This window comes from Urtica dioica, chromosome 11 (assembly GCF_054948205.1).
Source record: "Urtica dioica subsp. dioica isolate 48M chromosome 11, U.dioica_male_clone48M_v1_H2, whole genome shotgun sequence".
Taxonomy (NCBI): Eukaryota; Viridiplantae; Streptophyta; class Magnoliopsida; order Rosales; family Urticaceae; genus Urtica; species Urtica dioica.
The window spans coordinates 18,651,231-18,721,453 of record NC_142766.1 but is presented as its reverse complement, the minus strand read 5'-3'; the positions used below and the strand labels follow the sequence as shown (position 1 = coordinate 18,721,453).

Here is a 70,223-nt window from a genome sequence, read left to right as displayed (position 1 = left end):
ATCCTACATTGTAACGAAACTCAACCTTCTGTCAAATATTTAACAGAAGTATTTGACAGAAATTGTGATGGACAATGAATTTACTTTACTACCCTTAATTATTTTCTTTTTTAATTTATGATTCATTGGTTCCACAATTGCAGACAATTGATTTCTGACGCTTCAAATACTGAAGAATAGACTCTCTGACCTACAACACAAAAAGAGATTTTATAGAAGAAAAAAATAAATCCATACTTTCTCGAAAGAGTGTGTTAATTAATCACATAAATCATTAGTATCGTGCTGGTTTTTCGGGTACGCTTGTCTTTACTGCTCGATCTGCTGCAAAAATCCCCGTCAACATCTGTCCGAAATTTGCGTTCCCATTCGATCTTCTTGCCTCGTTCACCACTGCAAAACTCTCTAGCGACGCCACTGGCTGCAGAGTTTAAAATAAGAAAACTCGGTTTAAAACATGTTAACTTAAACTTAGGGTGACGAAGAAAAAAAGAGCACTTGCTTCGGCTCTGCTCATGGGAGTGTTTCCATGTCCAGGCTCTTTTACCCAAAAAAAATGAAAACAGAAACAGAGACAAATAGAGTGATTGGAAAGATGAACCTCAATTGAGCTCCTTAGTAAGTTATAGTATCAAACTCAAAGATAAGCAATGATCAGACAAACCTTACTTAAATCTCAACAACATACCAATCATCGCCAAAATAAAAAAAACAATCAAAATCCTCATAGATACTCAGAAAAGAGAAAAATAGTGATTGAAAAGACGAACCTCATTTGGCGGAGGAAGAGGAAAAGGGTTTGTTGGACTTGTAAGCCTGGGCTAAAAAGACGGAACGAATTCAATGAGGTAGCGGCGATCGGTTAGGTCGAGGTTGAGGGAATTGACGGAGCCTCGGTGAGCGGAGACGATGTCTTTCCGATTGGATAGTCGGAGGGATTGAACTCTGCTCCGCTCAATGCGATTCGAGAACGAATTTGGGCGAATTTTGCCCGCTTCTCTGTCTCCGATTTCCCTCCACATTTCCTTAGCATCTTTCGATTTTCCTCTCTGTCGCTCGCTCGATGTCTCTCTAAGAGTCCGTGTGAATGATTCTCTCTCTTTCTCTAAGAGTGTCTGCGATTGTTTCTCAGTCTCTCTCTCTCTCTCTCTAGATTTTTCAGACATCTTATCGGAGAAGAAGGAGTCACGGGTTGATGGGAAGCTTTTTGGGGATTTAGGGGTTTCTAGTGGAGAAAAGAGTAACGAGGCACAAAATAAATAAAGTAATAGTTTTTTAATTGTAAAATTACCGATTTACCCTTTAAACACTTAACAGTCGTTAATAAAACTTGACAGAAGGATGTGTTCGTTACAATGTAGGATTTCAGGGTCTGTCATGTACGATTTCATATTTCAAGGGGTGAATCGTTATTAGTGTCATAGTTGAGGGAGGAATAATGTAATTTATCCTTAAATTAATGTACCTGAAATAAAATTTTTATTATTAACAGTAATATATGTATATCTATTTATAATTAAAAAAAAGATACTATAATTAGATGTGAAAGAAAATATTTGTACATCGGATTTATTATTTTCAAGTTTTTAATTTATTTTTATTTTTATTTTATTCCATCAAAAGAACTGTAACTGGGCTTGGGGCCAATCCCTCTATTGGGCCCAGCGACAATTTGATGTACCTGTGCACATGGCAGCTTCCATTATGGTTGATTGAAAGCATCTTATTATTGATATACACTCATAATCTCATATCACGCCTACTCTATTTCGGTAACAGTAACACCATAATCTATTTTGTATGCTTCATAAAAAAAAAAAAAAAAAAACTATTTTGTACGGATATATATATATATATATTTTATTTCCTTAAAAAAAAACAAGAATAATAATATCGCGATGCCTGAATCGGAAAACAATATTGGATTTGGATAATATTTTAAGAAGCAAAAAGATGGGGTTTATAAATGCAATTATTTCAAAAATGGGAATCATTCTTCTTATCTTCCAATGTTTGTGAATCTCTATTTCTGACTGCGATATCCAACAAACCCTCGGCTTGTTGTTCGACTTCGTGATTATCATTTATTTGTTTCTCTATTCATTTTTCCTTTTTGTTGTTCCGCAATTTATAAAGAAAATATAAACTAGGGATTAAGCTTATGGATTAGGTTACAGGTAACGTAATAGATTGCTCAGCTGTGTAAATCTACTTTTGTTGAACTTTTTCCAGCCTAACATTCCTGATTTATGTCAAGGTTGACATGCACTCATGCCTATATTATATTTTGGTATATTTCATTTTTCACTACAATATGGAAGCAACGGCTTAGTCTCTCTCTAAATACATAACACTGCACAACCAAACTGTATGCTTTCCAGTTTCATAAGAGACTCTTTCATAACATCATCATCTATAAGCAATAATATATAAAAAAAAAGACTCAAATGGTGTTCTTAAATATCATGGCAGCTGAGTTTTAAAGTTTAAAGACCACAACATTTTCCAAGTTGACCAATCTCACTAGACTCTCGCTCTTCTGTACAAAAGAGAATATACCAAAGATTACATTCATCACATCTATTATGGTCTGTTGGCCAAAAAAATAATAAAATGAAAATAAAAATAAATTCACATACAGAAGAACCAAGAAGAAGCAGCAGTGTTGTATGTCGTCAAAACAAATCTGAATAGTGAAAAAAAAAAAAAAAATCCAGAAACAATCACTGAAATCACCTTCCCTCTGATTTCACGAGCTGCGAGAAGACCCGGCTCATAGAGACCCCCGAGAGATCGTCGAGGTTGGCCATCTCGACCCCGGAGTCCCTCGGCGGCGGCGGCGGCGCCGCCACATCATCACCTCCTCCGGCGAAGTTGTTGACCTGCGGAGAAAGCTCTCCGATCATGTTGGTGCTGTTCTCGTCGGCTTCCCCGACCACAACGGCTTCTTGGAGCTGAAGCGCGTACTCGAGGTTCCACAGCACGTCTCCCATGGAGGGTCGGTCAACCCCGTAGTCCGCGAGGCACTTCTCGGCGGTCTCTCCGAACTTCCTGAGCGAGTCGGGTCTGACTTTCCCGACGAGGTTTCGGTCGATGATCTGGTCCAGCTGGCCTTTGGTCTGCCACTTCATCGCCCACTCGGCCAAGTTGACCATCTCTCGCTGCAGGGTCGGGTCAATGACCGGCCTCGCACAGACCGCCTCGAAGAGCACGACCCCGAACGAGTACACGTCGGACTTCTCGGTGAGCTGTTGGCGGCGGAAGTACTCGGGGTCGAGGTACCCGAAGCTTCCTTTGACGGCGGTGCTGACGTGGGTCTGGTCGAGCTCCGGGCCGGTCTTGGAGAGCCCGAAATCGGCGACCTTGGCCATGAGATTCTCGTCGAGCAAAATGTTGGCGGATTTCACGTCTCGGTGGATCACGGCCTTGGCGTAGCCCGTGTGGAGGTAGTGGAGCCCGCGGGCCGCTCCGATGCAGGCCTCGAGCCTCTGCTTCCACGTCAGGCTCGGGAGCCCCGAGCCGTAGAGGTGGCTCTTCAGCGTCCCGTTCTCCATGTACTCGTACACGAGGATCATCTCGCTCTTGTCGTCGCAGTACCCGATGAGCGACACCAAGTGGCGGTGCCGGAACTGGGAGAGCATTTCGATCTCCGTTTGGAACTCGTTGAGGCCTTGCTGGGACCGGGGGTTCCCGCGTTTCACGGCGACTTTGGTCCCGTCGCTGAGCTCGCCTTTGTAGACTTTTCCGAACCCGCCGATCCCGATCACCCAGCTCTCGTCGAAGTTGTTGGTGGCTTCCTGGACCGCCGGGAACGGGATTCGGTACTGGTGGTTCGAGGCGATGCTGGTCGTGGTTCGGCTCGAGTACTTGCTTCCCATCGTGTGGGAGTTCATCGGGAGCGGGATCCACGTCTTCGAGTGGCCCTGCGCCGCCTGGGCTCGCCTGTGCCGGCAGATCACGAACGCCGCCGCGCCGAGGAGGAACGCGATCACCGCTCCGATGCTGGCCCCGACGATCGCCCCGAGCTTGACCTTCTTCGACGACGAGGCCGCCGCGGAAGGGATCGCGGAGGAGACGCTGAGCGAGCCCGCGGAGTTGTTGAGCTTCATGATCTCGAGGCCGTTGAGGATCGCGTTCGGGTCGGCGTTGGTGAGCGTGGAGGGACCCACGCTGACGCGGATCTTGCTGGCCGTGTTCTTCACGGTGACGTAGTCGAAGAAGAACGGGACCGCGAGGGCGTTGGCCGCCAGCTGGCTGAGGTCGAGGTCGGAAGCGACGTTCCAGGAGTCGATGTAGACGTTGAAGTAGAGCGAGTTCAGCGCGAGGCTGACTATGTCGCAGAAGTGAAGCCGAACGAGGTATTGGAAGCCCGGGTCCAACGGGAACTCCCACGTGATGTTGTAGTTGTTTCCCGGGTTGTCTCCGGCGTCCATCGCGGTGGCGGTGCCGTACACGGTGGCCGGAGCTATGTCCGGCGTGGCTCCTCCGCTCGGGTACTTCACCGCCCCGACTTTCGACACGTTTCTCACGCCGTTCTTGGTGAGAAGAAACGGCTGGTCCGGGACCCAGCTCCGCCACAGAGTGTCGTTCTCGTAGAGCACCGCGGGCCCGCCCATGTTGACCCGGGCCATCGTTTGGAGCGCTTGGCTCGGCAGCCCCGCGAAGTTCTGCGAGGCTTCGACGCGCTTGGCGTCGTCCGTGATCAGCGAGTCGGGGACCGAGACGACCTCGATGGCGTTCACGAACGCGAACGAGTTCCCCGACGGAGAGAACGAAACCGCGAGCTCGTTGGACGCGACGTTGACCGAGAACTCCCGGACCGAGGGTTGACCTCCGGGGGTGAAGTCGCTGAGGAGGACGAAGCCTCCGGCGGAGACGGCGAACTTGGCGGACCTCATGTCGTAGGCCGGGAAATCGAAGGGGTAGAAGTAGAGGCGGATCCAGTGCCGGCCTTGCTCGGCGATCGGAAAAGAGTATTTGGAGACTTCGGTGAAGACTCTGGCGGTTTTGTAGAGCTGGGAGTCGTCGGAGCCGGTGATGGATTGGAGGTTCGTGGTGGCGAGGATGTCCTGAGGGGTCGAGAGGAGCTTCGAGACAGATTTGTCGGAGACGAACACACGGTCGGCGACGGTGGAGTTCGTCGGAGATCCGCAATCTATGAGGAAATTGTCCGGTGGGTTGAATCCGAGACAGAGGCGAGTTAAGCAGAGCAGAGACAAAACCCAGGCGAAAGATTCAATCTTTCGACGACCCATCTCTCTGGAAACTCCAAAGAACAACAACAACAATAAAAACTTTGGGGGTTTTTAGCTAATGATAATTTTTTTTCCCCTGGATGCGAAATACACTCGATCAGGAAGAAAGAACAACGAAGATCAAGAAAGGAAAGAGAAAGTTACCTGAGATTCAGAACCCAGACGCGTGGCTTTAGGGCTTGGAAATTGAGGACAGCTTTGTGATGTTGTGTTGTGGTGGTAATGGAAATGGTGAGAAGGTCAAACAATCATTGACAATAACACTCGCACGATGTGTAAGCTGTTATGAACTTGGTGCCAACTATCTTCTTACCTTTTTTTTTTTGTTTTATAAGGAAAATTAAAATAAATCAGAATAAAAAAATAAATACTTGGAAAGTTAGATGACAACCTTGGACACTAGATAGATGTGTGACATATTCAAAACACAGAGAATCGATTGCTCATACAGCTTGATTGGAATTTGGAAAAGAACATGTGTGTGAAGTGTGAACATGTGTTAATAAAATTGAAGAAATTAGTCGGCTAGGCTTTTTTTTTTATTCTTATGTTTCAGATGGCCGAGTCTCTTGTGTGTTTTGGTAAGAAAGAAGAAAGAGAGATGAATATTAGAGAAAAGTGAAGTTAATGGAAATTAAAGGAAAACAAAGAAATATACTTTAGAATTTATGGAGAATGGTGATAGATGGGTTTGCTTTTATTTATGTTCTAAAGGCGGTGGTGGGTAAAATAACGACAGGGAATCACTACTATTATGTGAAACAGTCAATAAATTTATTATTATATATTTTTTTACAAGTGTCAAAATCATTTTGAGTATTGGATAAAAGATAAAGAAAACAGTTTCTTGTATTTACTATATACTGTAGTGTGTTAGGTACTTCGGTTTGTTATTTTATTTTTAAAGTTGAATTGCTTATATATTTCTTGTATCTTACGACTAAAAAGAAGAAATGAGTGCACGAGAAAGCGTTACACCACTAGCCTAATATTACGGACATTAAGCACATGGAGAGCGTACACATGGGACTGATTGCATATATGTTTAGAACTTCAAAATAAATATTTTACTAGATTTTATAAATAAAGAGCTTATTAGACTTTTTATATTAATTTTTTTAGTAATAATTATTAGTCTAATTTAATTAATTTGATTAACTATGATAGGTTATTTAACTTACTATCATAGGTGGTCTATTAAAAGAATTCAGTTACGAACAAGAAGGTCATAAAAATTCGACCAAATTTAATTTGAATGAATCATAATTAATATAACTTATTATATTAGTTAATTTACATGAAAATCACTAGAAAATGAAGAATTGGACTATATCTTTTAAAATCTATATAATTATTTATAATTTTATATAAAAGTAGACATTAGGATATATGAAAATTTTCCTACATATACTGTTTCAATTTTTTTCCCCTATGTATGCGTCATTTTGAAAATTCAAGTTGTAAAATTTAAAAGTATTATGATCGTCTTTCTATGCGAGGATACGAGTTCAAGATCCCACAATAGCAATTTAGAATTTGTTTATAATCTGAATTTAAAATATTCCATGTAATTAAATATGCAATGTATGAATGAAAAAAATAGTGTAAATATCATATACGAAAGAAATGATGACATGACAATCCCAAAAGCATGACTTGGTCTTAGTTCTCCACATCGACAATCCGAAGGTCTTCATCCGGATCTCTCGTCTCTTCGAGTTCAAGTCTACCCGCAAAGAGCTCCTCGATGACCCCCAGTCCTACTATGTGTTCTTCATATCGACGACAATGATGAATCGACCTCAGTTATAATTAATTAAACCTAATTAACTGTTGAGTTCGTCGACTGTTTGGCCGAGTCCAGCCTTTTGTTATTCATATTCAGCTTTCAATCAAACAACTCAATTTCATCTCTTTTTTTTTTCAAAGTTGCTTATTGGGTTTTTTTTTTTTTTTTTTTTTTTTTTTTTTTTTTTTGTAGCCATCAATTCGGTTTAATTCAGTTTTTATACGACGAATTTTTGAGATCCATATACATATAAATAAATCGATATACTAAATATAGTACATAATTTTTGTGATTGTTGAGTGATCAAATCCGCCATCAACGCAGATTATTTTTTCATTTATTTATTTTTTATTTTATCGTGGCGATGATTTTGTTAACGGTAGATGATGATCATTGGTGTAGCCATAATTTGATTAGTGAGAGAATTTTTTTTTTTTTTTGTTTTTTTTGTTTTTTTTTTTCACTTTTTGGACACTTTAAGATTGAAAAAATGAAGCAGATTATTCAATTACAAAGGGACCAATCCATTCAGATAAATAAATAAGATAAAACAAGAAACCCACTCAAATAAACTAAGAGAAGACTTTATCACAAGATCTGTATGGAAACAATAGAATCAATCAAGCTTTTCTTTCTAAAAACTAAAACGAACTTTTAACTTAATATAACGTCTAAGGCACAAGAATCGCCCTCAAAGGCTTGTGGAGTGATTCAGTTCCCAAGTCCCAACATCTATTGCCAAAGACAGTTTAGCTTTTTTGATGAGAGCCTTTATTCGAATGGAAAAGAACAAAATTCTTCTTTAGTTAAAAAAAAAAAGAAAAAGAAAAAGAAAAAAAATGTTTGAGGGGCTTGATGGGCTTTGAATGCAGTTGGGCCAACGTTTTTGAGATGAGCTCTGGTGAGCCTTGGCCTTGGACCGTTTATAGAAAGAAAAAAAAAACTCTATAACCTACATAATATTTAATTTCCCATTTATTTATCTATGAAAACGTGATTTTATTTATTTATAAAATAATAAGAACATTAAAATAAAAATATAAAGAGAAATTTCATATCACATGGACTTCAAAGTTAACAAAATATTAAGATTAAATTTATTACTTTTTAAATATCTAAAAATAGATTTTTATCCTTATTTCGGACAAAAATACCCTTATGATCATCATGACATACAATGACGTACAATGTCATACGATGACATACAATATCATATGATGCTATATGGTCAGTTGGGAATTTTTGTTCGAAATAAGAAAAAAAAGTTTATTTTTAGATATTTTTTAAGTAAGAGATCTAATTTTGATATTTTGTTAACTTTGAGGTCCATAATAATATTATTGAAATTTCTCAACGTAAATGGGTCTATTATGGTAATGGGCTTAATGGGTTCCGGTCTATTTTGTTCAGAATTGAAACAACACAACGGAATAGCCCAAAAGTCAACGAGACGTTCGTTAAAGCGAATCACCACAGCGGAGATATATGAACCGTTAAATTCTAAGCTCCATGAATCGTTTTTGGCCGTTGATGATAAATACCAAAATTAAGCCAAAAAATATATATATGTGGCACTTTTAATAGCCAAACAGTTCTTTCTCTCGTGAGACCGTAAATTCAGTCACTGGATCCAAGTTCTTCTGCGACATCATTGTTTTGTTTCCATGGTAACGAATCCATTTTGCTCTGAGCTTTTTTCTTTCTATTTTTTACTATGGAATTTATTTTCGATTTTGCCCGAGCTCGTTCCAGTCTCTTCCTAGGGTTTATGGATTTGTCGAAAAAAAATTCAAATTTTTTTATTTTTGGGGAGGTTTTGATTAATCGAGCTTAGCATTGATGATAGCATTAGATTAGCATGTTGGTATTATATGATTTTATTGGTTTCGGTTAATTGTGAATATGATTGTCCCGTTAGCAAACTTAAGCGTTGCAATTTGGGTCTATTGAGCGAAATTTTTGATCTTTTTGGTCATTCAGAACATGAATTGTGAAGTCTCTGAGCGTTTTATACACCAGATAGGCGTGGCTTGTGTTCAAATTAATAAATCTGCGCTGAAAATATGGCCTAAAGAAGAATTTATATGTAGGTTGGATTAGAATTTGGAACATTTAAAATATAAGCTGAAACGCTATGTCTAATTTTATTTTTAATAATCTTTCGATAGGCACCCATTCGGGGCATTCTGTCTCTGCAAAGGGCGGGTTTGGCTCGTCATCACAATGAGAAGTGGATGAATTGTTTCCGATCGTTCTCTGCTCAGAGCACTCCACCGCCATCACCGCCACAAGCTCAGGCTTCTCCGCCACCACCGCCACAAGCTCAGGCTTCTCCGCCACCACCGCCACAAGCTCAGCCTGCTCCGCCACCGCCGCCGCCGGAGAAGACCCACTTTGGCGGACTTTCCGACGAAGACCGGATCTTCACTAATGTGTACGGATTGCACGACCCGTTTCTCAAAGGAGCCATGAAGCGAGGCGATTGGCACAGAACCAAGGACTTGGTCACCAAAGGCGCCGACTGGATCGTCAACGAGATGAAGAAATCCGGGCTCCGCGGCCGAGGCGGCGCCGGATTTCCCTCGGGACTCAAGTGGTCGTTCATGCCGAAAGTCTCCGACGGCCGTCCCTCGTATTTGGTCGTGAACGCCGACGAGAGCGAGCCTGGAACGTGCAAAGATCGGGAGATCATGAGGCACGACCCGCACAAGCTTCTCGAGGGATGTTTGATCGCCGGAGTCGGGATGAGAGCCACCGCGGCGTATATCTACATCAGGGGCGAATACGTCAACGAGCGACTCAACCTCGAGAAAGCGAGGAAAGAGTGTTACGCAAATGGGTTATTGGGGAAGAACGCTTGCGGGTCCGGATACGATTTCGACGTCCACATCCACTTCGGCGCCGGAGCGTATATTTGTGGCGAGGAGACCGCTTTGTTAGAGAGCCTCGAGGGAAAACAAGGGAAGCCGAGGCTGAAGCCTCCGTTCCCGGCGAACGCTGGGCTTTACGGGTGTCCGACGACAGTCACGAATGTCGAGACCGTCGCGGTCTCCCCAACAATCCTCCGCCGCGGACCCGAGTGGTTCGCGAGCTTCGGAAGAAAAAACAACTCGGGAACAAAGCTTTTCTGCATCTCCGGGCATGTAAACAATCCCTGCACCGTAGAGGAGGAAATGAGCATCCCGTTAAGAGAGCTTATCGAGCGTCACTGCGGAGGAGTCCGAGGCGGATGGGACAATCTCTTGGCCATAATACCTGGCGGGTCTTCCGTTCCGCTTCTCCCGAAGGAGATATGCAACGACGTTTTGATGGACTTCGACGCTTTGAAGGCCGTTCAGTCGGGGCTTGGGACCGCGGCGGTGATAGTGATGGACAAATCGACGGACGTTGTCGACGCGATCGCGAGGCTTTCATATTTTTACAAGCACGAGAGCTGCGGGCAGTGCACGCCGTGCAGGTAAAACTGGGCAGAATTGTTAACCATGTTTTTATAGAGTGGTTAACAACTTAACCATTAGCTTCAGCATTTTTATTTTCTTGGTGGTTGGTTGACCGTGAATGAAATAACCAGTTAAAATTAAAATTAACTGATAGGGAAGGGACGGGATGGCTGTGGATGATGATGGAGCGAATGAAAGTCGGGGACGCGAAGCTCGAGGAGATCGACATGCTTCACGAGCTGACTAAGCAGATCGAGGGACACACGATATGCGCTCTCGGGGACGCCGCAGCGTGGCCGGTTCAGGGGCTGATAAGGCACTTCAGACCCGAGATGGAGCGGAGGATCAGGGAGCGCGCCGAGAAAGAGCTGCTCGAGGCCGCTGCTGCTTAAAAAAGTAAGTTTTCGTTTCTTTTCTGTGGTTTAAGTAAAAGCTTTTTGATAACCGATGTTTTTAAAACCGTAACCGAAAAGCAACCCCCCAAAGGGCCCGGGGTTAGACTTCCGGTCGTTGCCTCGTGGACAGTTAAAAAAAAAAAAAAAAAAAACCCAAGAAGTTTTTTTTTTTTTTTTTTTTTTTGTGTGCCTCTATATCGTTTTCTCTTTCGGAAGGATACTGGTCATTTTATTAAAAAATTTAGGTTATAAAAAAGATAAAGTAAATGTGTACTCTATGCCTCTTATCTTTCATTTCTTTTAACCGGAAAAAACAACCCCTAGGTGCCCCTTTATTATACTTGGGCGTTTTAGTAATGGTGGTTAGGTCAGTTTGGGAGTTATTTATTTAGGCTGTTCTATGGAAGGGAAAGAATAAGGGATTATAGGAGGGTATCGAATGAATTAGTCAGTACTTTGTACTCGCTTGGAGGGCACCAGGTTCGCTGCTTAAAGTAAGTGTGTCTACTCTTTCGTTTCTTTCGTCGCAATTTAAGTAAAGGCCTTTTGACTGATGTTTTTAAAACTGACGGTTAAAATTAACTGAAAAACAACCCTTTTTTGAAACGTGAACTGTTTGAAAACCTGAGAAATAATTTACAGAACATTTTTTTTGTAAATAGCACGTGAAGTTCTAGGTTTATTTACAAATTGGCACCTTGAGTATAAAAACTTCTCACATCCGTTTATTATGTTTGTGAGTGATGGAGCTACGTGGGATACACTGAAAGGCCAAATGGCTATATGGCTTTTTGTTGGCTTGCTATACCATAAAAATAATCTTGTATGACTCAAAATTTTATAAATTACGGTGTTAAAATTTTAAATTATAAGGTGATACTGATAATGCATTGGCATGCTATATTGCTAAATAATATTTGGGTTAGACTCCCGGTTGTCACCTCGTGGACAGTTTAAAAAAAAAATCAGTCAAGATTTTTTATTATTTATTTTTTGTGTACCTCTTAATCATTTTGTCTTTTGAAAGGATACTGATCATTTAAAAAAAACTTTTAATTATACAAAGATAAAGTAAGTTTGTACTGTGTGCCTCTTATCTTTCATTTCTTTTAACCGAAAAAATAACCCCAACAAAGGATTGGTTTAGCGTTAAGCGCGTGAATGATAAGACCCTGGATACAGCCTTTTATTATCCTTCGGCTTTTTAGTACTTAATTTAGGTTTGTAATGGTGGTTAGGTCAGTTTGGGGGGTTATGTCGTTAGGTTGTGCTATAAAAGGGAAAAAAAGTAAGGGATTAGGAGGATATCAAATGAATTAGTCAGTACTTTGTACTCCCTTAGGTCACCATTTGTATCCCGTTTTATTAAAACAAACAGCCATTTTCCTTTTTATTTCTTCTCTGATAATTCTCTAGTGAGAACGAGTATCTATCAGCGCGATTCTTGGGGACATTGGAAGACCCCGGTTCAATTCCCCGTGGGCGCAAAATTCGATGGTCGGGTTTTAACCCGGACACCATGGTTATTTAAAATAACAAAAAACACATTTTTTTAATCCAATTAAAAAGAAAAGAATAAAAACGGTTAGGCAGGTTGACCGTTAGTTGGAGTTGACCCGAGAATCCATCTTTCCTTGGGGTTGATTTTAAATTGTAGTTAGTTTATCTACCGAAAATTAGCTGAGTAAGACTAAATCTGGTTAAATTTTGGATTGGAATTTTTTTTTGGGTGGGTCAAAAGATTTAACATAAATTGCACATTTAATAGTAGTTCACGGGGAATGATTACATAGATAAAACATATTCGATGGTCGAAGCAAATTTGGTAGAATAAAATCGTGTTTTTGAGCCATTTTGTCAGTCTGAATGAAAAACTAAACTTAGTATGTTGGTTTATTGAAATAACCTCTAACGTATTGTATTTCCATTTAGAGGAAGACAATTGTTTAAATTGTGGACATTAATTTAGGAAACATGACACCTTGGGAACTTTGGTTCTTTATGAGTAGTGTAGGAGGCACATAACATAAGAGTTTGCTGAGTTAAATGTTTCTAGTATTTGTTTTGAGATCATTGAAATCAGGCAATAGTAACTTGTTTTCATTAATTTCTCTCTCTTTTTCTTTTTTTCTTTTTTATTGTTCTTTCATATACTCAAGTGAGTATCTTTCACTTTGCAGGAAAATGCTTACAAAAAAAGGGAAAGTATTGTATAAGAACGCTTGAGAGCTTGCGAGATAAAGGCAGTGCATTCGTGGTAGTGCTGGGTATATTAATTTGTATTTTTCAGCTGCGTCAAGGTCACCTATTTACCTGATATGATTTAATCAGGGAGTTTTCTAGTTTTCATTTTACATTTGGATGAATTTGTGTTCATATCTTCATCACTTTTGAAGAACTTTATCTATCTTCTTCAATAAAAACCAAAACATTGTCCACTTCAAGCACATATGGTTTCGTGGTGTATGAAAATCGACATTTCAATGCTAGTTTTTTTAATCCTAATTGTTACACTGTTTGTCATCAAATATAATATGACCATTTAAATCTTCAATGATAAATTTAGTTGTTTTGACAGAATAAGATGTAATTAAGGGAAATTTGATAAAAGTATACTAATTACAGTAGCTTGGGATTAAAATATGACTAATAAATTTTATTTTTTATTTTTTATGTTTTATAAAGAATAAGATGTAAAAATTTAGAAAAATATGTATCTTGGGATTAGAACACCCTTAAAAGCCTTTTTTTTCAAGGATAAATTGCTCTAAAGTTACATTCTTTCGACTTCTAATTTTTTTTACACTTTTGGAATATAAATCCAAATATCAAATTTCTTTTTACTAATCAAGTACAAGTTTCAAATCCAATTAGGTGATGCATTTGATTAAATGGCATTCCAGGGCTTAATAACTCTTCAATGAACATATCATATACTTCACTTTTTTTTTTTTTTTTTTTTTTAAGGACATATCAAATGCTTTTTTTATATTAACTAATACATACTAAAACGTTTTGAAAAATCACACATCGGCCAAGAGATAGGTAATACCATGAATTTGAATCTCTCTCTTGCTCTCTCTCTCTCTCTCTCTCTCTGTTCATGCCTTCTTCTTCATCTTCTACATCTTTTGTCTTCGAAATCAGTGGTGAACAAGAATCCGTCAAGCTCGTCTGATCAGCGGCGATCTGGTTTCCATAACCGCCGTTTCTTGCCAACGATATTTCTTGTTAGCGCCATGCACTTAAGTGATCAGTCCTTCTCTAGTGATAGCATCATTTCTTGTTATAACCGATCACCTACTTGCCAACGACCTGCCTTTCGCCGCTAAACCCCTTGCCTAAAAGCATTTTACACAACTCCTCCTTTAAATTCTTGGTTGCTTAAATTTTGTGAATGATCTTTACAGGTCTAAACTTGATCCTATAAGCCAAACTTCTTCTACTCAAAATGAGTGTTTGTAGCTATAAATGTGATTGAACAATCATTTTTTTTTTGGCTGACGCGCTAACGGCCTGCTCATCTACGACCTGTGATGATGACCTTCCTTTCGCCTAAAACCCCTTGCCTCCAAGGCCATCCAAACTCCTTTATGCCTCAAGGCATTCAATAAATACCCTATCATTCAAGACTCGAGATAAGTTTAACTTGGAGAACATCTACCCCTCTCGTACCTTACTTTTTCTCACTAGAGATATTTTTTCTCTCTACACTCCAGACGAGACAAAGATCCACAGCTCGCGGCTCCTTCTCACAAGCAAAAGTAATCGAGATTCAGGCTCACAACTATCTATCTCCCTCCTTAAATGTACGTATATAATTATACAATCACACTAAAGACTAAAGATAGAGGTCTTTTCTCTAGAAAGGACCATCCACTTCACTTTGGCTAGTGTGTCAACGAGGAGTGAACGAGAGTCAAGCATAGCGCACGTTGCTTTTCATTGTTTGATACATGTGATAGAAAACCAGAGGACCACTCTTTTGTGACCAGGAAAACAAGATCATGTATGTTAGTTACTCTATGACATAGTTTTTAATTTGACTAAACTTTTTAAATTGTTCCAAGACTCTACGAAACTACTAGTTCAAGAAAACCGAGCCACATGGTCAACATGTTCTTTTCTTAACGAATCGAACAAAATATATTTTATTTTTAGTTCCGAGATACATTGGAGATATGATGAGATTTGGTTTCATGATCCACTAAATCACAGAAGATCATGTCATTAGCCTTAACATAACTCACAAAGGGTTTTCGTCATGTTAGTTGATCTTTTAGTCGCACACGGGCGACTTATCTCTCAACTCGCCTATCTTTGACAACGAGTTAGAGAATTATTTTCAATATTTGTACTTCATATGTTCCTTGTTTTTAGTAACGTCAGTATGCATTATTTTGTTGAGACGATCTTCTGGAGAGGTCGCGTGAAAAAGAGATAAGGGAAATTAAATTGCACTTCATCGGAGAATTGAAGGAAATGGAAATTTGAAAGGGAGTATGCATACATCAATCCTTGTACCTTTGATTATTATAGTGAATTACTTTTCGCCACCAGGCTCACCGTCGTCCAAATTAGGTGGTTTGTCACTTAAATGGATTACCAATTCTCCATGTACTTTTTTTTAACTTGTTGATTGCTTTATTTATGCTGCATAAATAATTAGTTGTTTTTACCTAATAGTTGAATAACCATCTCATTACGCGTAATTTGAATATCTAACGCGTTGTTGGTTGACGAAAATCGATCATTAAGAAAAGATTATTTTGTGTGTATTTTGCATTATCTTTGAAATCTCAATTTTATGACTTTTTTGGCATGTATTTCATTACGCGTAATTTGAATATCTAACGCGCTGTTGGTTGACGAAAATCGATCATTAAGAAAAGATTATTTTGTGTGTATTTTGCATTATCTTTGAAATCTCAATTTTATGACTTTTTTGGCATGTATTTCATGTTTTACAATAATTTATTTATGGGAAAATAACACATTTATACCCTGTGTTTTAGTGAAATGTCGAGTTTAACCCTCGGTTTTCAAAAATGTCGAGTTCATACCCTCTGTTTAACTAAAATGACGAAATTATACCCTCTGTTTAACTAAAATGACGAAATTATACCCCGAAATGAATAACAACATCACAAATCTCCCTTTCATTGATATTAACTCTTATATAAGAAAAATCGATTCAAATCTAAATCAGTACCCTAACTTCCAAATTCTCAATTTTGAAATAAAAATAGCCCCAAATTGAAATTAAATAATAAAACTCATACCTCCTAAGAAATAACTTTATTCCGTGTTCGAATTGTAACTTTACATCCTGGATTCTCTGTTCGAATATGCGATTTTGATGACTATCAACTATCGATGTTTACCCATTTGCCTCTTCCTGTGTTCTTCACGATTAAGAGACTGTTGTTTATTTTTTAGTTTTTAAATAAATTACATATATGGCGCGAATGAATAAAGATAATTGGTGTTTATATATAAATATTATAGCCAACGTCAATAAAAAATATTCGTGACACTGTTGTTTATTTCAGGGTATAATTTCGTCATTTTAGTTAAACAGATGGTATAATTTCGTCATTTTAGTTAAAAAGAGGGTATGAACTCGACATTTTTGAAAACCGAGGGTTAAACTCGATATTTCACTAAAACACAGGGTATAAATGTGTTATTAAAAAATAAAAAAAATACTGAAAAGACATAAAATAAAAATAATAATGTATTTATGGAGCTAGATAAAATAGAGAGAATGCCACTGAGTTCAACGACGATTGTGGACAAAATAAGAGAAAAAAATTGAAGAAGAGAATTCAAGAATCATTATTTTCAAAACGGAAAAAGAAAAAAAAAAAAAAAAAAAAGAGAGAGAGAAAAGAAAAAAGAAAGTATTTTTGTCCCAATGAGAAAGACGTATATTTCCTCTAGTTCGAAGAGATTGTACATATAAAAAAGAGGGAAAATAACAAAATAGACAATAGTGTTCGCAAAAGAAGATATACTAGCACACGCACATAGTACGCAGCACACCCAAGGAAATCAAATTCATTTTAAAATCAGGTGTCGCACATATGGCTTATCTTTCACTGATGCCAAATTTTCTTTTATTCACGACTTCTATTTCACCAAACAGAGTTTGATAGACAACTTGTCTTGTCTGAAACGTTGTATCATGAGTTATAATAGTAAAAAGAAAGCAAATTAAAGTCTAAACAAGTTGGGAGTTCTGTGAGTCGTTTATCTAAGCAAACAATGGAAATCTAGTAAAAAAAAAAAAAAAAAACTAGCATCTACAGTACACTTGAAATGCCTTATCATCCAACCCTGTTAAAATCATGGGTTGATAGATAATAAACAAAGCTTCCCACAGATTTTATTCCTCCTTCACTGTAGTCTTTACCAAACTCTCTTTGCAGTTACGATGCCGATTCAAGTTTGAGAGGAGGTCAACACCAGGGATTTCAGAGCTGGCATTTGGTCCTCCAGAAACTCTTTCTTGCTCAAAACTCTGTCCGATGAACAGCTTTCTTCCTGGTTGGATTGCAAAAGAACAAATGATTAAATGACTATCAGCACTGAGTATTAACGTAATTTACTCGGTGGACATCATCAGAATGGACATTTCAAACCAACGTCATCATCAGAATCAGTGCGATGAACAGGAGTAATTTACTCACATCGCCGGTCGAAGCAGATATTAACCCTAAAAGCGTCACAGTTGCGGATTGGTATTCTGTTAGGATCCTGTACGCCGAATCTTCTAATTTATCCTGTAAAATTTGGAAGAAAAGTCCTCGGTCATTAGCACAAATGTTTCAATCAGCCACACACTGACCAACAACATAGTCTATATGTTTCCTCTTCTGTTTTGAAAATGATAATAAATAAAAGAAGTAATAAACATGTCTGGAGGGTGTTTCTCGTATAGCTGGAGTGGGGAATTTACCTGTAAACGAGTAATAGCAACAGAAATAGCCCTTCCAGGAGCTTGAAGAGCTTTGTGGTGAAGCTATGCAAAAGAAACTCATGTTGAGAAATTGGCCAAGTATAATATTGTTATTAATAGTAATACAAAAATAATGATGATAATGATCAAAACCTGTATGTACAGCAAGGAAACAACTTTCGGCAGCAGGGAAATTGGATCTGTCTCCGCAGAAACTTGAGATGTCAAATCCTAATATGTATGAAAAGAAGTTTAGCATCAAAGAAAAGCTAAAAAACACATAGATATGGCTGTGCATTTCACTGTTGCCGCAAAATCAAATAATTATCAAGCAAAAAGATATTAAAAATCACTGATCCTTTGTAACCACGAGGAAGATTAAAATAAAATCCAATGCAAAAGTTAATGGATGTATACCTTACGATACGAATGCAGAAGTGTTCTTTCCAATTTTTTGTCTAGCCTTTTCAACATTAGTCCACTGAAAACATATATTTGTTAGTTCTAAATTGTAAAATAGAAAATATAATTATTCCATAGAGTCCAAATGAACAGGTAGAAGGTATAAAGCAAATCTTAACCTCTCTTCAGCAATATCTCTTAGTGCTGTCATAAATATTTCCACTTGCTGCCATACAGAACATTCAAAGCACGATATCAACAAAGATACTCATAGTGCAGTATGTGTGTGTGTGTGTGTGTGGGCGCAAAAGATGGCCAGTCTCATCTCAAATCACCACAGCAAAGCAATAACTTACCTTTCCTTCTAGGTAATCTGCTAAAGAAAGAGCCATACTTGACAGAGGTCCAGGAAAACTCTTAGCCTGCAATACCAAAGAGAAAGCGCAATTGATTATTGATTTTAGCAAAGTTTTGTGAACAAAGTTGTCAGACACATTGATTAACATTATATAACATGGACAATCCTTGTATACCATGGCTGTTCTCTCTATAGGGCTAAGTGAAATAGAGTCTGCATCCTGAGCTTCAACTTCTACTCCATTCTTCATCTTGTTGTAAACATCCTATATTAAAGAAATTTTATTTTTTATAATTTCATATTTCAAATGTGTACAAAGATTTAGTATGCACTACAAAATTCAAAAACCAACCGTACCAAGTTATAGATGAGAGTATCAGCAATAGCTGTAGCTGTCGTTCTTAACAAATGCCGGTGCAAAATGGCCTGTTGATTTAGATTGTCAGGCTTCTTCTGCACATTTTCCAATCAGAGAAGTAATTATTTTCTAACGCAAAATATTGGGGACAAACTTACAGAAGTTGATTGGTCGTCTTCAAACAAATCTAAAGCCTTTTCATATAGCTGCAAATTCAAGAAAGACTGCAATGATGGAAAGCACAGGTCTTTGTCAGGGAATTTAACAGTAAATGCAACCAAGAAGGTTCTCATTAACGCCTACATCGATTACACACTCAATAATGGAATCTTGGGTTGGAAAATCTTACACCAAGCTAAGAAAGAGCATTTATCCACTCACCTCATCAATCTTCTTTTGCAGATTGTCAAGCAAAATCTTCATCCTCTCAGCATTTTGTGTAAACAACATATTCCTTCTCTGTTTCCAAACCTCAACTAGCTTAGGTCTTACATAGTTCGCCATTGGTCTAATAATTTTCTCTGGATCATCGACACCTGCCATAGTCCACTAATTCTAATTAATTTCAAAATGATATTAAATCCATACTAATATTATCTGATAATCAGAATCAATGTGACAAGGATAGAATAAGCAAACCTTGTTCTTCAAAATCAGGAACCAGGACAGCAATCTTCTGCCGAACCCATTCTTCTGGGGGAATGTTGTCCTCTCTTGTTTTAACAGATTCTTTTTTACCAGTGGCTTTTGAGTCTGAACTATCCTTGCCTTTTCTCTGGTTTTTCTTAGATTTTACAGCAGAGCTTTCTTGCGTATTCATACTACTTTCATTTGCACTTGTTGTCTGGTTCCCAGAACTTTTACCTCTTTTTTTCTTTGAACCCTTGTCAGCTTGTTTGCCACTACCTATCTCACTGATAGTATCATCAGATTCAGTAAACTTTGTTGAACCATGTCCAATCTTTTTATCGGGCAAATCAACTGAGAAATTGAGACCAGATGACTCTGAGGAATTAAAGGTTTTCATTTCCTTCTCCAAGCGGTCATAGACCCCCTAGTTGCCCCAAAACATACTGGCTGTGAGAAACTGGAGGATTGAAAATAAAGCACCACGACCACATATTATAGAAGGAAATACCTTGATAAATCCATCACTAAATAGGTACGACTCCCCAAAGATAACTGCTTTATTAGACTGCAACGACATGTTACACAAAATTGTTAAGAGTAATCACAAAAAAAGTTAGCAAAAAGTGGACTGATACCTTCAGAGCTAGCTGAACAGAAGGGCAAAGAGACAAAACTTTCGATGCATCTTGAGATCCAAAGGATGCAGGTAATACTGAAAGAGCATCAATCCTGCATCGGTGCGCCAAATAGAATATAAAAAGAAAGAATAAAACACATTGTGATGAAAATTTGGTATAGAATTTTCCCCACCAGCTACAACGTTCAAGTGTATCTTCGGTAGCCGCGTCCAACATCTCAATGATTGAGGGGTGAACAAACAAAGAAGCCAAAGCTATACCTTCAGGATACCTGGACTAAATAGGTGTGCAAAACCACAATATCAATTAGATCAAAGAGAAAGACAAGTGCCATGAAGTTCAGTGCTTGTCTTTACACAGACCCGCAATCGTCCTCTAAATTGAGGCAGAAAATGGCTATATTTGCCAACCAAAAAATAGAAACTGAATACCTTGAGAAACTGAGCTGGCTGGGAAACACCAAGGTTTTGAAGGACATTGTAGCTGATGAAAGAATTCTGCACCATTTAAGGCAACAACGGTAAGAGAGATGTTGGAACCACTTCAGAGAGAATAAACTAAGCATCCCATAAGATATAGCTACTAATTGATTAAAGATGCAAGCAGGGTAGAGTGTGGATATCAATCTATCTAAATGCAACAAAGACCTGTGAGAAAAACGAGTCGATGTATTCCTTCTGAGCAACAGCAAAGACCTGCAGCACGATCGCACGTGACATCAAGAGTAAGAAAACCAATTTAACTTTACGATAATAATAATATACAGATGTAAAATTCCATAGTTTCACTGCAATATTGACTAGCTAATACAGCTAAATAACATCGATTAGCTACAGAAAACAAATGGCTACATACAGTTGGGGTCCAATGAACTCCAGCGCGAAGCGATCCGAGAATCTCTCCTTCCTTGACAAGCCCATTGAAGAGTGACTGGAAAAACGAACTATCTACGGCGACGCCGCTCGCCCCGTTCATCTCCAGAAGAAGTTGCTGCAGAGAGCTCCACAGAACCGATAAATTGGTCGGAACCGAGAGACCCCTCGCTGCACCTCGAACCATCGCATTGACCCGAGCGACATAAGCCGGAGTGTACAATTGTCCACCTTCAAGCCTGCCTCTAACCTATTCACACACACACACACAAAACATCAAAACCAAAATAAGACTATCGAAAGGACCTAAGGTCTGTCTAGTGGTCAGGTAATTGATATAATTTTCTAAGCATATGTTTGGAGCGTGGTAAATTTGAGAAGGGAAAAAAAAAAAAAAATTCATTGTATCACTCCAGTACTACCAAACACAATAGTAAATTTTGGTATCTACATTCTCCATGTAAAATCCGTATTCCAAACATTGCCTAACGGTACCACCTAGCAATCCAATTATCAAGACCCAAATGGTACCTAGAGACTAAACCCTAAACATATAAAAGCAAATGACTATCATCACAACAAAATTTAATTTGCAAAAACAAAAACAAAAAAACAGATGTATTTTTTTTTACCGATTTCCCAAGCCGCGGCTCCAGAGCGGAGGCAAGAAGCTCAGAGCCGACTTGAAGCTGAGCGGCGAGCTCAGCAAGAGCGATCTGGCTGCTTTCCTGAAGCCTATCGTCGATATCCTCCGCAACGGAGTCCCAGTAAGACTGCGAGATCACCTCGCCCTGGATCAGCATCAGCCCAGGGTCATCGGCGACGACACAGTCCACCTGTTTCTCGACATGGAAGAGATCGACTCCGGTGGAGTCCGCGAGGTCCACCACAGAGACACGCCCTAATTTTTCGATCTCCGCCACTATTTCGCGCCTCAGTTGGTCCTACGCGAAGTCTCGAAAATTTGTAACACGAAGAACAGAGTGGCTCTAAAAATTAAGAAATATAAAATTATTGAGAGGGACGTACGGGAGTAATGTATTCTTTTCCGGAGACGGTGTGAAGGAGGTCGAAGTCGATGATTTCCAGTTGCCGGAGCTTGAGGACCAGTTCGACGACATTTCGCTCCGACAATCTGACGGTGGACTTGGCTTCTTGGGCGGACTCGAATTGCCTCTGCAATTCGAGCAACTCGTCGTCCATTTTTTTAGGGTTCGCTTTGTTTCGTTCGACGAATCGAGTCGGAGGAGAACTGGAAGAATCAGAATCGGATCATACGAGTGCAAATTGGAGATTGGACTTTCTTTTCTTCATCGCAATTGATTTCGTTGAATTTTTTTTTAAAAGGAAAATAAAAATACGCTGCTAAAAAAAAAAAAAAAAATACCTGTCGTCGTAGCGATTTCCAAACGACACGTAGCCTGGAATCTGTCAATTTTTTTTTTTTTTTTTTTTTTTTTTGTAATAATTTGTTGTAACTAACCAAGTTTGTCATGGAGGAATAACCCAAGTTTCATTTTATTAAGCAAATAGCTCATATTTTTAGTTCATACCATAACGTCATTGGTAAATTTGCGAATAGGTTAATTTAATTAACATACTGGAGAGAGTTAGGTTAATTAATTAACTTATTGGTTGAATATTAGTTTACCTTCTGATTTTTTTGTGAGTAAAATTAATTTACTAAATGATTGAATTCAGAATTAGGTTAATTAATTGAATGCTTTGAATATCAATAGACATAAGTTATGATTTTTGTAAATTTTTTGTGAATTTCAAATCATTCACGAATCAGTTAATTAATTAACCTAGCTCACTCCAGTAGGTTAATTAAATGAACCGATTCAGGAATTTACAAAGTGCCTATCCTCAATCCCCTACATCGCCGTCGATTTCCTCTCCGCCGCCGATTCCTCTGAATTCGGAATTAGGTTAATTAATTGAATGCTTTGAATATCAATTTACTTAAGTTATGATTTTTGTAAATTTTTTGTGAATTTCAAATCATTCACGAATCAGTTAATTAATTAACCTAACTCACTCCAATAAGTTAATTAAATTAACCGATTCGCGAATTTACAAAGTGCCTCTCCTCAATCCCCCCCCCCCATCGCCGCCGATTTCCTCTCCGCCGCCGGCCCCTTCCTCTGCGCCGCATGCGCCGACCCCTCCTACTTCCATGCCCACGGCCACCCTACGCCCTCCAGAGAGAGAGAACATCGCTGAAATTGTTGCGAAAGAAAGACGAATCGGCGTCGTTTTGGTTTGGAAAACAAGAATTACTCACAATTTTGTTCTCGTGATTCAAACCCTAGCTCTCTGTAATTGCCGATGATGACGATGAGATTTCGCTTTCCCGTCCCCAATTTCGCTGCCGCTTCTCCGCCGGAGCTTCTCGACCTCGAAGATCGCCTAGATCTGGAGAGTCATCGGCATCGCTGTTCTTGAGAATCTTCGGGGTAATTTTGAGGCATCTGATTTTTTTAAGGTTTAAATATAAGGGTAATTTTGGAACTGAAATATAATTTGGCTATTCTCTTAATTAATTCAAACTTGAGCTATTTTCTTAATAAAGATATGTTAATTGTGCTAATAAACTAATTCACCCTTTTTTTGGTCCTTTGATAATTTATTTTGTTATAATTTCATACTCGACACAAGGTATATTTTTTTGTCCTTTGATTATTCACTAAATCACTGATTCAAGCTTGAAACTTAGAATTAAGAGTTGTAATTCGAATACGGAATGAAGTCATCTATGAAGATGTATTAATTTAATTAGTATATTTCGAGTTAGCGTTATTTTTTAGGGTAAACTAGCAACGTAGCCATTTTGAAACATGGTTTTTTGAATCTAGCCAACGTTTGGTAAATTTTGCAATCTAGCCATTTACTGAAATTTACGGATATAAAATACCTAATTTACCTTTTTCTTATACTTACTTGATCAAAACACTAGCACACGTTTGACCGGTTTGAATTGTATACAGCCAATCAATTTCAAATTTTTTCGCAATTTAATTGGATATTTAGCTAATTTAATAGGAGATTCGGTGATGTAATTAAAAGAGAAAATTTAATGCAATAAATGCACAAAAAATTTACCATAATTAACAAAAATTAACAAATCAGCGGAGATTAACAAAAATTTACAAACATTTACACTGTATTTGCTTACACGGCTATAATTTCAGCAATTTAATTTCAGCTTTTTGAATTCATAATAGGAGATACGGTGATGTAATTAAAAGGGAAATGAAATATTTATTTGATTGAATAAAATCAAACAAGATAATGAATAAATGTAATTATGATGAAATCCCGTTAGAAAATAAATTTGGAAAACAAAAATACCTTATTAAATGTGTATTAAAGGAAAGAAAAGAAATCGGCTCTACCTGTACATATGAAAATTTACCATATTTAACAGAAATTAACAAACCAACGGAGATTAACAAAAATTTACGAACATTTACACTGTATTTGCTTACACGGCTATAATGTTCATTAAAGAAAAAACCTCAATAACCAACTTTGCCAAATATAGAATTTTTTTTTTAAATTCGAAATATAAACCGAATATAACAAATTCGGCTACAAAACCAAGTTTCAAATTGTGGGCTAGTATTTTTGAAACTAAACCAAGGCTAATATAGTAAATACCATCTTACATAAATATGACACGTCATCAAAATTGGCTAGATTCGAAAATTAAACGAAACGTTGGCTAGATTATAATGGCAACGTTTGATGTGGCTTAGATCGACTAATTTTTCTATTTTTTATTTTAAAATTGAGAATTTGGTAATTAAGGTATTGATCTGGAGTTTAGTTCAATTTCTTATATCATAGTCACCATCAATGAAAAATCAATAAAAAATATATTTGTGGCGTTATTATCTATTTTAGAATATAATTTCATAATTTTGATTAAACAGCGGATACAAACTCGATATTTTTTAAAATCAAAGGTTAAACTCGACATTTTCACTAAAAACACATAGTCTATATATGTTATTTTCCCTTTCATTTAAAATTTTAGCTCAACTTATAATATTTTAGTATTTTCGAAATGCCTTAAGCCTAAAGTAAAACCTGAACCAAAATCTAAAAACATATTAAGAACGTCACAAATCTTAAAATAACCAAATTCTCAAATCCTCGAATAAAAAAAATATTACATGATACGAACCAGGCCATATCAGTTTCGTAATGGTTAGCATTATAAATCGTAATCGTCAATATTATAACTTTAATGATTAATACAATGACCATTTTGTCATTTAATCCGAATTGTTCCATTATAAGTTGGATATTAAAATTGGTCATTTGAATTGTCTATTTGAAATGTTGTGGTGGAAGTTACATAAAAAGCAATGAAACGAAAAACTGATATAAATTAGCGTTCAGCTATCACAATTTAAACAAATATATTATGTAAGTGATGTAAAAATTAAAACTTTTGTCATTAGAAAAATTATTCACAATTAACCGCTTAAGATTTACAAATTGCAAAATATCAAACTTTTTTAATTATTGTTTTAATTTTACCCAAATTTGTACATGTTTCATAATCAATTAGTCATTCTGATTTTGTTACGTGTATTAAATATAAATTAACAATAGCAATAAAGAAAACTAAACAAAGTTGTATAAATTAGCGTACATAAAAATAAAAAAGAGAAAATTTATACTAATGACGTTTAATTGATATATCTTATTTTATTATATTATTCAAAATTCACTAAAACATATTAATAATATTATTTAAATGTGAAAGTATCGTCAAACGTTGGCTAATATTAAGTTCAATAGTTTGATTTAAGTGAAATTTGTTGTAACTAGCCAAGTTTGTCATTCTTATCGGGGGAATAGCCCAAGTTTCATTTTATTAAGCAAATAGCCCATATTTTCGGCTCAGACCATAACGCCCTTGGTAAATTCGCGAATAGATTAATTTAATTAACCTACTGGAGTGAGTTAGGTTAATTAATTAACTTATTCACGAATCAGTTAATTAATTAACGTAACTCACTCCAGTAGGTTAATCAAATTAACCGATTCGCGAATTGTTTCTTCTTCTCCACCCCCAGCGAACCCGAGGTTAGGGTTAGGTTTAGGGCTTTGCTTCGCCGTCGACTTCTGAGACCTCAGGTTCGATCGTGAAAGCAAGGCAGTGGAGGAGCCAAACCCTCCGCGCCATCTCCGAGAACGATCGGAAGAGCTCGGACGACTCGAGGCCGTCGCCGGAGAAATCTCATGCGAGGACGAGTGTACGGACATCGAAACGGTACAGCGACGCCATAGCCATCCTCGACTCCCCCGATCGCGGCCTCTCCGTGCGCGCGCTCTGGCGGTGATCCCGAAGCACCCTGACCGTGAAAACCAGCGGCGCAAGCGACCTCGTCTCCGCCGCGGCGCTCGACGGCGATCATGTTCGAGCGGAGCCTCGGCGACGCAAAAAAATATGCTGAAGAGAGAGAGAGAGAGAGAGAGAGAGAGAGAGTTGTGTGAAAGGGTAATTTAGGTAATTTAAATTAGTTGAGTTATTCCCTTAATTAATTGAAACTTTGACTATTCTCTTAATATTAATAGGTTGATTTGGCTAGTTAGCAAAATAGCCCTTATTATATATATATATAAAGGAGAACCGCATTTTACTGTTTATATAGACTCATATATATAAAGGAGAACCGCATTTTACTGTTTATATAGACTCATTTTACTGTTACGAGATTTTGTGAAATCACGAAAATACCTTTAAATTTGACATAATTACAGTATGTGCCACTGAGAATAAATAATTAAAAATATCAATCGCATGTCCACATGAGATATAAACTTCAAGATATCTCCAGAAGAGTCTCCAAATAATTCTTTTCACCGAGTCTGTCACTGACCGTAATAAAACCTATACAAATATTTAATTTACAACAGTTGTCATCGAGATCGAGTAAGTGTCTAGACTTCTCCAGAGCATTCTTCTATCTTCTGCTCAAACGTAGCCCAGATATTTCTGGAACTTTTTTTGTTATAAATATTTCACCAAAATCCCATCCAGATTACCAGAAAAAAAAAATCACAACCATTCAATCCAAAATTCTCTCCTGCTCTCTATTTCATTCTCCCATATCGTTCTTTTCTTTCCCTTCGCTCTGCACATACAATAAACAATTTAAAACAACAAAGGAGAAGTAGCCAGAACAATGTATCCAATACCCATTACTTCTAAACCCCCAAAACTGGAAACCACAAATAGCAGGACCATTGATAATGGAGAATTTATTCCAGCAGACTACGGCGGACCTAATAAATGAGAGATGTTTCAGAATATGGATTCGACCAAAATCAAAGAGATAATAAGCTTTGAAGAGCATAGATTATAAACATTTTTTATTTTTGAATCAGAACTTATTATAAGATTTAAAGACGAACAAATTTTCAACTCCGAATCTATTAACAACCGGTCCTCATAATCTAAACTGATCTCCAAACTAAACATTACCGGCAAAGCGTTACACAAACCCAAAAAATAAATTATAAATAAATCCCTAATCCTCGAAATCAACTGAAATTAGTATATTATTACTTAGTATTAGCACATGCAATGAACAGATGGGAAGAAAGCCCAATAATTTACTAATCACAATTCTGAAACCCTAATCTATTTTAAAGTATTTTGTCTTAATTCCATTCCATCACTTGCCGTTATTGGGACTATCACCGTCCCGTAATATGTAGACCCCAAGATTCATGAACCCTAGCAACTCCTAAAACAAAGATATCTCACGACCATCAATCATGGAAAATAAAAATCCTATTTTCTGAGAGAGAGAGAGAGAGAGGAGGCCAAAAAAAAAAAACTCAAAATAGGAAGAAAACAAAAAGGCTAACCTTGAAGAAGAGAAAGATTCATGAGCGACATGGGGTGGATAATATATAAATACAATGAATTTCCTCTTTTTTTCCTCATTATTTTGACGCACCACCGTAGAATAAAAGGAACACGGGAAAACGGCGAGAGAGGAAAAAAAAAATAGGGGTATACTTTACTGAGAAATGTGTTTGAGCTTAATGTTTATCACCTAGAACTACTAAACAAACGTAAAGGAAAGAGTCATTTATATTTTGTGGTAAAAGGGCCGTGGACTTGGGCCACAGTAAGTGATGTCAGATTTTGGGCCTGCATACCTTAGTTTTTGTTAACTCATATATATATATATATATATATATATATTTTCAAGTGATCTCAGTTATATTGACGATTTACATGAACATTTCAAGAATCCAATTCACCTTTTGTCGTGTTTTTTTTGTTCTGAATTATATCTATATAATAAATACAACTTAAACTTAATGTGTTATTACATTTTATGTATTTGGGTAATGTTTTGACTACAAGTTACTATGACCTGAAAATAGTATTATATACATAATTATCATTACATAAATGCATTAGTAATCCCGCGGCAACGCGCGGCCATTATGCTTGTTTTTTTATATACTAAATGATGTTAAATGATCAAATATTGTATAAAATAAATAATTAATAATTACTCTATACTATTGATAATTTATTTCTTATTACTATGGCAATTTATAATATTCTGTTCAATAAGATAAATTAAAAGTTAATTGTACTTTATAGTTATAATAATATGATTAATTTGAATCTGACGTAATTTTAATACATTTATTTTTTTATTAATACTTAAATACATAATCATATAATATATTTAAGAAAATATTTAATACATCTTAACTGGTGGATGTTCTGCAATTTTCCTAAGCCCCATAAACAATTGGGTCTCGTCACCAACCCAAGATCAATTGAGCTTAATGGACCACAACAAAAAAGGGATAAACAGACAAAAACCCTAGGGAAATGGCCACAACTAGTAGTGAGTTGGAAAATTTGGACCAAAATGTTGTGGTACATGTTTTTGGACAATTATACTACCAATCTGAGGAGAGATAAATCTTTGTTACCCTCTTTGCCCTTTAATTTTTAATTTTGTTCATTTTAATCCAAAACTTGCTCATAAAGCCAAAAAAGCTCTCACCTCTCACAGCTCTCTCTCTCTCCTCTGTTTTTCTCTCTCGTTCATTTTGACATACAAAAAAAGCTTACCTTTTTATGTTGGTCGTCCTCGCTCACCACCGACGAGCTCGAGCGCGTGAGCACAAGAGGATGAACCTTGTTGAGATTCAGCACATGGCTTTGTTTCTAAATCACGACGCTGTTCATGGCGGCGATCCGGCGTTGATCCGGCGATCCGGCGGTGATCCGGCGACCGATCTCGAACCAAGAGCTTCAGCGATTTCAACCAATCGGAGAATCCTTCTCGAGTCCGTGTCGTTCTGGGTTTGTTGGTGCCATTACCCGCCGTCTCTGTGTTGTTTGTTGCTGGGTTTGTTTGTGTGTTGTTCTTCATGTTTTTGGACATTTGAGTTTTTTTTCGCGTTTTTGAATTGTAGATATACATGTCTACAATCTCTGAAATTGTAGACTGTCCCCGTCATACGTCGTTATTGTAATTGTAGATATACATGTCTACAATTCTTGTAATTGTAGACATATAGGTCTACACTTTCAACAGTTGTAGACTATTAGTCTACAACTGTTGAAAGTGTAGACCTATATGTCTACAATTACAAGAATTGTAGACATGTATATCTACAATTGGTGTAATTGTAGATATACATATATACAAATAGTCTCATTGTAGATATTATAAGTCTACAGTTACTACAACTCTAGACGTCGATATCTACAATTGTTGTTAACTGTAGACTTATAAGTCTACAATTTATGACAGTTTTTATTACAATTATACATATCAATCTAAAGTTATTCTGATTTTTGAATTTTCTTATTCAGGTATGAGAGTGAACATATTTTTTGTATAAATGAGAGACAAGCCTCCGACATACAGATCACGTGTCGTCGGTAGACCGAAGAAGAGACGGATACATTCTCAAGGGGAAGAGCCTATTCTTATGAAGTGTTCGCGATGTGGAGAAGTTGGTCACAATCGGACTACATGCAACAGTCCAGTTCCTTTGTCCGAGAAGAATGGATGAATTATTATAGTTGTATGTGTTTTTGGAACTAATTTCAGTTATTATAGTTTAATGACTAATTATATGTCTTTTTGAAACTTGGAGTGTATTTCAATAATGGATGAATGACTAATTATATGTTACAATTTCAGTAATTTATGTCTTTTTTACGTCTTTAATTCCTAAACATAAATGACAATAGTTGAAATCTCATACGTCCCATACAAAAATATAACTAACAGAAACCCGAGCCCGAACGAAATATCAAATCTCGATTAAAATATCAACTCCCAAATCCATTTTCCAAATCAATCATCAAATCAAACTTAGTGATTCATCAACTAAAACACAAAGAACTCCCGAGGCTCAGATTTTCTATCACAAGACACTAAACAACAACATCAACAACAACACATTTCAGAATTCCCAGCCAAAAGAACCACACGGCCAAAACGTAAAACACGGCCAAAAACAAGCAAACCAAGCTCACGGCCAACCTTAGCTCACGGCCAAAAACACACAAGCAAACCAAGCTCACGGCCAAGACCCAATCCAAAACAACACTCGTCCAAAACCAAGAACAGACCCATAACCAGAAGAATCATCACCGAAGGCAATTCAAATCTTCAACTAAAATCATCAAAACACGTTCACAACCAAAACCCCCAAATCAAAACCTAACCCTAATCAACATGTATTCCAATCTGAAGAAATCTCATCACCTCTCTATGTTCCTGAAATCCAGCCTCCTCTACAAGCTCTCTCTCCCTCCCGGCGTTTCTCCTAGCTCGCGGCGGCGCACACTTCACGGCGGTCAAGCGCTCGAGGAGACTCGGTGGTCGCGCGCCTGGGCTCGTTCCTTGGCAGCGATCCACGCGAGAGAGCTAAGCAAAGAGAAGATGATCGGAGTGGTCGAGGTGCGCGTCCAAGCTGGGCCTCGGCGGCAGCAGCGTTCTCCCTTCTCTCGGTCGGCGCGCGCGGTGGAGGATCGGTGGCTGTGAGTCGTGCGATGGAGGAGACTCGGTGGTGGCGCGCGGGAATAGGAAAAGAAGAAGGAAGGCGAGGAAAGGTGGCGGTGATGATTTTGGGTGGCCGGCCGGGAAGAGAGCTTGGATGATGTGGTCTGAATTTTTTTTTTCCTTGCTCTGTTTGCTCTCCAATGTCGCGCTGGTGAGGAGAGAAGAAGAAGAAGATAACGTGAAGAATGAAGAAGAAGGGCAAATATGTACTTGCTCACTTAAGCAACTACTAAAAGTGTCCAAAACAAGAAACTCTATATTTTGGTCCAAACTACTGAAATGAGTAGTAGATCCGACCATTTCCCAAAACCCTAATACCCATTCTCCCGCATCACGCTCACGCTCACGCTTACTTTATTATAAGCACTACACTTAATTAAACCTGACCCAAAAAAAGGACAAAAAATATCTCTTATTCTCACACATCGACAATCTCAGGCCTGCCCGCCCAGACCTTCGGCGTATTTGACCTTCGCCACGACTTTAAGCATATACTTACTGAAGACGTATATACAAACATATACGCGAGGCGTGTATATGTGTGCACATATCGAATACATATACGCATAAGATAAAAATTCATATATATATATATATATATATATATATATATATATATATATATATGAAAATACGTAAACATATATATATACACAATAAATACACGTAAACATAAGGACAATATGAAAATACATGTACACAAGTGTATATATATATATATATATATATATATATATATATGATAAACATATGAGAAATTGTCCTATTTGTCACTCTTTTGATAACTTTTTCCCACATTCCACTAAAACCTTAATTTGTCCCAAAATGCCACCATGACAAGTGTAAAAAGTCAAGTTTGCCTTTCACTATCTATTTTCTTTACAAATTGGCATCTATGTTTACTCAGCCATTTTCTCCCGAAATGAAGACCGATTAATACTCAGTAAAAACCCATTTCTCTTTCTCCCGTCCATCTCTTCTGTTTGTCTTCCTGATCTTCTCTCTCTCTCCCTCACTCTCCCGCATCTCGTCCAAGCTGAGAAAACTCGTGAACACAGCTCAAAAAATTCGTCGGAGGAGCTCAGTTATTGTCGTAGGAGCATTCCGACCAAAAAAAGAGAAGTTGCAATCCACGAAATAAAACCCTAGGTTCGTTTTTTTTTTTTTTTTTTTTTTTTCATTTTTCGGGTATAAAAAAAGCTTTTCATCTTGAAATAATGAAGTTTTTGTTGTTTAAAAGCATGGGTTTGTTATGGGTATGTTATGTGATTTTTGAAAAGAGAAGTTGCAATCCACGAAATAAAACCCTAGGTTCGTTTTTTTTTTTTTTTTTTTTTTTTTTTTTTTCATTTTTTTGGGTATAAAAAAAGCTTTTCATCTTGAAATAATGAAGTTTTTGTTGTTTAAAAGCATGTGTTTGTTATTATGAGTATGTTATGTGATTTTTGAAGATGACGTTCATTATTTGTTGACATATATGTCAACAATGTTGTCTTTAGATGTCAACAATGTTGACATAAATGCCAACAATGTTGACAAAAATGCTAGTAAACAAGTTTGTTAATCTATATGGTTAGCTTTTTTATTTCATTTTCTCTGACAAGTTCACCTCAATTTGAACTGACATGTGACTGTTATGTTAATGCATTGTGATTAATACTTGAATCAGATTTTGTTCATTTGCTTGCATTACATGATGGTGAGTTTTTGTTCTACATTGCATGTTTTTGTGACTGTGAATCAGAGTGTGGGGTTTTGCTTAATGTTGGTGTGAACTTGTGAGATGGAAAGCCTTTGGAAGTCTTGTTGACATTAGATGTCAACAATGGACGTCAACTATTGACATCTGATGTCAACAACTAATGAACGTTGTTGACTCTAATATTGTCAAAAATATGCAGAAATGTCAGAAAAACACTCCATTGAATCTCCGGTGACAAGCTATGACGACTTCGAGCCCCGAAAGAGAAAATGTTCTAAAAATGAGGTACATTTTGATGCCAAACAAAGCTGATTTTTGGTTATTATTTTTTATGATTGTAGACATTCATACCTATAATTGTAGACAATTACTAAAATTGTAGTCAATTGATGTTAATAAGGCAAGCGGATCGGAACTCGGTGATGCACAACTCACGGAGTTTCAAATGAGCCAGGCTGAGTACATATGGTACTTGGATACTTTTTGTAGTGAAACTGAATCGGGTCCGATCATGTGTCTCGAAAGTGTTATGAAAGAAATCATCGGAGACGACTGGGAGACTCAGTTGAAGAAAAAAGGAGATTTTATGGAAATCGTGCCCAAGGGGACACGACTGTTTATGCTGAAAACCCAGAGAGAGGAACTTATCTATTATAGGAGGATGATGATCAACAAGAAATGATTCTGACGATGAATTCCCCACACCATTGGTCTAAACTTCGTAATATTTATATTTTTGTATGGGTTTTTGTATGACTTGAATGCTTGAAACTGCTTAATATGTCTATTTACACTATGTTTTATATGTGTAATGTTGTGAATTGCATGTCTAAGTGAAGAACTAAATTTAAATTCATCCATTAGATGTGAAGTGGTTTTTTCATGTTATCATGGTTATCATGGTTTTTGCATGTTCCATCTCGCCGGTAATTTGAAGACTGCTTTTAAGGGGATTTCGAAGGATGTGAAGTGGAAATTATGGTCAACAATGTTCCCTTCGGGGGCAAATCTCGACCAACCCTGAAAATAAAGATTAACAGATAAGGAAATGATATGAGAACATGTCTACAATATTGACATCCATGTCTACAATGTTGACATCTATGTCTACAATGTTGACATCAGACATAGATGTCAACATTGAAGACATATGTGTCTACAATGTTGACATTAGACATAGATGCCACCATGACAAGTGTAAAAAGTCAAGTTTGCCATTCACTATCTATTTTCTTTACAAATTGGCATCTATGTTTAATCAGCCATTTTCTCCCGAAATGAAGACCGATTAATAGGTGAGTCTCAGTCAATCTCTCTCATTCGTCCATCTCTTCTCTCTTTCTTGTCCAGTACATCTAGGTCTTAGTCTCTCTCACTCTCCTCATTCGACCATCTCTTCTGTCTCTCTCTTCCAGTCCATCTCTTCTGACTGTCGTCCAGATCTTCTCTCTCTCTCTCTCTCTCTCTCTCTCTCTCCCCATCTCGTCCAAGCTCTCTCGTCCAGATCTTCTCTCTCTCTACCCCACTCTCCCCATTTCGTCCAAGCTGAGAAAACTCGTGAACACAGCTCAAAAAAGTCGTCGGAGGAGCTCAGTTATTGTCGGAGGAGCATTCCGAATGTCAGCCCAAAAAAAGAGAAGTTGCAATCCACGAAATAAAACCCTAGGTTCGTTTTTTTTTTTTTTCATTTTCCGGGTATAAAAAAGCTTTTCGTGTATAAATGGCCTTGGGACTTGAGTTTGAGTGTATTTTTCTGGAGGTCGAATGACTCTTGTCGGTCGCTTCGGTGAATCTTCTATGTTTATTGGCACCAGCTGCCAAGAGTCCCGATTTTCCTTGTCCCGAGCATCGTTGATCTCGACCTCCATCTCCTGTACTGTTTTTCCCTCAGAAACCGAGCCAACCCATATTAGTTGACTGTCATCATACATCTCATCCTCGTACTGTTCAGCATCCAACTGCAACATGCGGGCTTTAGACTGTGATTCAGTCAATTCTTCTTGACTGTCTTCTATTTGGCATAACAATTGTCAACATTGTTGACATGACATGTCAACATTGTTGACATCAGATGTCAACATTGTTGACATATCATGTCAACATTGTTGACATGTCATGTAAAGAACTATTAGAAGTCTATTAACTTCTTCGGCTTGTGTCTTCCATTCCCCTTCCATCTGTTCTGAATCGTATATTGTAATAATATTACCTTCTTCGGCTTGTGTCTTCCTCTCCCCTTCCATCTGTTCTGAATCGTATATTGTAATAATTTTACCTTCTTCGGCTTGTGTCTTCCCCTCCTTTTCCATCTGTTCTGAATCGTCGTTGTCTCTCTTCTCTTCATCTTGCTTCTCTTCATCTCCCTTTTCATCATCTCCGTTCTCGTCGTCATCTTTTTTCTCTTCATCTTTCTTTTCTGTTTCATCTTCTTCGTCTTCTTGCTCTTCTTCAACTTGCATGTCTTCTTGTGGCGGCACAGGCTCTTCTTCAACTTCTCGAGGCAAAGCCTCAACTTGACTGTCTTCATGTCGATCCACCGGCTCGACAATCTTGCGGGACAATTCCATAAACTGTTTATTCATACTTGTCTCGAATGATTTGAATTCATGTTTCATGTCAATCTTAAACAAGCTCCACTCTCCTTTCAAGTGGTTGACCGTGTCTTCGACACTCTTCAACCGAGCCTGTGAAAAATTAAAGATGTGACAATTTGACAAGCCATATGTTATGTTATCTACATGTTAAAGATCAGTCCATATTACCTTGGAGTCGGTGCTTGGAACTGTAAAAGCAGTTTCGGATGAGAGGGATGTGTCACCTTCAGATTCAATCCGAGCCCGTAATATTAACAATAAATCTCAACAATTTATCAATAATGTCAACAATATATCTATTGTTTGTTAACATCGTCTGTATGTCAACAATATTGACGTCTGAATGTCAACAATGTTGACATGAGATGTCAACAATGTTGACATCAGAATCCACCTGAAACTGATTCTGTAACGAACGCGCAGATTAAGTAATTTCATAGTATATACAGGTGAGGTAGTTAAAAAAATATTATCTTTATATCTAGGCTTTTTAACGCAAATAGTTTCTAAAACTATTTACTGCTCAAAGCAACAGGGAAGCTGAAGAGCCACAAAACAACGACGAAGAAGCTGAAGAGCCAAACAACAGCAGCATAGTCTTCAAGGACCAGGACGATACCCAAGAAGAGATACAAGAAATCTCAGGGGCAGGCACAACAGAAGAAATCATAGAGGAGATCGACAGGGCTTACACTGAGATGCCCGCAGGGGGAAACAACAAACTATACCACATAGTGGTCATCTTCAAGATCCCCCCCCACAACAGGAACTCACCCCATTGAGTTCGAGGTGAACGCCATAATAGACACAGGATGCACCTGCTGCTGTGTCAACATCGAAAAGGTCCCCGCTGAGGCGCTGGAAGAAGCCAAAATCATCCAGAATATCTCAGGGATCAACAGCGTCACCAGAGTCACAAAGAGACTTCGGCAGGGAAAAATGATCATAGCCGGTAATGAGTTCTATACTCCCTATATATCGGCGTTTCCCATGAACATGCCAAAGATCGACATGCTAGTAGGGTGCAACTTCATCAGAGCAATGAAGGGCGGTCTAAGGTTCGAAGGAACAGAAATTACCTTCTACAAAACCGTCACCAAGATTCAAACCACCCTAGAGCCACAAAGGATAGCCTACTTGGGAGAACTAATAGAAGAGGAAGAGCTCAAGGAGGACATAGCAGCTAACGCCTCAGACTTCGAGTCATTAGCCAACAAAATAAAAAACTCCAAACTCTTGAAGGAATTAAAAGAGCAAGGCTACATAGGCGAAGACCCAGTCAAACATTGGGCCAAGAATGCTATCAAATGTCAACTGGAGATCATAAACCCAGACATCACCATTGAAGACAAACCACCAGGAGACCTCACAACTGAGGAAAAGGCGCGCTACCAGAGGCACATTGATGCACTCCTAGAACTTGGAGTCATCCGCCCCAGCAAAAGCAGGCACAGAACCGCAGCCTTCATCGTCAAATCAGGAACAACGGTGGATCCCATCACAGGAAAAGAGACAAAGGGCAAAGAAAGGATGGTCTACAACTACAAAAGGCTCAATGACAACACTCACAAGGACCAATACTCCTTGCCAGGCATCGGAGCCATAATCAAGTCCCTTGGCGAAGCCACAATCTTCAGCAAATTCGACCTCAAGTCAGGCTTTCATCAGGTGGCCATGGAAGAAGAGTCGATCCCCTGGACGGCCTTCATAAGTCCAGCAGGATTGTACGAATGGCTAGTAATGCCATTTGGTCTGAAGAACGCCCCAGCGGTTTTTCAAAGAAAAATGGATAACTGCTTCAGGGGAACAGAAGCATTCATTGCAGTCTACATCGACGACATCCTGGTCTTCTCCAAAACATTGAAAGACCATGAAGAGCACCTAAAGGTAATGCTCGAGATCTGCAGGAAAAACGGACTCGTCTTAAGCCCAACAAAGATGAAGATAGCCTGCAAGGAGGTAGAATTCCTAGGAGCCACGATCAAAGAAGGACGTATCAAGCTTCAAGAGCACGTCATCAAGAAGATCGCAGACGTGGAAGATGAGAGCCTAACGACACTAAAAGGCCTCAGAAGCTGGCTCGGAGTCATAAACTATGCCAGGGCATATATCCCCAGGTGCGGGACCTTGTTAGGACCACTCTACTCCAAAACTTCGGAGCACGGGGAACGAAGGTGGAAACCAGCAGACTGGAAGATTGTCAAAGAAATCAAGCAACTGGTAAGAAACCTCCCTGACCTAGAAATCCCTCCTAACCATGCCTACATGGTCCTGGAAACAGACGGATGTATGGAAGGATGGGGAGGAGTGTGCAAATGGAAGGAAGCCAAAGCCGCCTCACAAGGATCTGAACGCATATGCGCCTATGCCTCAGGCAAATTCCCTGTCCCCAAGTCAACAATCGATGCAGAGATCTTCGCCGTCACGGAGTCCCTAGAAAAGTTCAAACTTTTCTACCTAGACAAAAGGGAGATCACACTCAGAACGGACTGCCAGGCGATCATCTCATTCTATGAGAAAATGGCAGTCAAGAAACCCAGTAGGGTAAGATGGATCAGGTTCTGTGACTACATCACCAATACCGGAATTACGGTCCACTTCGAGCACATCAAAGGCAACAACAACCAGATAGCAGACCAACTCTCCAGGTTGGCCCAAAACATTGCCGCAGCCCAAGTCATCCCAGAAGAAGCCCACGACGCCCTAGCCCTCATCAGTGAGGGAAATTTCTCACACATCGGGCTTATGGCCCAACTCAACAAACTCCTCGTAACAAAAGCCCGGGAAGGAAACAAGCCCATTTGGCACAACAGGGCCCACAAGAAGAAAACTTCGCAACGAAGGAACAATGACGACCACTCAGAAGCACCGCCCTCAGCCAACCAGCCCTATATAAACCACCAGATCGCAGGAGTCACCACACTCACAACTCAGGAAACAATGGCATCCCAATCCACTACCAGCAGAGAAGTCCTCACCATGAAAGGACACCTCAAAGCCTATCAAGAGATCTACAAGATAAGGAGGGAAAAACTCAAAAAAGGCCTCCCCCTAGAAGAAAGCCGCACCCTAGGCAAGGAACTAATCAAAGAAGAAAAGCTGGCCGGAGACATCCTCAGAACCACACTAGACCTGTACAGGGAGCTACTCAGGACCAAGGAAGACCAGTTCAGGAACAGCTCCACCAAAGACAACTACTGGGGAGACCTCCTACCCTACCTCAGCCAGACGATCAAAGAAATGGACGTCATCAGAGACAACGTCATCACGACCCTTCGCACCATCGAAGGGATCAAATATTAACTTCTCCCCCTTTCGAAAGGTCACCTGACCTTTGGGGAAAAGTAGTTTGTTTGTATTAGGCCACTTGCTTAGGCCATTTTCTTTTGTCGGCCACTTGGCCTTGTATTTTTTCTTTTGCGTGTAAGATTAGCAGGAATCTTTTAGCTGTCGATGGGGCCCAATGAGCACCCGAGCTAAATTATTGCTTTGCTTTTTCTTTTTCTCTCCCTATATAAGGAGAGTTATGTTTTCTTAAGAGAGCATCGAACAGATACACAAATATCTGAACTTTCTCTCTCTAGTATTGTGAAAGAAATAAAAATCCCAGTTTGCTTATTTGTTCTTAGCTTTTACTCTGAAAATTGTATGAACTACTGAGGTAAGCCGGCCTCTTTAGTTGGTACTAAGCCTTGCTCCTTTTGGATATTCTTCTGGTGATGGAGACCGGTATCGGGGAATACAGTAGAGTGGAATTGGTTTTACAGAAGGAATTACACCTCTGTTTTCTGGGCTGAATTAGCGATTTTTCTGAAGTTTTAGTATAGGGAAGGGGTTGTTATAAGGAGAAAGATATGGTGAGAGTGCCCTAAGGACAAGTCTACAGCAGGCAGAGGAACAGAAGAAGGAAGAAGGCCAATGCAATCTGAGTTGGAGACGCGACAATTTGAAGAAGAAGTAGAAGGTTGGGAACGCTCCGAACGCTCGGCTAGGCTCTATTTCCAAGATCTTGAAGAATACCCACGGTACGAACGCATTCAGCAATTCCCAAATTGCCAGATACCTTGCTATCACTACCTTACTGGAGAAGACGTTGGCAAGACTCACACAACTTTCACCAGGGGTGAGAGAATCCCACAACTTCTCAACACCATCTACGACCTAAACATCAACCAGTGCCATAACCAGGCACAACTCTTTGACCGCATCTTGCTCCTATCAAGATACGTGGTCAGAAGAAAGGCTCCCACACTACCCTCCATCCCAGAGGAGGATCCTGCTCGCTCATTTCCCTCCGAGGAAATCATCTCCCAGATCCGAGCCCTAAAAGCAGATCTAAGAGAAGTTAAGGCCGCTCAATCTAGCCTAAAACTCTCTTTATCTGAAATTAGGGATTCTCTGGTTGAGATCACCAGCAGAGAATCGGCTCCTAAGCCAATTGAAGCAGAAACTGCTAGAGTCGCAGAACAGCTTAAGCAGCAGATCAAGGAAGTCAAGACAGCCCTCGCTGATCTCAGAACCATCGCTAAAAGCCTGGTTCCCGAAGCCTGATGAACACCTGGCAGCTAGCAGCCGCCAAAAATTCATACCAAGAAGCCTTCAGAGCCACAGCTTCACTCACTTCCGACAACAGAGCAGTTGGGTTTGTCGAGCCGCACAGACACCCAACCAACCTCAGCGACACGCACATCCAGAGACAGAACAACATCCTCATACATCTGCTTATTCAAAGCATCGAGGAGATCAAGACCATCAGAGATCAATTGCAAGTCGTCTCGGACAGAGTCAACAGCCTTGACGCAAAGGGTAAGGAAGTAGCCCTACCAGAAGACGTCATCAACCAACTATCATCCCAGCTGAAAGACGCTAGTTTCGGAGACAAGAAACCCATTAAAGGAAAAGGGAAAGGCCCTTTCAGGGTCTGGAATTAATGGGTTCCCGAACACAGACGCTCCAGTTGCCCCGAGCAACGCAAGGTACGTCGAATCCTACGGAAAATCTGGACGACCAGATCCGAGGATACAGAAGATTCCAAAGAGCCAGACATGTGGCTCAGAGAATGGTCAGAAGGACCTTGGCTCGGGATTTCCGTCAATCCCTGGAGCAACAGCTTGACCCCAATAGGGAACTATCCCTGAGTAGGAGGAGGCGAGCAAACCTCGTACCAGCAGAAGTACTATACTCCTACAACAACAACGAACCCGTCAACAGGGTCTATCAGCACTATGAAGAGCTACGGAGCCTCATAGTAGACGGACATCAAGACCTTCGCTATATTGAAAGAGAGTCGTACGAGACTCTACGAAGGTCCGGAATGCAACACATTCACATAGGAATGATGATGCTCAGACTCCAACTTCTACACCGAGTGGACTCAGGAGTCAGCGCTGTCGTGGTCTTCAGAGATACCAGGTGGACAGACGAAAGGCAGATCCTCAGCGCCATGACAATGGATCTAGCCAGAGGAACACAGATGGTGTACACAATCCCAGACATCCTCATCAGCATACACGACTTCTACAACCACATCCAGGTGTGCATTCAGACAAGAGGATACGGGCAGGGATGGACATGAGGGGACAGCAACCTGATCATCACCAGGTCCTTAATCGGAAGGATCACGAATACTAGTCAAGCAAACTTCAACTATCAGATAGAAGGAGTCTCAGAATACCTGACCAGTCAAGGTGTCCAGGCAGTCCCTGGAGAACCATGGAGGGCCGTGAATAGAGAAAACCAGTGGACCCTATCACCATCAACGATCGAGCCCCCACTACAAAACCCTACCAACATGATCGCCAGACAAGCAGAAACCGGCAACGTCAGCATCAGGTTCACCGGCTTTAGAGACACTCCTCAACCCCTCCTGGAAGAAGAAGACGAAGAAGATAGAAGGCCGGAGGAAAGGGTCCACGTGGCCCTAGTCGGAGTTCATTCTTGGGAACCTCCAAGAGAAGGCAAATGGGACACGCTTGGGCAACCATCGGGGAAGTATGATTTCTTGGTGGACTACTCAGCCCCAAAAGAAATCCCACCTTGGCCAACAACCTGTACAGGCTGGGGAGAAGAATTTGATGAAAAGGAAGAAGAGGAGGAGCAGGCGGAGCTGCTCTACCCAGTAAAAAGGCAAGATTTGGTGGAAAGTTGGCTCGAGCAACTAGGAGAAAGCGCCACCGAAGTCCAATGGGACGAAACGAGCTCAGAAGAAGAAGAAGACGATGATAGGTCTGTCATTTCGGCAAAAGCTCTAGTCGCCGAAATGGACTACCCGAACCATCGTTTTGTATTCTTCTGGGTAGGCCATTCTCCATGTTACCCATATTTCCCTTTCTCTTACTCCCAAGAGATTTTCGATGTAGTCCGCCTTATCCTGGAGGGAGTCGAACGTCATTTCCCTTAAGAGATTGAGGGTGATCGTCTCCCATGTTGCTATGGCGTCTGCATGACTGGGTATCTCTGGTGGTAGGACCAGTATCGGACCCTGTGTCTGTTGGGCGGACGGGAGGCTCCAAGGCGCTGGCGATCTTCCGTACTTTCCCGGTTTGCGGGTCCCTTCTAGAGAGCCAACTGTACTTGGGCCGCCTTCTTGTAATACAGTATTAGCCGGTGGGTACCTGACTTGTCCTGTATTGGAGTTTGGTGGTATGAAGGTGCTCGTTTGGTCTGACTGTATGTCACTGGCTCCTGGGTAGGCTCTTTCCAGGACTTCTAGCGTCTTAATGCTAGCTGCGACCCTTGAGGGGTAGTCCATTTCGGCGACTAGAGCTTTTGCCGAAATGACAGACCTATCATCGTCTTCTTCTTCTTCTGAGCTCGTTTCGTCCCATTGGACTTCGGTGGCGCTTTCTCCTAGTTGCTCGAGCCAACTTTCCAGCAAATCTTGCCTTTTTACTGGGTAGAGCAGCTCCGCCTGCTCCTCATCTTCTTCCTTTTCATCAAATTCTTCTCCCCAGCCTGTACAGGTTGTTGGCCAAGGTGGGATTTCTTTTGGGGCTGAGTAGTCCACCAAGAAATCATACTTCCCCGATGGTTGCCCAAGCGTGTCCCATTTGCCTTCTCTTGGAGGTTCCCAAGAATGAACTCCGACTAGGGCCACGTGGACCCTTTCCTCCGGCCTTCTATCTTCTTCGTCTTCTTCTTCCAGGAGGGGTTGAGGAGTGTCTCTAAAGCCGGTGAATCTGATGCTGACGTTGCCGGTTTCTGCTTGTCTGGCGATCATGTTGGTAGGGTTTTGTAGTGGGGGCTCGATCGTTGATGGTGATAGGGTCCACTGGTTTTCTCTATTCACGGCCCTCCATGGTTCTCCAGGGACTGCCTGGACACCTTGACTGGTCAGGTATTCTGAGACTCCTTCTATCTGATAGTTGAAGTTTGCCTGACTAGTATTCGTGATCCTTCCGATTAAGGACCTGGTGATGATCAGGTTGCTGTCCCCTCCTGTCCATCCCTGCCCGTATCCTCTTGTCTGAATGCACACCTGGATGTGGTTGTAGAAGTCGTGTATGCTGATGAGGATGTCTGGGATTGTGTACACCATCTGTGTTCCTCTGGCTAGATCCATTGTCATGGCGCTGAGGATCTGCCTTTCGTCTGTCCACCTGGTATCTCTGAAGACCACGACAGCGCTGACTCCTGAGTCCACTCGGTGTAGAAGTTGGAGTCTGAGCATCATCATTCCTATGTGAATGTGTTGCATTCCGGACCTTCGTAGAGTCTCGTACGACTCTCTTTCAATATAGCGAAGGTCTTGATGTCCGTCTACTATGAGGCTCCGTAGCTCTTCATAGTGCTGATAGACCCTGTTGACGGGTTCGTTGTTGTTGTAGGAGTATAGTACTTCTGCTGGTACGAGGTTTGCTCGCCTCCTCCTACTCAGGGATAGTTCCCTATTGGGGTCAAGCTGTTGCTCCAGGGATTGACGGAAATCCCGAGCCAAGGTCCTTCTGACCATTCTCTGAGCCACATGTCTGGCTCTTTGGAATCTTCTGTATCCTCGGATCTGGTCGTCCAGATTTTCCGTAGGATTCGACGTACCTTGCGTTGCTCGGGGCAACTGGAGCGTCTGTGTTCGGGAACCCATTAATTCCAGACCCTGAAAGGGCCTTTCCCTTTTCCTTTAATGGGTTTCTTGTCTCCGAAACTAGCGTCTTTCAGCTGGGATGATAGTTGGTTGATGACGTCTTCTGGTAGGGCTACTTCCTTACCCTTTGCGTCAAGGCTGTTGACTCTGTCCGAGACGACTTGCAATTGATCTCTGATGGTCTTGATCTCCTCGATGCTTTGAATAAGCAGATGTATGAGGATGTTGTTCTGTCTCTGGATGTGCGTGTCGCTGAGGTTGGTTGGGTGTCTGTGCGGCTCGACAAACCCAACTGCTCTGTTGTCGGAAGTGAGTGAAGCTGTGGCTCTGAAGGCTTCTTGGTATGAATTTTTGGCGGCTGCTAGCTGCCAGGTGTTCATCAGGCTTCGGGAACCAGGCTTTTAGCGATGGTTCTGAGATCAGCGAGGGCTGTCTTGACTTCCTTGATCTGCTGCTTAAGCTGTTCTGCGACTCTAGCAGTTTCTGCTTCAATTGGCTTAGGAGCCGATTCTCTGCTGGTGATCTCAACCAGAGAATCCCTAATTTCAGATAAAGAGAGTTTTAGGCTAGATTGAGCGGCCTTAACTTCTCTTAGATCTGCTTTTAGGGCTCGGATCTGGGAGATGATTTCCTCGGAGGGAAATGAGCGAGCAGGATCCTCCTCTGGGATGGAGGGTAGTGTGGGAGCCTTTCTTCTGACCACGTATCTTGATAGGAGCAAGATGCGGTCAAAGAGCTGTGCCTGGTTATGGCACTGGTTGATGTTTAGGTCGTAGATGGTGTTGAGAAGTTGTGGGATTCTCTCACCCCTGGTGAAAGTTGTGTGAGTCTTGCCAACGTCTTCTCCAGTAAGGTAGTGATAGCAAGGTATCTGGCAATTTGGGAATTGCTGAATGCGTTCGTACCGTGGGTATTCTTCAAGATCTTGGAAATAGAGCCTAGCCGAGCGTTCGGAGCGTTCCCAACCTTCTACTTCTTCTTCAAATTGTCGCGTCTCCAACTCAGATTGCATTGGCCTTCTTCCTTCTTCTGTTCCTCTGCCTGCTGTAGACTTGTCCTTAGGGCACTCTCACCATATCTTTCTCCTCATAACAACCGTTTCGCCTCTCTTGGGGTACTAAGCCTTGCTCCTTTTGGATATTCTTCTGGTGATGGAGACCGGTATCGGGGAATACAGTAGAGTGGAATTGGTTTTACAGAAGGAATTACACCTCTGTTTTCTGGGCTGAATTAGCGATTTTTCTGAAGTTTTAGTATAGGGAAGGGGTTGCTCTTACTTTGCTGGCCAGACCCTAAAGGGTTTTAGTTCCCCATAGTAATCTTGATCAAAAGCCGAGGCTCTGATACCATAAAAAAAGCGGGGCGGAAGACTTTAAAACTAAAGAGGCCGGCTTACCTCAGTAGTTCATACAATTTTCAGAGTAAAAGCTAAGAACAAATAAGCAAACTGGGATTTTTATTTCTTTCACAATACTAGAGAGAGAAAGTTCAGATATTTGCGTATCTGTTCGATGCTCTCTTAAGAAAACATAACTCTCCTTATATAGGGAGAGAAAAAGAAAAAGCAATGCAATAATTTAGCTCGGGTGCTCATTGGGCCCCATCGACAGCTAAAAGATTCCTGCTAATCTTACACGCAAAAGAAAAAATACAAGGCCAAGTGGCCGACAAAAGAAAATGGCCTAAGCAAGTGGCCTAATACAAACAAACTACTTTTCCCCAAAGGTCAGGTGACCTTTCGAAAGGGGGAGAAGTTAATATTTGATCCCTTCGATGGTGCGAAGGGTCGTGATGACGTTGTCTCTGATGACGTCCATTTCTTTGATCGTCTGGCTGAGGTAGGGTAGAAGGTCTCCCCAGTAGTTGTCTTTGGTGGAGCTGTTCCTGAACTGGTCTTCCTTGGTCCTGAGTAGCTCCCTGTACAGGTCTAGTGTGGTTCTGAGGATGTCTCCGGCCAGCTTTTCTTCTTTGATTAGTTCCTTGCCTAGGGTGCGGCTTTCTTCTAGGGGGAGGCCTTTTTTGAGTTTTTCCCTCCTTATCTTGTAGATCTCTTGATAGGCTTTGAGGTGTCCTTTCATGGTGAGGACTTCTCTGCTGGTAGTGGATTGGGATGCCATTGTTTCCTGAGTTGTGAGTGTGGTGACTCCTGCGATCTGGTGGTTTATATAGGGCTGGTTGGCTGAGGGCGGTGCTTCTGAGTGGTCGTCATTGTTCCTTCGTTGCGAAGTTTTCTTCTTGTGGGCCCTGTTGTGCCAAATGGGCTTGTTTCCTTCCCGGGCTTTTGTTACGAGGAGTTTGTTGAGTTGGGCCATAAGCCCGATGTGTGAGAAATTTCCCTCACTGATGAGGGCTAGGGCGTCGTGGGCTTCTTCTGGGATGACTTGGGCTGCGGCAATGTTTTGGGCCAACCTGGAGAGTTGGTCTGCTATCTGGTTGTTGTTGCCTTTGATGTGCTCGAAGTGGACCGTAATTCCGGTATTGGTGATGTAGTCACAGAACCTGATCCATCTTACCCTACTGGGTTTCTTGACTGCCATTTTCTCATAGAATGAGATGATCGCCTGGCAGTCCGTTCTGAGTGTGATCTCCCTTTTGTCTAGGTAGAAAAGTTTGAACTTTTCTAGGGACTCCGTGACGGCGAAGATCTCTGCATCGATTGTTGACTTGGGAACAGGGAATTTGCCTGAGGCATAGGCGCATATGCGTTCAGATCCTTGTGAGGCGGCTTTGGCTTCCTTCCATTTGCACACTCCTCCCCATCCTTCCATACATCCGTCTGTTTCCAGGACCATGTAGGCATGGTTAGGAGGGATTTCTAGGTCAGGGAGGTTTCTTACCAGTTGCTTGATTTCTTTGACAATCTTCCAGTCTGCTGGTTTCCACCTTCGTTCCCCGTGCTCCGAAGTTTTGGAGTAGAGTGGTCCTAACAAGGTCCCGCACCTGGGGATATATGCCCTGGCATAGTTTATGACTCCGAGCCAGCTTCTGAGGCCTTTTAGTGTCGTTAGGCTCTCATCTTCCACGTCTGCGATCTTCTTGATGACGTGCTCTTGAAGCTTGATACGTCCTTCTTTGATCGTGGCTCCTAGGAATTCTACCTCCTTGCAGGCTATCTTCATCTTTGTTGGGCTTAAGACGAGTCCGTTTTTCCTGCAGATCTCGAGCATTACCTTTAGGTGCTCTTCATGGTCTTTCAATGTTTTGGAGAAGACCAGGATGTCGTCGATGTAGACTGCAATGAATGCTTCTGTTCCCCTGAAGCAGTTATCCATTTTTCTTTGAAAAACCGCTGGGGCGTTCTTCAGACCAAATGGCATTACTAGCCATTCGTACAATCCTGCTGGACTTATGAAGGCCGTCCAGGGGATCGACTCTTCTTCCATGGCCACCTGATGAAAGCCTGACTTGAGGTCGAATTTGCTGAAGATGGTGGCTTCGCCAAGGGACTTGATTATGGCTCCGATGCCTGGCAAGGAGTATTGGTCCTTGTGAGTGTTGTCATTGAGCCTTTTGTAGTTGTAGACCATCCTTTCTTTTCCCTTTGTCTCTTTTCCTGTGATGGGATCCACCGTTGTTCCTGATTTGACGATGAAGGCTGCGGTTCTGTGCCTGCTTTTGCTGGGGCGGATGACTCCAAGTTCTAGGAGTGCATCAATGTGCCTCTGGTAGCGCGCATTTTCCTCAGTTGTGAGGTCTCCTGGTGGTTTGTCTTCAATGGTGATGTCTGGGTTTATGATCTCCAGTTGACATTTGATAGCATTCTTGGCCCAATGTTTGACTGGGTCTTCGCCTATGTAGCCTTGCTCTTTTAATTCCTTCAAGAGTTTGGAGTTTTTTTATTTTGTTGGCTAATGACTCGAAGTCTGAGGCGTTAGCTGCTATGTCCTCCTTGAGCTCTTCCTCTTCTATTAGTTCTCCCAAGTAGGCTGTCCTTTGTGGCTCTAGGGTGGTTTGAATCTTGGTGACGGTTTTGTAGAAGGTAATTTCTGTTCCTTCGAACCTTAGACCGCCCTTCATTGCTCTGATGAAGTTGCACCCTACTAGCATGTCGATCTTTGGCATGTTCATGGGAAACGCCGATATATAGGGAGTATAGAACTCATTACCGGCTATGATCATTTTTCCCTGCCGAAGTCTCTTTGTGACTCTGGTGACGCTGTTGATCCCTGAGATATTCTGGATGATTTTGGCTTCTTCCAGCGCCTCAGCGGGGACCTTTTCGATGTTGACACAGCAGCAGGTGCATCCTGTGTCTATTATGGCGTTCACCTCGAACTCAATGGGGTGAGTTCCTGTTGTGGGGGGGATCTTGAAGATGACCACTATGTGGTATAGTTTGTTGTTTCCCCCTGCGGGCATCTCAGTGTAAGCCCTGTCGATCTCCTCTATGATTTCTTCTGTTGTGCCTGCCCCTGAGATTTCTTGTATCTCTTCTTGGGTATCGTCCTGGTCCTTGAAGACTATGCTGCTGTTGTTTGGCTCTTCAGCTTCTTCGTCGTTGTTTTGTGGCTCTTCAGCTTCCCTGTTGCTTTGAGCAGCTTCGTCGTTGTTTTGAACAGGTCCTCCTCCCCCCTCTGGAAAAAAAGGTATTTCTGGGAAATCCCTTTTCTGGATTTCTTCGAGGAAGGCTTCATTCTGCTGGAGAAGAAATGAATTATGCTCGTACAGACTTTTTATGAGCATATCCTTGTTTTGGTACTGCCAGTGTAACTTGCTTTCTTTTGGTTGGACTATTTGTAGGCCGTAGTCTAGGGCCGCGCAGAGTGGGCAGACGTTGAGGCGGCAGATAGTGCACGTTGCTTTTCTTCCGATGGTTGTTGGGTCTTTGCATTTGTGGCATGACTCCTGTTGTACAATCGTCATGTCATCCCACTCGTGTTTGCATTCCTCCATCTCTTTTGATACTGGGAGAGAGACCCTCCAGCTCCCCCCTTCTTGCCTTGGTACCACTGGATTAGTTATGACAACTAAAGCAAATAAGTTGTCATACTGTGGTTCTACTTCATACGGTAGCTGGGTTTTGAAGGCAGCGAGGTCTTCCATGCCCTGAGCCTCCCCTTCCGATATCGAGCAGATGTCGTCATCGTCTGGCTCTCATGGGTCAATGGAAATGACGTCCCAGCTGCTATCAAGGTTTAGGCCATCTAGGAAGGCTGCCCTTTCTGGTCTGACATGCTTCTTCGGGCATTCCCTGGCGTAGTGGCCTTCTATCCCACAGAGGTAGCACTTACATTTGCTTCCTTCTCTCATTCTGGTGGCTTTGTACTTGTTTTTGAAGACCTTGACGTGGGAGTCGTGGGGCTTTCCTCTGTAAGTCTTGGCCTTTCTGATGCCAAACTTTTTCTTGCCACTCCCTGTTTCGTAGTACCCTGGGATTGGGATGGTTCTGCAGAAGTTGAGGTTTTTGAGCTTCCTCTGAAGTTCTGCCTGTTTGCACAGGTTCTGCAGGTACTCGGAGATGTACTGGACTCTTGCCATAACTCCGGTTGTGAGCCCTGGGTAGGCTTGGTTGTATTCTTTCTGTATGGTTGGGCCTATTTCCGGTGGGAGTTTTCGGAAGAGCTTATCGGATAGCTCTGGTCCTGTCTGGCATTGTGGTCCTTAAACAAGTTTCCTGATCAAAATAGTCTCGAGCAATTAAATTTGTAGCATTTTAGTCGTTTTAAAAAAAAAATCTAAAATGCAACAAAATTAATAGTTTGAGTACCATTTTGCTTGAAAAATTATTTCAAGGAACCAAAGTGAGACCACACACACTAAGAACCCATATTTAGGAAAATCAAAAGGCAAACCAGAGTGAGAACAAAGATATAGAGTTCTAACTTAATGTTCTATGTTTCTCCAAAAGAGGGTTATGCTAAGAAACAGTGTGTCGGAGAAGAATAATAAGAACGATTCAAATTACCTGATACCAGCAACGATACCGGCCGGCATAATCTTGGAACTCTGCAAATAACGCTGTCCCATCACTATCGCCAACGCTGCCGCACAAACTGGTTTTTTTTTTTTTTTTTTTTTTTTTTGTTAACCAAAGATGATAAATTTAGTATTGTAATTAGATATAATTGTAGTAACAAGAATGAACGAACCAGAGAAGCTGTACAAGCAACTTGAATTGCAATAACCTTTTTAATTAGTTGTTGCTCAATGTTCAATATTAGACACAAATAAACTGTATAACTCATCATAGGCACTATTTTCTGAAATGAAAAGTTTATAGCAGAGCTATAATTCCCCACATTGTGCCATGAAAACAAACTCTACATTATCAGATCTCCTTTGAGCTAAAAATAAAAAACCAAAGAAAACGTATTTACTATAATATTTTTCAGTTGAATTTTAGAATTTTGATAAGTAAAGAAAATGAAAACCTTTCAAAAAGTCAAGAGCATTTAAAGGAAAACAATAATCAGGATATTCTATTGTTAACAGAACAAAATCAGTTTTAAGCTACAAAACTACGCAAACAGAATTATCGATTTCAGAAGACAAATCAAATACGACTAAAAAAAAGAAAAAAAAAAAGAAAAAAAAGAACAAACTAAACTAAACTCAAATTTTGAAGAACGTTAATGCCGATCGAATCAAAGGAGAGTAAGAGAAGCGAATTCAGATTTACCGGTCTCGAGAATGAAAGCGAAGTAGGAATTCTTCCGCTTCTTGAAGGCGTTGAGGCTGAGATAACCGGCGAGAATGAGAGCGAAGCCGGTGCCGAGACCTCCGCCGAGAGAGGCCGCGCTTCCTTTCTTCAGGAATCCGATCAGTCCTCCGACCGCCACAATCAGGCCGTACGGGATCGTGAAGCAGAAATCGTGCATTTTTTTTTTCTTTTCGCTTCTGTTTGGTTCCCGGGAAAATTCTCAGATTTTCTCAGGGAATTTGGATCAGAAACGCAGATAGAGAGAGAGAGAGGGATTTTGGTCAAAAGTTTCACGAGTCAACGACTATTTGGCGCGTGGAAAGAGTGCTCTGGTCAAAAGGAGCTACTTTTAGTCTGGATTTCCGATTATGCCCCTCGTAATTTAATCTCAGAAATGCCCTTTCACTGGTGGAAATACCGACTAAAATATGGCAAGAATCTGAAAGGCCGGCAAAAAGTCACCGGGAATTTAAAATGCCAGCAATACATCGACAGGTTTTTTGTTGCTCGAATGATTAAAATTTCTTAGAGAACCAACAATAATTAAGAAGTTCAAGAATGATTTTCATGGAGAAAAATATAAATAAATAAAAATTGAACGTATAATACAGCTTTGATCTAAATTCTATGAAATTTATATGTACAGTTTCATCCAAAATTGCTAAATTAAACAAAACTTCTTTTCAGTGTAATTTTTGTTTTTCTTTAGTTTTCTTTCGGGTCCCTAATCTTCGTAACATTCTTCAACCAAAATACGGCTTTCCCATTCAAAGGCGGTAATTTTCTGAACATCTTCTACGGTCAAACTCGGCAACAATCGCGATCCTGTGCTTCCGAGAGTATTTGAAACGAAAAAAAGAATGGCTTGACAAGCGTTGATTTCGTCGATCCTCTGCGGATCGGATTGATCCAATGTGTGATCTTTCCATGCTTGGTAATATGTCCTGCAAAAGAATAAAGAGACGACATTTACTTAACATGTCTTTTTCTCTTCTCAAATTCTCTAAAATTCGTAGTCGCAGTGAAACAATATCCGATGATATAAAAAGAACATGAAAATATGTTTTACCATCTCCAAGAAGGATTGGCCTCTGCAACGCAGCGCACTTTCGACCATAGTGAACCCAAGTGACTGTGAAGACCATCTATTGCACACAAAAAAATATAAATAATATATATATAACTTTACACTATGTTAAGGTAATTACCATGGAAAGAGAAGTAGAATGAAAGAAAAGACAATGGACATGATAGAATATAAATTAGGTTTCTTTTGTCTCTTCCGTATGAAAAGAAAAATATGCGATATACATACTTTATGATAAATAATAAAATACTTTAAATTTTGAACTATAGTAATTGATAGAATAAAAAAAAGGATTAGTGCTGCGATGGAAAATAAAAGTATACATGTTTGGCAGACTAAGAAATTGGATGGAAAAAAAAATTGATGGAAAAAGATCTTAACTTTCTGGGGACTTTCTTAGCAAAGATATATCAACACAATTACTATGAATAATTATAATCTGCATGGTTATGATAAATTATTAAATATTCTATATTTGAAACTATGAATAAACGAGTAATTGATAAAATAGTAATTGATAAAATTTTCTTTTCCATACACCATTTTCATTTTTTTTTTGTTCATTTCCACTCTATCCTACAAAGTGTACGCTTGAATTTATTGTGCATCATTAATCGAGCGAATCGAATTTTTTTACCTGATGTTGAGGCATTATGAAGTAGAATACTGAGAGCAGACACAACCGATGGCAGAGCGTCGTAATTTGTGGTGACAAGCTGTTGGAGGAAGAGAATCACCGAAGCTAAAAACTCCTCGCAACCGACTCTATCTTGGCTTCTTTTTTCTTGGGCCAATGAACTCATCAGGTCCTCGAGGCTCGAACCCGTCTTCAAATCTGAGCCGTCGGATCGTTTGGCAAGGCTTCCGAGGATCACAGAAGCAGAGAGCCAGCGGAGGAGTTTGGACACTAGAGATTCATCGAGCTGTTCTTCCCCTGATGCTTTGCTTCGAGGCGGTTTCGCAGATTCTGCTCGCAGAGCAGACGAGATTGCCCATATGAGAAAAGTTCGAAGCTTTTCTTGTCCCTGGAACACATCAGAACACGTTTCAATAGATCATCAGAGAAAAACAGTCAAATCGGTTCTCTCAATTTATGCACATTAATGATTTTTTTTTAGCAAAATGGTCTCCAAATTAATGATTTTGTAGCATTTCAGTCCCCTTTTTCATGAAAACATTCGACCCATTTCTGCTTACAGTACTATTTGCACTAAAAGGGCAAAGAAAAAATCGATAACGGGTCATTTAGTTCTCAAAAGTGGGTAATAATTGAAGAGTTACTTGTACAGAGTAATATATAACATTTACGGAGAGATGAGAGTACCAGTGAGAAAATTTCCGATGAGGGTATGCTCATGAGTACGGCTTTGAGCCCCAATTCAAAAGTACTACCGCAATTTGCAGAACCATCGTCCTCGCTGATAACCTCACACATTCGATACAAGCCATCAATTGAGATGTTGAAATGGGGCTGATATACCTTCCTTTTATGCGATAGCTTCAGCGTCGATGCTATTATTTCGAGAATGTAATCGACCAATTTAGCGTGCTCATTCGCCGATACTACACCGTCGACCAAGAATCTATAGAGGTGAGAGGTGAGTTCCGTGAGCTGCTCAAGTGCCTCTTTTTGCAGCCATTCATTGACGTTTCGCAAGGAAATGGCATCATTGACAATCTATAACAAGCGCAAAAGTTGGACAATGGAGTAATTACACATCGGCTTTTAGGAAGAAAAAAGAAACTACAAGTGTACAAGAAAAAAGGGGGTTTATCTGTTTATTAACCTGTAGCAGCAAAGTCAATTGTGTAATGGAAAATTCTTTTTCCTCTGTAGAACTCGTCTTATTTGAGATCAAGAGGACGGATGAGAGCCATGAAAAGAGACCACAGTTTTCAACCAGATGCCGAGTCAATTTATATGACTTGGTGGACTTTTTCACCACCTGAAGAAAAAAAAAGTATATTTACTTATTTACAATCCTTGAAAGCTTGCCGCAATTATGTGTCAAACTATATTTATGCACAATATTAAATTAAGAATCACATAAGAGGACAACCGAGTGATGTCCTAAATAACTAAATTAACTCGTCATGGCAAGCTAAGAAGTGATTATTACCTGAAGAATGAGATGGTTCGACTCATTTTCTGACAGTGGAGAGAAGTAAAAGCCCATTAATGTCTCGAGAATGGAGTTCCTTATGTAAATATGGGCATCATCGTCCAAGTTTAGTCCGACATAAAGTAAGCGAAGTATCCACAACCTTTCTGCTTTAAAATTAACAGACACACTCCAGAAAAATTCATTGAACACCGGAACATTCTGAAATAATGAAAAGAAAAAGGATCATGAGAACCCAATAAAAAAATAAAACCGGGGGAGTACTCTAGTTCATACACATACCTTCATACTCATCTTAGATAGATTCATCAAATGCCTACTTAAGGTTGCGTAATGGTCGTGTGAAGAATCCAACAGAATAAACGATGCCTCAGCAGCAAAAACTGCAACAATTGAGGGAACCCTCTGCCACGGCTCTTCTATTCCGTTTTGCAAAGAAGTCAACAAAAGTCGAATGTGTGTAACGTCTTTCTTCTTTTTCTTACATTGCTGCCAAAGACAGTTTAAACCTCGGTTAGGAAAAAAAATGTTCAACAGAGATGTGAAAGCCATATGTCAAGATAGAACCTTAAGAGTATCATTTATTACCTCTAATGCATTCTTAAATTTCTCCAGCGTGCTATAGGCCAATCTTCTTATCCCCTCATCGGGCGACGATATGCTAACAAATGCAACGGCAAGCAAGCCTAGGCCAGCGAACTCCATGGGTTCGATATAACCCACCGACAAACAATATAGTGAGAAGCGCAAAATGAAAACAGGATCGTATCGTTCTGGGTCTCCAACCGCAAGAGAATGTGCCTATGTATTATTCATCAGTTGATCAGTGAGAACGTATTGGATCGAATCAGACATAAGAAAGATTACAATATTACTAAATACGCATACCTCAAGTGAAGAGGCAAAAGTTCCAGACTGAAACTTGTCAAAAGAGACTTGCTTGGGAGATGTGGTTCTGTCATAGGGGAAATATAGAACCGTAGATGCACAAATTTTCGGGTCAATGGGAAGGTTGTCTCTAAATTGACTCCTGCGACGCTCTCTAATAGCTTCAGCATCGTTCATGATATCAGCCGTATCACGTTCCAGAACCTGTTCTTTTTCAATTTTTGAAGCAGCATTACCCCAAAGGCAATCCAATCCACAGATATTCTCAGCCTCCACACCGTCTATAGATTCAATTGCAGACAAAAGATTGTACATTTCCAGATCCAGCGCGCCGAGAGTTGCACCGTAAGATGACAAAAGCAACAAATGCAAAGTTCGGAACTTTATACCTAAACTGTTTCCAAACTCCAGAGCGGATTGATCAGATTTGAATGAAAAGAGTGTCCGCAGTAATTTAATAACGCCCAACTGCTTTAAGTATGGATTGGAATCACTGGCTGATGCCTTCTCGTCAGCTGTGCGGAAAGAAATATATCTCAGGATTCCAGGCATTGGCTTCAGAACTACCCCGATGCCACAAGATCGTTTTGAAGCCGAGAACGAGCGAATGGTAGACTCAAACTGAGAGTGAGCAAGTAGGAGCTGAAGATAAAAGTCACGAGCAAATTTCCCTTCGATCAATACAGTTAGGATGTCCTGAAGCACTTTCAAAGTTTCGGGAACTTCGTATCTATATCTGAGGGCTGATTTTGTCAACTGCTCTAAGAAGGGAATATTTTCCTGCTGGACAAGAATACCGCGCAGCTCTGTGGTTAGTTCAAGGATACTTCTCAGTACGTAATCTTCCAAGTATCTGTACAGAGAGAAATTGCTTGTGCTTTTCTCAGAGTTATCAGACACTGAAGGAAATTTCTGAATAACTAATTGCCAAATATCCAGTAGAACTTTTATAAACTGTATACGTAAGCATGCCTCTTTGCTAGTATCTTTCAAATCATCGTCTTCTTTTGGCAGAGATTTTATTCGATTAGAGTTGGGAAACAACAACATCCTGCAAAATGATATCTTCGCCACAAGTCTATTTATATGGTTCAGTGACTGGTTGAGTGAAAAAGATTCAAGCGCACCAAAATCACAGTCTAGCAGATCATCATCTGCACCCGAAATCGGGAATATGGAGATATATAGCTTCAAACGTTTCTTCATTTTCATTGAATCTCCCTCAAAAGCAAAGTGACGTTGCAACATTTGAATAGACTTTCCAAGAAGGCTATCATTTACAAGATTGAGGAGTTCTTGGCAAGATTTCGGCAAGAAGTTCCCGTATTGCTCTTCAAATATCTCACTATGTGCAAAGCTCTTCCATTGACTGAAGCCCTTGATAATAATGGCCGAATAAAATAAAGGTATCCTTTTGAAATTCTCGTAATACTTCGTCCCGAATTTTGAGAAAGCATAATTTAAGTACGACAAAGCAGCAGGTAGAAGCATCATATAGTCTTCGTCAGAGAGAGTAATCTGCAAATTCTTTTCCTCCACCATTTTGTCTCTCTTAAGCAGATCATTGCTCACAAAACCCAAAAATAAGTCCCCGAACTTTGCAAGATGAATAGAACGCAAATCAGTTAAAAGATATAATAACTTGGCTTTGGTCCTGCTTGTTCCACTAATGCAATGGGAAACCATTTCCACACAAGTCTTTGAAACAATTCTCGACAACACCAAACTCAGTTGATGAAAATTATGATGCAGCGTGTGATTCTGTCTGTGTGCAGTATTTACGGCTTCAAGCAGGCACGCATTCACATAATCGGTTTCAGAAATCAAAGCAACCCGAGTCATTTGAATGTAGATTTCCTCAACAATGTTAAAATCCTTAAATTCTTCTATTCTCCAAAACATGTCGTGCGTCCTTCTCTTTGAGAGAGGTTGCATCAGATAACTTGACAGATTTCTGAAAGCCCCAATAGCAATACGAACCCCAAACGAAGCAGCTGACTTTTCGCTTGATTCCTGATTTGTAAATTTCTCGATTTCGACTTCCTTGAAAACCCACTTCACCAGTTCAAGCAGCTCGAAAGGGGATATAGAACGAATCATCGCTTGTAAGGCATGGTATGGTGGGAGGAGAAGCATCAAATCTCCCGAGCGAATCCCTTCCTTAAATTTTTCCTTCACTTCGCTAAGAACCCGCTGCGTCAGCAAATTGAAAACCTTCACAAGCTTTTTACTGGCGCCATTATCAGCTTTGATCCTAAAACTGGGATCATCACAAAGAGAAAATAGGAACTCAGTGGTTGTTCCTAAAATATCCCAAACATGTTGATCTAGCTTATGGACGCCCAGACTGGAGTTGATGACTGCCTCCAAGTCATCGACCGAGTTTGATTTTGTGAAGCCCGTGTCACAGCCCAAAGGATGAGAGATCGATGTTACCAGAACTGGATGACAGAAGATAGTCTCGACCACTTCTTGAATTTCTTGGGTCGACAAGTTTCGAGCCTGTGAGTCAAACAGCTGAACCAGTAGCTCCTTTAAGAGAATGAAGCAAATCTCAGAAAGTTCCTCTAATTTTGTTGATGTATCAACTCTGTTAGATGATTGTATCTTATGAACCCAGAATAGCAAAAGGGATAGATAGGAGATATGACTGTGATCGAATTTCCACTCTGACAGCTTAGCCAAAAGCAGGTGTTTCATCTTCATGGGCTCGGGTGAATATGGGCCGTCGATGCTCATAATGGAGTGTAATAAAACATGGAAAGGTGTCTCCTTTAAAATGAAGCTAAAGATATCAGTAGCCGAAGCAGCTTCTTTCGTGGAAAAATCATTGTTACCCATTTCTTTTTGGGCAACCAAAGCAACATCTTTTCCATCTTCGCAAAATGTGCGAGATACAGCCATTTCCAAGCCGTCGATAAATACCTCTGGACAGGAATGAGAAACACAATTCAGGAGCCCTTGTTGAAGAAACAATACTGAAGGCATAAGATATGTGAGAACGCCGGGAAGCTTCTGTGAAGTAGTCATTACCGATGGAAATCTTTTTACTATCTCTTCAGGCATTGCACAAATGAGTGAGGAAGAGAAGGCATTGATTATTTCCCCGGTTTCACTGCCATGGACACCCTTAAGTGAACTTTCGATATCACTCAGTGCAAGGTCAAGAGACCCATCGGCTAAAATGGCCTTCTTATCCGTAGGAAATACACATATCTGTGATTGCAAAATGCTTCGAGTAAAAAGAACCAGATTCTTCAAAGGTATCCACTCACAGAGAGGGGCCTCGGAATTTGTTTCACCAAGTCTCTCAGATAAGATTAAATCGATTACTGAAGCTAGCAATCTCGCTTCTACCTACCAAATATCAAATTACGTTCACATATCAGATAAATTTTAAAACATAATAAAAATTAAGACAAAGTTCCGAAACTCTTGTTACCTGAGTTTGCAATATATATGTTAACGTATTACTGACATATAACGATATCATGGATTTTTCGGGTGAGCCAGTTTCAGATTTTGAGTCAAGCAACCTTAGACACTTCTGCAGAATGCACACTACTAGTGGGCTGAAACCAAGTGACGCATCTGCAAGCAAAAATATATATTTATAATAAAATAAATGGGTGATAAAGAAATGGAAACAAACGCTTTCATGGTTTTATTCCTTTTTAATTGCATTCACGTAAAGGAAAGACGCTTTGTTTTCCTTTCATATGAATCAGAACAATCAAGCAATTATGCATCCAAGTAACAGAAATCATAATAAAAGGACATGAGAAGTTTCAGCATAAAGATACTTCTTTTACTTTAATGACAAAAAGAATTACGGCAAAGTATTGCATCCACTATTTACACATAACAGTATAAACATATTTGGCCGAGCGTTAGTAGAACCCAAATATGTAAAGCTTCATATTTTGTAATGAATCTACAAGCTTCTGTAAACTGAAAGTTTAACGAAACAAACATGAAAATATTTAAAATTCCAACAAAACTATGAAATGATTCATAAACATTATCCTTTAACCTAGAAAACCTCTCGGATATGATCTAGTGGATAAAAGTATTACGTTTCATGTAAATCATGGTTACCTTTAAGATCTTTTGAATTGCGGGTACGACTCCTCACGATGTCCCAATACTTGAATAAACTATTTCCCACGGTAGAAACTGCATCACAAAAGAATTTGACAACTTGGAAGCTCTGAAACAATTCCAACCCTTGAACATGAGATGAAGATTTTCTTCTATCATAACCCGGTAAAAACAAGAACCATGATCCAATTTCGTGATGATTTCTATCGAATGCACCGGTACTCAACATAGCTGCTCGCGCCAGATAATATGCTTTACTCTTTACATCGCTGATTGGTGAAAAAATCAGCAAGTTTATGAACGATTGAAGATGTTTATACATCAATGGTGGCACGCTAATGGGGATTCCAGTTGGGGACCATCCAACATATTCAACTAAATAAGATAGTAGAGATTTCTGTAAATTAGTATGAAGTGCCAACGGATCTTTCAAGAGTTTTGTAAGGAACACGAACAATTTCTCCAACTCAGCTGGCATTATTTTCTGCAACATAAAAAAAACATAAATTCAATAAACGAAAATAATAGTCATTAAAAACAGCGCAGTTATTCTAATTGATACTTCAATATAAGTAAGATAACTCAAAATAATGGAAGGTTATCTTACGAAATAAGTTTTGAGTGCATCAAGAAGCTTAGACTGAAAATATATCTCTGCTTCCTCTGCACATAAGGCCGAGCCCCAGATTTCATGAAGAACGTTCTCAAATTCCTTCGCAGTGTCAAGATCATCAGCCTCAGTTGTATTTCCAACTTTTTCACTGTCCTCATGCTCAGCAATGTCCATTAAATCACTGATTCCACCTATAACAATGTCCGAGTCCTTGTCGTCGAGTTTTTCTTTCTTTAATCTTTTCCCACCATCCCTACCTTGCTCGGTGGAGCTTTCGGACTCTGCTTTCCTCTTTAGACTCGTGTCCCGAGTTTTCGATTGACTACTCAAGGACGAGAGCAGAGTCACCAAAACTTGAGGATCGGGAAGAGATGTTCTAATCTCATTCAGAATTTCTTGCTTATGAGACACGTAAGAAGATTGCGAGTCGATTCGACTATCTAAGGAACCGATCAACGGGTCCAACAACTTCAATGCCTCCAAAAGAAGCCGTAAAGTTCCATGCTTCACCAGAAAATCTGAATGTAGCAAACCCCTAGTGATCACCGACTGGGAAAACGAACGAGGAAACGAGCACTTCATTAAACTCTCTATAGATGCGCTACACTCTGAACTCGGATCGTGATGATGAGAAACGACGGAATCGAAATCGACGCCCTTCTCCACCGAGGAAAGCAAGTTCGCCGCAAGAGTCACAATAGCAAACCTAAAAAAAATAATAATAAAAACACCACCAATCACAAAAAGTAAACAACGAGCCGATATTAATTACAAATAAATAGCCAACGTTTTATAAGTTTAAGGTAAATATTTGGTAAACAGCCCACGTTTTGATAGAGTATTTCAGTCAATTTATGCATATAAATATTTGGTCATGGATATTTACTAAAAAATTTACTAAAAAGTCAGCTAAATGGCAAACCAAAAATGTAAATAAGGCTATATATCTAAAGGACTCTGATCTAACCAGTTAGGCGACGTGAAATCTTCTAGGCTGTAAGGAAAATCCTCCATGTACGCTGCCCCGAGAACCGGCCTCCCACAAACGATAGCCAAAAGAAGATCTCGATGATACGCCGAGTCCGTTGCCTTGAGTTTATTCATCAACCCCAATAGCCTTCTCTGATTACCCCTCAGCGGGCTCGGGCGTCTCGTGAGATCGGGCATCAACCCGTTGGAAGGGTCGGTACAAACCGAAACGAGAACGTTATAGGCCAACTCCGAAGCGTAGCCCCCGTTTTCCCTCCCCGAAATCTCCACGAGCCGTTCTAGAGTCGCGCTCCCGAAGAGGACGCTCCTGAGCCCCGGCGGGACCAGAGACTCCTCCACGAGAACCTTGTCCCTCAGAACGGACAGAACGAGAATGACGATCTCGTCCTCGTCTTCCTCTTCTTCCTCCTCGTCCCCGAGGGCACGGAGGACCCCGGAATACATTTCCCTCTGCTGCAAAACCCACCTCAGCAATCCCGGCTTTCCGACTTCTAAAAACGACATCGCGAATTTCACGAAAGCCTTCCTCGGAGACCGACTCTTCGCTCTCTTCTTCATATTCTTCTTCTCGTCCCGTCTCTTCTTGATCGCGGCCAGGTTCGCGAAGCCCTTGAGCTTGAAATCGAAGCTCTTCGCGACCTCCGACGCCAAAACCGAACCCCGTCTCACGATCGAAGCCAAGAGCAAGAGAGCCGCTTTTTGGCTCCTCAATTCCCTGCCGTTTATCTCCTTGTACACGTCCTGCAAGTGATTCTCGACGATCGATCTAGCGAACTTATCTAAAACCCTACTGATAGTGATCCCGTTCTTGTCGTTCGGTCTATATATACCATCGGGATGATTCAAAACGGCGGAGATTAACTTAAATACGTACGAAATCCCGGTCTTTCCTTGCCGAAGCTTCCAAGCGCCGAGAAGCTCGGAGCACTGCGACGAATTCGTGACATAATGCTGGAGCAATTCGCCGCCGGAACCTCCTTTTAGCAACTTTATGAACTCTTTCGTGGCGTCTGAACATAACTTGATTTCGACTGAATTAATTCTGTGCAATAGCTCGTTGAGCTTCGCTTCGTAGTTTACTTTAATCTCTAGATTTGGAACCTGCTTATCTTCGACCTCGCTGTCGTAATCTCCATCATCAACCATGGCTGCAAAATATAAATTAAATAGTCAGTTCAGAAGAAAAAAAAAATCTGCAGTAAGAACGATTCTAAAATAAATAAGCTATAACGTTAAAAAAGAGTTCGTAAAACTAAATCCTTCACACAACCTTCGATTACCGAATTTGGTTGGTCCATTGAATAGAGAAAGAGAATTGAGAACACTGAATGCTAATAATCTGAACAATAAAGGTATGTTATTGTGAGCTTGCATAGATTTAATCAGTAGGTTAAAAAAGAAAACAATTTTTCGCTTAACATCAAAGAAAGAAACAACAACGATAACAGCATCAACATGTCGAGCAAATATATTTTTTTCTCGACCAAAAGACATAACAGAATCAAGAAAGACTTTAATATAATAATTCTTAACTCAATAATGAATAACCTCTGTTGTATTACATTTTTCATCGGCGTCAATGAAGCGCAGGTGCAATCAGAGAAGGATAAGGAACGCGACGGCAAAGATTTTCGGCGGAACTTTGCGGCGGCGAACAGCACAGTGAGAGTGAGAGAGAGAGAGAAAATAAAAGGAGAAAACGTCATGAAGAGGGTAAAATTATTAGAAACATTTAACTTTTTGAGTTAACTACCAAACACAACCTAAATGTTTCTAATAATTTTACCCTCTTCCTGACGTTTTCTCCTTTTATTTTCTCTCTCTCTCTCTCTTCCTGACGTTTTCTCCTCTTCCGACTTCTATGATGATTGGGAGGAGAGACAAATCTTCAGGGTTGGAGACCAATTGGGTGAGCATATATATACTATTCTACTATTTTAACATTATTAAAAATTACAATTTATTACTTTTATTTGAACATATATCTTTTTAGAAATATAATAAAATAGCCGTGTTGATGAACAAACTTTTTAGACAAACATTCCAGAATTTCATATTTTATTTAGTGTCAAGTTTGAATGCGGTCAATTTTGAGAAACCTTATATTGACTATTTTCCAAAACCTTATATTTCAAATCCTAGATTGTTACTGCGCGCCTAGTCTTTTTTGAGAAGTTTTAACTATTTTGAAATCAAATTTATATAAATAAGAAAAAAAATAGAAAGAAAGAATGGTTTGTTTGGCCCATCTATATAAATAACAAGACCAAGAGCATGAAAGAAAAGACATAAAGCATAACAAAAACAAATAAGCAAGGTTCACTCCAAACAAAAAGAAGCATTTATCACACACGAGTTAGCTAGAAGAACTACCCATAATATAGATCTATATATACCTTTTTGGTATTGCTGTCCGCCTCCTCCGATAGGTTTCTTAGTAGCAGCAGGACCGACTCTCATGGGCCTAGTCGAACAATATTGACCATTCATTTCAGTCATCGCACGCATTTGTTCACTCTCGTCACCAAACCTAACAAACCCATATCCTTTTGAGCGACCAGTGGTTCTATCGGTAACGACTTTGGCACCCTTAACAGACTGATACACGGCCCTAAACATCTCTTGAAGTGTGTAATCGGTGACATCGGCCGCCGGGTCACCAACAAAAATCGTGTGCTCGGGCCCGTCATCTTGACGCCTCTCACCAGCGCCAAGCGTGGCCCAGTTCAACCGGAAATTCTGATCGGTGTTTGGCATAAGTGAGCCGTTATATGTTTGCAAAGCCCTATCTGCTGAAGCCCGAGAAGCAAACTCAATAAAACCATATCCTTCTGGAAGACCCGTTTGCTTACTACGAATGACCTTCGCCGTGACAGCCTGCCAATGCATGAGGTTCAAAAACAATCAGACAAGGGAATAACAATTTACTATGTGACACAGTACAGAGTGCGATGGAATTACTTCAGTAAAATAAAATAAAATGAAACATCATTTTCACAGAAAGACTTCCTGGTTGAACTCATATATTGTTAAGAAGTGTGTAAAACAGATGGCATAAACCCTTTACATTCCAGGATAGAACGCCCAATTGTTGGGTTGTTATACATTATTATCAATGCAGGCATTAATAGCCGAAATTTGAACCGAACCCTATTTTCTGGAAAGTAACTATCCTTATAGTACTAATCGAGGATTTACAAAACAAGATAAAGTTTTCCTGAAGAAAAGGTAAATCCTATCCCCTTCTTTCTAGGTCTTTATATGGTTAAGTTCAGATCATTACAAACAATCTGTAACGCATGGGAGCAAAGTCGTATACAGGTAATATGATTCCGAACAAAACACAATGTAAAAAAACAGAGTCTTTGCTGTTACATCACAATAAAATACGACAATCCACCATTTCATTTTCCAGATTTATAAATAAATAAAAACACAAACATACAGAAACCCTAGACGAAATCCAAAAACAAAAGCACTCCAAAAAAAAACCAAATATTTATCATCGATTCGCGTACCTCTCCGGACTGAGCGAAGACATTCATGAGGTAGTTCTCGTCCATCCACTGTTGCAAGTCTCCGATCCACAGCGACCGGATCTCCTCGGAGCCTCCGGCCGCCGCCGCCGGAGCATCCCAACCGGCTCCGCCTTGCTGCGGCGGCGCTCCTCCTTGAGGCTGCATCATCCACTGTTGCTGCTGAGACTGTCCGTACTGTTGCTGATCTCCTGGTTGTTGCATCATCGTCGAAACCCTAGGAGAGAGAACGAAATAAATTTCATTAAGTGGGCTTAATAAGCTATTAAATATCAAGATTAGACCCTAATATTTAAAAATATCTAAATATGGACTTTTGACCCAAAATCGGACAAAAATACCCCTCTGAACCCTATACATCTCTCACACTTCATTTTTATCATTTCAATCACACTCAAATCCACTCAAATCCTCTCTACTTAAGCGGGTTTCAAAAGAATCATGGGTAAGATTACTAACTTAATCATTTTTACAAAGTTTATGATTGTATATGATAGAATGTAGCAAAAAAAATCGACCAGATCTGAAAACAAAGTCCAAAATCTGGGTTTAACTTGTTTGTACGATGGTATACGATGATGTACAATAAAATTTAAATTTTTGTACGATGAAATTTAGAATAAAAATTGAGTTCTGTACGATGCCTGTCTGTAAGATGATGTACGATTCTGTACGATGGTGTGCGATGGTGTACGATGTTGTACGATATAGAAGCTTATTTTGCATAGTTTGACTGTTTTTTGCAGTTTTTGTCATGATTAACGGCACTTAAGTTTAAAATGTAGAGTTGAGTTTAAATTTTATTTTAACGTTTTAGAGTTAAGTTTAAATTTTTGTGACAAGTTTAAATCAATTTAACGTTTTATAGTTGAGTTTAAATTTAATTTAACGTTTTAGAGTTGAATTTAAATTTAATTTAACGTTTTAGAGTTAAGTTTAAATATAATTTAACGTTTTAGAGTTAAGTTTAAATATAATTTAACGTTTTAGAGTTAAGTTTAAAATTTAGAGTTGAGTTTAAATTTTATTTTAACGTTTTAGAGTTAAGTTTAAATTTTTGTGACAAGTTTAAATTTTGTGACATATTTTATTACTTTGAAAGAAATGCCTTCGAGGAGATTTCGCCAAAACATGTACGATATAGAAGCTTATTTTGCATAGTTTGACTGTTTTTTGCAGTTTTTGTCATGATTAACGGCACTTGGGAGAAGGAAGGACACCAATGGGTTTTCACCAATGCAGAATTTCGTGCATTCGTAATTCCGAAAGAGGTAACGTACACGGAGTTAGTAGATTTCTTATACGAGAAGTTCGAGTTAGACAGATTCGCGTTCGACTTAAAACTCGAAGTCCCATACGCAGTCGGTACAATTCCAGTAGGTCCTGCCGTATTGAAGGACAATGGTGATGTTTCGCATTTTATGAAGCACAAATATCGTAATAGATTTCCACTCTGTGTAAGTTTGGTACCGAAACAGATCGAGGTCATTGCACCTATTGCGTATCAAGGAGTATGTAAAGGGAAAGATGTGGAAGTTGGAATGGTGTCTCGCAATGAACCGAAGAAGAGACGGAATACTCTTGTTATCGTGGATCGACAAAATGATCCTATAATTGAAAACAAAGACGGTGGCTGTGACGATGACTTGTTTAACGAGTACAAGGGTGCCGGAAACGGTGACGAAGTATACAGGCGTGATAGAGATTGTAATCACAACAGTGACGAATATGATGGACACAATGGTGATGAAAACGAAGGTAGCGATGGTGATGAAGAGAATAGTGATGGATATGACGGAGATAACAATGGTAGAGGTGAAGAATTTGAAGAATTCGCCAATCCCGAAGAATATGAAGAATTTGTGGAAACGTTTACGGTACCAACGGGTCATTGTGAACCATCGAGTCAATGTCAGCGTGAGCCTCCGATGATCGGATCACCTATCGTTCCTTATTCATGGAAAGCACCCGAGTTCAGTGCCGATGATGTTGTGAAGGAAAACCCGAGTCATTATCCAAGTCATTCTTCTACAGGTAATTTTAGTGGATTCAAATGAGATTCAAGTATAATATGAAACCACATATTGTTTAACTAACCTTTGAAAGTAACAGGTAGCTTAGAAGAAATATATATTGGGCAGCAATTTGAAAACAAGCATGAACTGAAGAAACATATCCACTTGTACGCGTTGAAACATAATTTCGAATTTAGAGTGAAATCTTCTTCGAAAAAGAGATGGTATGTTCTATGCAAAAACGAGAGATGCACATGGAGGTTGAGGGGTGTCGTGCAGTGGTCTGAGATGTGGGAGATTACGTCGTACGAGGGTAAACACTCATGTGGGCGTGTTGTTCGAACAGAGGGCCATCGAGGAGCGGCACCATGGGTCATCCGTCACGTATTTAAAGACAAGTACTCAATTAACTCTATGGCGGAGTATTCGGCGCATAACGTCAGGGAAGAAGTGAAGACAAGATGGGGTGTGAACATATCGTATTTGAAAGCTTGGAGATCCAGGGAGAAAGCTATTGGGTACGTGCGGGGTACGCCGGAACAATCGTACCAGAAGTTACCGTCTTGGCTGTACATGTTGAAGCAAAAGAATCCTGGGACGTTAACAGACTTTGTGCAAGATGGTGACAAATTCAAGTATGCTTTCTTTTCCATTGGGGCGTGTCGTAGAGGCTTCAAAGCATGTCGGCCGGTCATAGCATTGGACGGTGCATTTCTGAAGACAAAATACGGGGGACAGTTGCTTTGCGCAATTGCAATGGATGCGAATTCACAATTATATCCACTTGCATTCGGAGTTGTAAATAGCGAGTGTCATGCTTCTTGGATTTGGTTTTTGAGAAGATTGCGAGAAGCTATCGGTGAAGACGTACCTAATTTGGCGTTCATATCCGATCGCCACGTTAGCATCATACATGGTGTCGAGGTTGTGTTTCCTGGTATCCCTCACGGAGCATGTTACCATCATTTACAACTGAATGTCCAACACAAGTTCAAGACAAGTTTACTGAAGGCGTAAGTCGAACGCGAATCTGTCTAACTCGAACTTCTCGTATAAGAAATCTACTAACTCTGTGTACGTTACCTCTTTCGGAATTACGAATGCACGAAATTCTGCATTGGTGAAAACCCATTGGTGTCCTTCCTTCTCCCAAGTGCCGTTAATCATGACAAAAACTGCAAAAAACAGTCAAACTATGCAAAATAAGCTTCTATATCGTACATGTTTTGGCGAAATCTCGGCGAAGGCATTTATTTCAAAGTAATAAAATATGTCACAAAATTTAAACTTGTCACAAAAATTTAAACTTATCTCTAAAACGTTAAAATAAAATTTAAACTCAACTCTAAATTTTAAACTTAACTCTAAAACGTTAAATTATATTTAAACTTAACTCTAAAACGTTAAATTATATTTAAACTTAACTCTAAAACGTTAAATTAAATTTAAACTCAACTTTAAAACGTTAAATTAAATTTAAACTCAACTCTAAAACGTTAAATTGATTTAAACTTGTCACAAAAATTTAAACTTAACTCTAAAACGTTAAAATAAAATTTAAACTCAACTCTAAATTTTAAACTTAACTCCAAAACGTTAAATTATATTTAAACTTAACTCTAAAACGTTAAATTATATTTAAACTTAACTCTAAAACGTTAAATTATATTTAAATCCCACTCTACAACGTTAAATTAAATTTAAACTCAACTTTAAAACGTTAAATTAAATTTAAACTCTACTTTAAAACGTTAAATTGATTTAAACTTGTCACAAAATCTAACCTGTCTAACACTCATGCGCTCAACTCTACGGCCGGTCGTGCAAAGAGAACGTAAGACTATCCCTTGTGACTGAATCATTCGTTTTTGGGATGCTAGCAGTTGTTCTTGAGATGCTCGCAGTTGTTCTTGGGAAGCTCGCATTTCTTCCCACATTTCCCGTGTTAGGACAAAGGCCTCGGGAATGTCGGCGCGAGAGGTCGCTGTGGGCCTCGATCCCATTGCGGGAGTGGTCGGACTAGCAAGACGAACACGTGGAGTGTCTGACACGTGTTCGTCGTCGGAGTCTCCGACGATGGCATCTTCTGCAACAGTCGCGACTCGATCTATTTATTCTTCGATGTCTCGCGGCTCTGTCGCATCTTCTCCCTCGACGTCTATGGGATACAGACATTTGCTCGTCTGTGTCTCGAGGAGAGTGAACATTTCTTTCTCTGGTGCCCTTGGTCTCAGCATTTGAAGAACACCCACCTACAATACATTAATAAACGTTACCAATATTCCAGAATAATGTAAAATACATTAATAAACGATAAATAATAAAAAGTTACCGTTTTTTTATTCAAGACCGCCTCGATGTCTTTGCCCATTATGAGCACATTACTAGACCACGAGTGCATCCGGGGCACACGAATCCCCTGGTTCGACCCGAACCTCATCCCGATCTCTGGGATAGCCTCGTACGCCCAGTAATGAAGGGTATGGAGATTACCCGTCAATGTGTACTTGGCCTCTTTCTGTGCCACATCCGGCTTGTCCTTCAACTTCTTTTGCAGCGTCTCGTGATAACGCCGTAGGTTCACCGACAGGTTGGAATATGTCTCTGCCCAACTCAAATTTCCCCAAGGCATCTTGAAGAAGAAGGGGAGGTCTTGAACGATGTATAGAAATTTCTGCCACCTTTCTTCGATGGCTTTGTTGGCCGGCTGCCCCAGAAGATACCCATAGACGAATACGAGCAGCCCGAGCTTGAACGCAGCATCAGGGCTTCGACATATGGTGAACGCGTTGATCAACGCGCTCAACTTGCTTCCGGCAACGCCGTTCAAGTGATCCGTGATCAATCCATCGTTTTTTCGCTCGTCTTGTTCGGCTTTGGTCGGACCGTCTTCATAAGTCATCCCCGAGACGAGTGCGTACTCGAGGCGTCCAAATCGTACTCGTTTGCCTCCGATACCAAAATGTATCTCCCCTCGTACCGTCGCCTCGATCTTTTTCTGAAGGAGAGTATGTACGAGCACCGGTGAGAAACCAAGCTCGCTCTCCGTAAAAAATTGCTCGAACGGAGTCCCGAGGATTCGTTCTTTTATCCCGAGCTCATCGAATCTACTCCGTACAAGCTTCAAGATCCCCGTCCCACCGTACGTGATACGCCCCGGGAATGAGACGTTGTATATGTAGTTTAAATTGTCCTAAAAAAAACAACCAAATTAAATCAGAATCACAATTCAATTTCCCGAGACCGCGCGCCGCGCAGAGACAGTCGCGCGCCGCGCATACGGGAACGCAAAACCTGAAAATGCACAGAGTCTTACGCGCGCAGCGCGCATAAGCTGAAATCTGAACCGCGCGCCGCGCAAGTAGGACCGCGCGCCGCGCGCTCTTTATCGTACAGAATCGTATATCATCGTAAAACAAGAAATTAAATTTTTAAAAAAAAATCATCGTACAGCATCGTATATTATCGTAAAACAAGAAATTAAATTTTTTTTAAAAATCATCGTACAGAATCGTACAGCATCGTATCTCATCGTAAAACAAGAAATTAAATTTGTTAAAAATATCATCGTATAGCATCGTACAGAATCGTATATCATCGTAAAACAAGAAATTAAATTTTTTAAAAAAATCATCGTATAACATCGTACCGCATCGTACGACATCGTACAACAATTTTTTGAGAAAACATAAACCCATCGTACACCATCGTATCGCATCGTACAGACCTATGCATTTCATCGTACGACATCGTACAGCATCGTACGACATCGTACGATGCATGAATATCATCGTACACTGCCCCCAATTTTTAACCCTAACTTTCTAAATCCGATCAAAAACAGCTCAAATAACCACAAATCAGATAAATCCTAAGTCCTAATACCTATTCTGACTATTTTTTATGAGATTTAACAAGAAATTAGTTGAAAAACTCACCTTTTTCGACGTTTTGAGATGTCGGGATTTCTGAGCATCACCGCCGCCGGATATTGAAGCTTGTTTATCGTACGCCATCGTAGTATATCGTATTGAATCGTACAAGGTCGTAATATATCGTATGGAATCGTAATTGATCGTGTGGGTTTGATTTCGTTTTTTTTTTCGTATGAGTAGAGAGAGAGGAGATGAGAGATAGCGCTCTTTTTTATTTGAAATGGTCTAAGGGTATTTTTGTCCGGTTTTAACTCAAAAGTCCAATTTCAGATATTTAATTAAGTTAGGGTCTAATCTTGATATTTAAACCATTTTTAAGCCCAATTAAAGAAATTTCTCCAGAGGAATGGGCTCTGATGAGAGAGAGAGAGAGAGAGATGCAATGATTATGAGGGGATTAATATATAAGGCTATGTCTTTTTTTATTTATTTAATTGATTTAGTTTTGAGTTCTGTTTTGTGTGATAGTGACACGTGTAGATAGAGTATTGGGCTATGGGTTTTTGATACGGTGACCTAGTCCGGTCACGTAGTTGGTTTGGGCTTGGCCGAAGGGGCGTGGTATTTCTGGGGGATTTCAAAAATAACTTCTATTTTAAATCCTTCATAAAATAACTTTTTATAAATGGTAAAAAAATATTTTTAGTTAAGTAGAGCCAAAATATGTTAGAAAGAAGACAGCAAGAAAAATTAAGAAGAATCCGTTTATAAACAAAAACAGCTATTTTTGTACTAAAAA

The 70,223-nt window shown here is 40.1% G+C and overlaps 5 protein-coding genes and 1 pseudogene across 20 annotated transcripts; 1 reads left to right on the top strand and 5 right to left on the bottom strand.

The window, feature by feature from the left end:
• Window positions 1-2,440: 2,440 nt before the first annotated feature.
• On the bottom strand, window positions 2,441-5,919 carry HERK1 (hercules receptor kinase 1). 2 transcript variants are annotated; one of them, XM_089630512.1, is made up of 2 exons: window positions 5,400-5,919; window positions 2,441-5,266 (listed from the first exon to the last, which is right to left on the bottom strand). In XM_089630512.1, the coding sequence occupies exon 2, from the start codon at window positions 5,253-5,255 to the stop codon at window positions 2,733-2,735; it is 2,523 nt and encodes an 840-aa protein (XP_089486638.1). In that variant the 5' UTR covers window positions 5,256-5,266; window positions 5,400-5,919; the 3' UTR covers window positions 2,441-2,732. The 2 variants fall into 2 exon arrangements, with proteins under 2 accessions (XP_089486638.1, XP_089486636.1); XM_089630510.1 differs by having other exon boundaries at window positions 2,441-5,259.
• Window positions 5,920-8,598: 2,679 nt separating this feature from the next.
• On the top strand, window positions 8,599-13,363 carry CI51 (51 kDa subunit of complex I). 2 transcript variants are annotated; one of them, XM_089630514.1, is made up of 5 exons: window positions 8,599-8,711; window positions 9,213-9,371; window positions 9,402-10,501; window positions 10,639-10,880; window positions 13,060-13,363. In XM_089630514.1, exons 1-4 carry the CDS (start codon window positions 8,709-8,711, stop codon window positions 10,874-10,876), a joined length of 1,500 nt encoding a protein of 499 aa, XP_089486640.1. In that variant the 5' UTR covers window positions 8,599-8,708; the 3' UTR covers window positions 10,877-10,880; window positions 13,060-13,363. The 2 variants fall into 2 exon arrangements, with proteins under 2 accessions (XP_089486640.1, XP_089486639.1); XM_089630513.1 differs by having other exon boundaries at window positions 9,213-10,501.
• A 3,618-nt stretch (window positions 13,364-16,981) lies between these two features.
• On the bottom strand, window positions 16,982-22,422 carry LOC149381985 (E3 UFM1-protein ligase-like protein). Its single transcript, XM_089630795.1, has 20 exons — window positions 22,128-22,422; window positions 21,731-22,042; window positions 21,082-21,348; window positions 20,874-20,921; window positions 20,658-20,723; window positions 20,399-20,502; window positions 20,224-20,317; window positions 20,097-20,153; window positions 19,598-20,012; window positions 19,340-19,494; window positions 19,117-19,182; window positions 18,958-19,026; window positions 18,776-18,865; window positions 18,599-18,664; window positions 18,422-18,468; window positions 18,258-18,321; window positions 17,994-18,071; window positions 17,841-17,903; window positions 17,572-17,664; window positions 16,982-17,425 (listed from the first exon to the last, which is right to left on the bottom strand). Exons 1-20 carry the CDS (start codon window positions 22,299-22,301, stop codon window positions 17,324-17,326), a joined length of 2,430 nt encoding a protein of 809 aa, XP_089486921.1. The 5' UTR covers window positions 22,302-22,422; the 3' UTR covers window positions 16,982-17,323.
• A 4,441-nt stretch (window positions 22,423-26,863) lies between these two features.
• LOC149381983 (protein FATTY ACID EXPORT 6-like) lies at window positions 26,864-50,524 on the bottom strand. Of its 11 annotated transcripts, none has more exons than XR_016301966.1 (3): window positions 27,993-28,294; window positions 27,805-27,868; window positions 26,864-27,404 (listed from the first exon to the last, which is right to left on the bottom strand). XR_016301966.1 is itself a non-coding variant. In XM_089629770.1 (3 exons), the coding sequence occupies exons 1-3, from the start codon at window positions 50,372-50,374 to the stop codon at window positions 27,178-27,180; spliced, it is 363 nt and encodes a 120-aa protein (XP_089485896.1). In that variant the 5' UTR covers window positions 50,375-50,518; the 3' UTR covers window positions 26,864-27,177. The 11 variants fall into 11 exon arrangements, 8 of the variants coding, with proteins under 8 accessions (XP_089485896.1, XP_089485892.1, XP_089485897.1 ...); XM_089629770.1 differs by lacking the exons at window positions 27,805-27,868; window positions 27,993-28,294 and adding exons at window positions 49,462-49,549; window positions 50,176-50,518 and having other exon boundaries at window positions 26,864-27,253; XM_089629766.1 differs by lacking the exons at window positions 26,864-27,404; window positions 27,805-27,868; window positions 27,993-28,294 and adding exons at window positions 30,433-31,328; window positions 49,462-49,549; window positions 50,176-50,524.
• On the bottom strand, window positions 45,311-49,093 carry LOC149381984 (uncharacterized; annotated as a pseudogene).
• Window positions 50,525-50,784: 260 nt separating the features above from the next.
• Window positions 50,785-63,781, bottom strand: LOC149381982 (uncharacterized). 4 transcript variants are annotated; one of them, XM_089629977.1, is made up of 15 exons: window positions 63,517-63,781; window positions 62,395-62,875; window positions 59,976-61,146; window positions 59,003-59,714; window positions 58,393-58,879; window positions 57,737-57,885; window positions 54,295-57,651; window positions 53,995-54,207; window positions 53,689-53,895; window positions 53,404-53,607; window positions 53,071-53,229; window positions 52,608-52,961; window positions 51,921-52,308; window positions 51,266-51,341; window positions 50,785-51,140 (listed from the first exon to the last, which is right to left on the bottom strand). In XM_089629977.1, exons 1-15 carry the CDS (start codon window positions 63,739-63,741, stop codon window positions 50,921-50,923), a joined length of 8,403 nt encoding a protein of 2,800 aa, XP_089486103.1. In that variant the 5' UTR covers window positions 63,742-63,781; the 3' UTR covers window positions 50,785-50,920. The 4 variants fall into 4 exon arrangements, with proteins under 4 accessions (XP_089486103.1, XP_089486104.1, XP_089486105.1 ...); XM_089629978.1 differs by lacking the exons at window positions 62,395-62,875; window positions 63,517-63,781 and adding exons at window positions 61,269-61,337; window positions 61,561-61,634; XM_089629979.1 differs by lacking the exons at window positions 62,395-62,875; window positions 63,517-63,781 and adding an exon at window positions 61,561-61,634.
• Window positions 63,782-70,223: the final 6,442 nt, after the last annotated feature.

Bases quoted from the DNA above. Each gene is read 5' to 3' on its own strand.
- HERK1 (XM_089630512.1), bottom strand. From the start codon at position 5,255: ATGGGTCGTCGAAAGATTGAATCTTTCGCCTGGGTTTTGTCTCTGCTC.
- CI51 (XM_089630513.1), top strand. The intron at 10,502-10,638 runs GTAAAACTGGGC...ATTAACTGATAG, and splicing joins GGGCAGTGCACGCCGTGCAG to GGAAGGGACGGGATGGCTGT.
- LOC149381985 (XM_089630795.1), bottom strand. From the start codon at position 22,301: ATGGACGACGAGTTGCTCGAATTGCAGAGGCAATTCGAGTCCGCCCAA. The intron at 18,665-18,775 runs GTATACAAGGAT...TTGGTATTGCAG, and splicing joins CTATAGAGAGAACAGCCATG to GCTAAGAGTTTTCCTGGACC. The intron at 17,665-17,840 runs GTAAATTCCCCA...CAAATTTTACAG, and splicing joins TTGCTATTACTCGTTTACAG to GATAAATTAGAAGATTCGGC.
- LOC149381983 (XM_089629766.1), bottom strand. From the start codon at position 50,374: ATGCACGATTTCTGCTTCACGATCCCGTACGGCCTGATTGTGGCGGTC. The intron at 49,550-50,175 runs GTAAATCTGAAT...AAAAAAAACCAG, and splicing joins CGCTTTCATTCTCGAGACCG to TTTGTGCGGCAGCGTTGGCG. The intron at 31,329-49,461 runs GTAATTTGAATC...TCTCCTCACCAG, and splicing joins GGTATCGTTGCTGGTATCAG to CGCGACATTGGAGAGCAAAC.
- LOC149381982 (XM_089629977.1), bottom strand. From the start codon at position 63,741: ATGATGCAACAACCAGGAGATCAGCAACAGTACGGACAGTCTCAGCAG. The intron at 59,715-59,975 runs GTTAGATCAGAG...TATTTTTTTTAG, and splicing joins GATTTCACGTCGCCTAACTG to GTTTGCTATTGTGACTCTTG. The intron at 52,962-53,070 runs GTTAATAAACAG...CGCTTGTTATAG, and splicing joins AATTGACTTTGCTGCTACAG to ATTGTCAATGATGCCATTTC.